Source organism: Glandiceps talaboti, chromosome 1 (genome assembly GCF_964340395.1).
Source record: "Glandiceps talaboti chromosome 1, keGlaTala1.1, whole genome shotgun sequence".
Classification (NCBI taxonomy): Eukaryota; Metazoa; Hemichordata; class Enteropneusta; family Spengelidae; genus Glandiceps; species Glandiceps talaboti.
Window position 1 is genome coordinate 28,239,621 of NC_135549.1, and position 72,089 is coordinate 28,311,709.

A 72,089-nucleotide genomic window follows, 5' to 3' on the forward strand; every position below is an offset into this window, starting at 1 on the left:
GTTTTGAGAATACTCGGCTATACTATTATATTATACTGTGGCCAAAGTACCAAATACCACAGGCTACCCTTTGTATATACTATGCAGATAAAGTACTGTAAACAATGCTATCACAATAAAAGTCACACTAATTGAGTCTGCTATCCTTTCATATTAAATGAAACATGGTAAACACAGAAAAAGTTTGTTCTAAATATTTGTAAGAGAGATAAGTTAACTAGTAACAGTTAACTGACACACACAATGTTAGAATTTCTTATAAATAAATATAATCTGCTTTGGTAGATACTCTCGTTAAATTATCACTATGGCGACAATGTCTGATATCATATTCCCAGTGATGAGCATGCGTACAATTGTTGTCAGAATATTCAAATTTTGATAAATCGCTCACATATATACAGGTGTTTGTTTGACTGTATATCTCAACTGTTACTCTTAGCAACCTCTTTTTGTCTACACATATTCAGGCCAACTTCAATTGACATCACAATTTTGAAGTTTAAGTTCAAGTTAAGGGAGCATGTCTATCTGCTGACTCATCAGTGAACGGAGGTTGTGAAGCCTCGCATTTGGTATTGGACTGATGCCGGGAACGAATGGGAAACCGACTGTCTATATCATACACCGTCCGATATAACTGACCGTGTTTGATCCATCGTGTGAACAACAACACACTGTGTATTGTTGCAAGCCCCCAATATCAGTTTACTAGAACGAGTATAAAACGCTATTACATTGGTAATGCAAACGTTAATATATTAAAGCTAACGAATTTGCGAATAGAAAATTGCGAGATAGCAGCGTTGTCTGGATGACGGAGTTACCCTAGTATTCATTCGTAATACACGCCATACACAGTAGCTACAACGAACATGTTTTTGTTTTGAAAACTAACAGACGCAAAATTGTCTGTATCGGTGTTCCAAATACACCGACTAACAGTTCTGACATCCTGGTTATTATGAGAGCCCACAAGTACCTGTGCTATGATTTTGTATCGCTCGTAGCCAAGATCTTTGATCTTTTCTTTAATTTTGGTCGTGAGCTCTTCGGTCATCTGTGATGCCGTTGACGAGTCGTAACGTTTGCCTTCGAGTTCTGTTTCCAAAACATTGTTGACAATTTCTGTTACTTGTCCGGGATTAAATTTTCGAGTGTCTTCTGGTCTTAGTTTATGTATGTCTTTCTTTTTAGTGGTGTGGGATTTACCTGTTGTAATGGCAGCCCGAACAGTTGCTTTCCTCCAAAGCGCCGAAATAGGAGTTCTCTTGCAATTGAGCGACCTGTTGGCGTTGCGTTTAGAAGTTGACTTTTGTAAGTCGTCGATACTCCTCGGGGACTTTGTTCCGAGACTGTGACCTCCAGCTGAAGATGCCGAATCTGAAGCACGACAAGACTCCATGATATCAAATTCTACTCTATCATTTGCTTGTAAATGCAAAGCTTGATGTCCATCAAACTCCTCGTCAAGTTGAAATCGTCTTGACACGAGCGGCCTCTCCCCGCCATTTTGTAAATTTCGTAACTTGGCATTCGTCTCGCTCGCAGTAGAACAGTTTGGAGAATTCTTCCCGCCCCCTTTCTCCGGAATGAATATCTTTGGAACGGTAGGTCCATTCATACTCCTACCAGACTTGAGGGTGACAATGTTTGCCAGCGACATATATATTTTTTCTCCAAAAGCAACAGTCCGTGAAGTATCCAGTGACCACCGAGTGTCAGTCGTCAGGTGTGATATACAGCGTACTGAAGGACTATTGAAGATACGGCGGAGTCTATGATTAGGTGTGTTTAGCAACGCCCTGCAGCTGCGTACTTTGCTATGTGGCTCACCTGCAGTGCAAACAATCTATCTATACACAACGCGGGAAACAAACGTTACTGTTACGCTGGTGCTGGCCACATCATGGAAGAAGAAACATACCGAATCACCAGAAGAAATCAATAGGCCGGAAAAAGATACCCCACCTTCGTACAATCATCCTCCTGGTTCCACGCACCAAAAAAAATCGTTTGGTCGATATTTGTGTCTCAGTAAATTAAAGACATTACGTTGTGATTTATGTGTAGTTGTTGAAATGCCAATGTCGCCCACATCAACGATCCCAGTTGCCAGGCAACAAAGTCCCTTGTCCTAATATATATTCTGTTTGATACTTCAAACGTACTGGCATGCTCAATGTACCCAGTCATCTCAAATAAAGTGGACTGAGATTAACCACACGTAATGAGTCTCGCTTTGAGTTCGAATACTAGTGTTATCGGCTGCGTGTGGGATCAACCATCTCACATGGATCGCCACCCTTTTCACATGGGTTCCCTCCCACGCATCGCATTAAAACTAAACTAATGGCCTTGTTATTCTAGATTCCGCAGCGATTATAAAATCTCAACATTTTCAAAAATGTTTAAATGAAATTATTGCAGTAACACTCACCCATTCATCCATCCATTAATTCATCAATCTCTCCGTGCTTACATACATACATACATACATACATACATACATACATACATACATGCATACATGCATACATGCATACATACATGCATACATACATACATACATACATACATACATACATACATACATACATACATACATACATACATACACTTTACAACATTACCACATTAATTCAATTGAAAAGAATCAAACGTACCCGTACCCTAATATGCATGGTATACTTTTCGATTACTTCTGAGTTTGTAAGTCAAATATTTTTTTAAGTGACTCGCAGATCTAGACTGACAGGGATGTAGTTTAAGTAATGTTGCCACAAAGTGATGTAGTCTAATATTAGAAACACGTGTCTCTCGTGACAGTTAATGAGATATTGATGAATGTCAATAAAGACTGTAATTAAGTACTTATATAGTTTCCTATCATCTAAGTATACAATAGACACCAGTGGAAAGATAAACAACAAGGCGGAGCCGCGTTGTTTATCTTTCCACCGGTGTCTATTGTACTTATGCCCGACAAGTTCACAGGATAGCAGGATTAGTCCATCTCACCCTTGCTAGACTAGATTAAGATAAAGTACACACTGTCTCACCCCTTGCCAGGCTAGGTGATGATAATACTGAGATAAAAGTGTACACATTCGGATGGGGACACACACAGCATGCAGTGTTCACGGCGAAACAAATAAGCCATGCAACATTCACAAGCCCTGATAGGGCTGAACAACGAGACGTGTCCTATGTTATAGTGTAGCTCATATGAAGATTTACCTTTCTTTTGAATGGTAACAGTTGTGCCCTTCATCCTTAACCCTTACTGTGCAGTCACTAAGCTTACTCCATTCATGCATGGTACAGTAGTATGACTTATTTTTAATACTACTCGCCACAACTATTTTTCTCCGTAATTAAGTTCTCCTCGTAATTTTGGCAAACTATTTTGGTCCTCTTGCATTTCATTCCTGAGACCATGGAGGCTTCCCCTATACTTCCATGTGCAGGCATATGGTTTCTGACTTTGCTGGACTGGTTTTACTTGAACTACAAAGGTCAACCCAATTCACACCTTCTAAATCCCCTTTGTCTTACACTATCCAATACTGATAAGACTTCAGCAGCAACTCAAGACAAGGAGTGGTTATAACCCGCTACACAAACTTTAATATTAGCTCCGGTAGAGGACTGCTAATCCCGAACATGTCAAACAATGTGTCAACATTATGACAGATAAAGGGCATAAGCTTGCTATTACATTACGTCATCAATCCATTGTAGTTGACAAGACAAACAGATATGTGACTTATTGCAATGAAATCAAATAAATAACCGATACAGTGTATAATAATATGTTATCTATTGAAATCTGTCCTTTTCCGACTCCCGGAATCAAACGATACAGATTCTAAACCCCCTGAAATAAAAGTGGTATATTGAATACGCGATGTAGTAATATGAAGAAGAGACTGATCGTTACTGGTTTGTATACATGTATATACCGGATGTTATTTTTAGCATCCAGGATTGTGAATATAATCAACTCTGGATTTTAAAACGTGAATAGTATTGTTAACGATAGGTTTACTATTCTAATATAAAACACGTGCACTATGTACGAGTGTGCATATTCGACATAAACTTTTTAAAAACAATCAAATTATTGTATTACTGTTTTTTTCACATCACAATGTACAACAAATATATATCAAATGTCACATGATAGTGATTGTGGAGAACAAACTTGAGCGTACATGCTGTTGGCAATATTAACATTATATAATTCAAGCACTATTTCCCTTGAACGATTCACAGAACCACTTTATAAATAACCAATTGAAAGGGATGGCGATTCAAACTTTCTGTCTATCTCAAGCCTTACAGTGACGGATTGGTAACTAGTACTAGTACATTGAAATGTATGTTCTCCTGATAATTCATCAACCATTAATATTCTTGTGTAATCATTGACTGATTATAAAAATTATGTTGAATTTAAAGTGTACATAGCCTAATTACTAAAAATAAATTATGCAAATGAATATTTTTTCTTGCATTACGGGATTTTCCTGTTAACCAAGCATGTTGGGTTTCTTATCTTTCTTATCACTAGGTAGTGTATGTTGCCAATATATATTTATAAATGTGATAATGCACTCTTACATAACACCAAGTCAATAGTTGTAAATGTTTCGCTTGCTCACTGGTACTACTTTTGGGCAATTCAACACTGAAACAAATTCCCGAAAGTTTGAGTTAATTTTCAAAATCCCGCCATCTTTATTTTAACAAAGAACAAGTGACGTATTTTATTGTGCAACTACTTCTCTCTCTCTCTCTCTCTCTCTCTCTCTCTCTCTCTCTCTCTCTCTCTCTCTCTCTCTCTCTCTCTCTCTCTCTCTCTCTCTCTCTCTCTCTCTCTCTCTCTCTCTCTCTCACTCTCTCTCTCTCCCTCCCTCCTCCCTCCCTCCCTCTCTCTCTCTCTCTCTCTCTCTCTCTCTCTCTCTCTCTCTCTCTCTCTCTCTCTCTCTCTCTCTCTCTCTCTCTCTCTCTCTCTCTCTCTCTCTCTCTCTCTCTCTCTTCATGATCACTGTAATTCAAAAGTGTAGTTCACAGTGTAAGATTTTTTCAAGGAGTAAGTCATATCAGGCAAAGCTAAGCTCAATGTTATATCAGTTGTTTTCAGTTTTATTGAACCTATTAATATTATTAGTGACATTGCAAACAGCATTAGAAATGCAAACAATGTTTATTATTGCCGACTTGCTGGTTCACCATTTCGGGTTTGTAGCGCTTGAACGGCTAGTTGGGGTAAACCGTCATGAGATGTTTACCGAAATCTAACTGTTCTTGTGATTACCATTATAAAATATGTGTAGCATGTTTCATTAGAATGGATGCAGTAGATTTTGAGATACCATGTCCATAGATAGACAAATACACACACACACACACACGGACAGACAGACAGACACACACACATACATACATACATACATACATACATACATACATACATACATACATACATACATACATACATACATACATACATACATACACACACACACACACACACACACACGGACAGACAGACAGACAGACAGACAGACAGACAGACAGACACACACACATACACATACACACGGACACGGACACACAGACGGTCAGACAAAAGCATAACATATAATCTCCCCTTACGGGAGGTAAAAATAGCGCCAATGACATTGAAGTACAACTGTATTTGGTTGTTGCAATGGGCGTGGTCTTGTTGGTAGGCATATTTGCTTACATTTTTTGATCGTTGACTTGCACCATCAATATACCATCAATTGACTATTGCTATGGGCATGGTCTTGTTCCTAGGCATATTTGCATACATTTTTGGAATATTTATTCACTTACCTACCCTTCCCAGTTTTCATTCTTGCAATATAAACCACTATTTGGCTGTTGCTATGGTCATGGTCTTGTTGCTAGCTATATTTACATACATTTTAAAAAAATCGTTGTCCTCTTATCTGGCGTCGACGTCGTTACTTCGGTTGATTCCATTTTAGATATATAACACAAGGTGTTTATTAGCATTTTAGTAAACGTACAGTAAATTACGTAATCGCATATGCCATGCAGTCAAGATAGCAGGTTTGACGTCTGTAAGTGATGCTTCAAATGATACTTTTCCCCAAAACCAAACCAAACAAAGGCAAACCAAACCAAACAAAACAAAACAAAACAAAATATTCAAGTAAAACAAAACAAAAACCACAGAAAACTTACAGACAAACAAAGGAACACAATGTGAGTGGCTTGTGCTCTCAGAAGAAAACATAAATTCGCATCGTTATTAATATTCTAACAAAAAGTAACAACACGAAACACGCGTTAAAGAAAAAGTGCAATTTCAGCTTATATCACTTTACTTGTTACTATAGAAACACACTTTCCTATAGTAATGCGAATTCATAAAGTAATAACGTCAAGGTACTAAACGAAGTGATATTTCTCTGTATGGCAACATACTCTGTAGTAAATTATATGTTTCTGTAGCTATGATTGTTTCTAAACCTACATACACTACACGTTGCTATGGATACATATTGAACTTTTGTTTCTGGATTTGTAGATCTAATGATTTGCGTCATGAAATAATATGTTAAAATTACAAGCGTATTATCAGCATTCTAATTTTGGGATGAGAAAATGAGATTACATGGTATATACACGTCAAAATAATAAATCCGGGATTACACACTCTCGTTCTATTTCTGATCATGACATCCATCCATTACCATGGCAATACGTAGTGATATTCTGAATATTCTTTTTTAAATTACAAAATATGTATGGCGATTGCACATCCATTTATTAATCTGTCGATGCCAAATAACTGATCTTACATTTTTTAAGTTCACTATCCGTTTTAGTTTTTCATTTCATGACAAATATTTTATTTATTCAGGTCACGTGCACGTGATATGGACGGGTAGCTAATGATGGATGATTGGCAGGGAACATTATTGTTTATTGCTATAGGAAATGAACATGACGATGTAGGACGGGCATTTATATGTTACACAGCAGGTCTAATTTCTTCCTAATGCCAATTTATTGCATCCGCCGAATGACATTTATAACATTTCATTCTGTCTATCGAAGTGACAATGAAGACTTTTTATAGCTTTTTGTCTCTACTAATTTTATTTTGATCCCGTCATAACGCCCTACTTGTTTAGTTCATGTTTCATATAAACTAATTCAGAGTCTGCAACTTAGGCTATATCTCAAGAAACTTTGAACACAATATATGCTGTTACAGGAACACAAATACACACCGTGTAATTGTAAGTTAGTTACTTTCCCTTTGGATTGAAATGTCCTTTTGAGTCATTGTTTACCTTCCGAAGACGGATCGCGAGCTAATGGAATACTGGGCGTCTGTCTGACAGTGTCTGTCTGTCCGTTCGACTATATCATCTATATCAGCTCAGGATCACCTATGCACTCGGTCAAAAAACTTACATATGCCTCATACTTCCGTCATCATTGGCTTGTGATTTCTTTCTATATGAGTGGTAAAAATTGTACACTACTACAGTAGTTGTTGTTCATTATGAAATAATTCATTTTTTTCACAACCAATCCAATGTCGCTGACAGCTGAGCTAAAAACACCACTGGTTAATTTGAAAAGCAATGTTATGTTAGGTATTCTATGAAACAACGTGGAGATCATATTAGATTTTTAAACATCATTACATTCGCCGTGCCTATTAACGAAAGTTGTTACTTTCTATGTAAGGCTTGTACATGTTTCCATCAAATGAAAGATTTGGAAGATGTATACTACACGGGTAAAACAATCGGAGACAAATTCTTTCTGTGATTCAGAATCTATTTGCATATATACATACATGTACACATATACACGTACATACACATAAACATACATTCATACATACATACATACATACATACAGACAGACAGACAGACAGACAGACAGACAGACAGATATACATACATACATACATACATACATACATACATACATACATACATACATACAGACAGACAGATATACATACATACATACATACATACATACATACATACATACATACATACATACACACACACACACATACATACATACATACATACATACATACATACATAGATACATACATACATACATACATACATACATACATCAGTGTTCTCCCAAGAGTTGTGGGTACGCATGTCGGCTAATTTGTATGATTAATTTGCATATCATTTGCATATAATTTGATATAATGTTACATACATACATACATACATACATACATACATACATACATACATACATACATACATCCACAAACAAACAAGCACATTGCTAAATTGTCATCATAATAGCTTTTATATCATGAATAATTGTTGCTGTTGTTTATTCTATCTACAAAGCAATCGAATATATTCTTCTTTCACAGTAAATTATTGCCCCATAGTCATTTGAGGGTGTAAATTGTGCAGGACTCGTCCTGGCTGGAGACGCTTGTCGTGTGTTTATACAACATTGTAGTGGTGGTAGGTTGAGGGCGCTATCATGGCAGACAGAGGAGCACGTACTGATCTTCAGTGCTGACTGTAGAAATCTAATATGAATATTTCAGTTATAGTATATATTTTACAATAAAACTTCATCCTGATATCTCGTCATCCTGTCCATGATCCTGTTGTCGACGTACACACAGCCATCCTTTGGTATTCAGGAAACAACCCAATAGATGGAGTAACGCGCAGAATATCAATAAGGCACCAGCAACATGGAAGGAAAGCTCATAACTCCCAGTAAAATCTTTCAGGTAACCTACAGAATAAAAAAACCACATTTATTCTCTACACAAGGTACTACTGTCTATCATCTCTGGACAGGATCAAATATATATATTTGTCGGTACTCTATATGCGTGTCCGTACGTTACAAAACACCGAAAAACTGTTGTTCATTTGCTCAGTTACCAGATGATAGACTGCAATAGGAGATATGAATATTCCACTAAATCTTAACTCGACGGCTGACCATGAATCATTTGGTTTTAGCTAAAACATTCAGCGTTTCAGATAACTTCATTCAGCAGTTAGAATGTCTGAGGATAGACCCTCCACCCGTCAGCTGCCCATAGGACAATTCAAGAACTAATGGAAGTTGTGTTCAAGTGTGATGAGAGCTTTCCTGTGATTTACCTGATATTGGCGGACCAACCAGCTGTCCAAAACTAGCAAACATTAATAACCATCCAAACCCAGTAATGAACATCTCTTCGCCAATGATTTTCCTCGCTGCGACAGATACTTGGGAAGAGAAACTGCTCCTTGCAAAACCGAAGAGAAAGACGAAGATACCAACCGGTATCTCCTTTTGCATCAGGGGCATAAGAGATGCTAGCGTGGCATAAAACAGGAATGCAAATCCAAGATAGTAGTCAATGTTCTCGCGGATCAGCGTACAGTGGCTACATACGGTACCCCATACTAAAGAACCAATTATGTTACCAACACCGTAGAGGGATAGTAAAATAGCTGTTGTGTCTTTAGATATTCCCACATGGATGATTCTAGGGGCCATATGAGCTACTGTGATTTGAAGTCCCAATGACCACAATGTGAATGCAGTCAGAAATATCAAAAAATGACAATTTTGTGTAAACACTCGACAGTCAAAAAAATCGAATAGGAATGAGCAGAAGGGGATTTTTGTTCTTCGAGTTCTTTTAGTAATGTTAGATATATGGGCGTCTTCTACTTCAGGTCGGTCAAACTGTGATAGTGGAATACTTTCCTCGCGCGTAATAACAACGTTTCTGTTATCGTTACTATCACAGTTCAATTTGTCTACAACATCCTTTCTAACCACGTGTCTCTCAGTCCTAGGTCTAAGTAACGAGGCGGCGATCCACAAATGGGCCGATACGGCGGCAAACACGAGTAAAGCACCTTCCCATCCGTACAAATTGATACAATATTGGAACAGCGGAGGAAGTGCCAGCGACCCAACTCCAATACCTGTATATCCGAGTCCATTTGCAAATGAATGCCGTTTCTTGAAATACTTCGCAAGCAGTGATATTGACGGAGAATGTACTAGACCATATCCAACTCCTGTAAGATAAACGAAATAAACGTAAAGTCACTGTGCAAGGAGCATGTTTTTTTGAATACACATATATGCATATAGTCTAACGCAAAGGATTTTACTGTCCAGATAAATATTGTGAAAGAAGTGACGTCATTTCCTCCAAGAATTTCCAGTAAACCTAGTCGCAGGAAATCTCCAAAATGACAGAACACTGGTGCAGTCGAGCTTCAATGCACTGACCGATTTCCAAGTTAAATAAGTTATCAAAGTACTATTTCATCACCCCAAATTATACTAAGGTAATAAATATAACCATATTGTAAGGGCAGAAATAAATCTGACTGGTCGATCCCTATTGATTCCCATACAGTATAGAACGAAGTCCATCTAATAATTAGATGCAAATTATAATTACATTGATGGTGATTGGGTTGACAAGGAAGCAGCAATGAGGTACATCAGTTATGTTATCTCACATACCATTAAGAAAGCCAACGGTGATGGTGAGCTGCCAAACGCTGTTGGCAAATGAACTCAGTGTCAGCGATACAAAACACAGGACGCCACCAACGGCGACTACTTTACGGGTACCATATCGCTTTGAAAAGGCAGCAGCAACGGGAGCTGTATGAAATATCAATTAATTACGCAATTTAAGTTAGATTTGGGATACCACATGCTAGGCAATGATTTTAGCCACTAAAGAATATATAACTTGATGTATGTATGTATGTATGTATGTATGTATGTATGTATGTACGTATGTATGTATGTTTCAATACATTACCTATAAATAAGCTCACTCCTGCTGTAAGTGATGGGATCCACGACGTTTTCCCAGCACCCTCATCAAAGTGTTCCACAAAAGCGACGAAGAAAACACCAAGTGCTACACTTGTTCCTCGCACAAAGAATTGAACTATGAATACTGCAATGACAACAAACCATCCCCAACCACCTTCTTGTGCCTCATCATCGTTATCTGGTAGTCTATCTTTCTTCGCCATCATCAATAGAATAAATCCATACGTGTCATTTACAGCTGAACAATTTCACTTTGTGCAAATATGGTCTAGGAATGAAAAAATTAAACAATTAGACAAACACATATATATTATTGTGACAGGGTTGGTTTTTACACACTTCCATCTTTGCATTGTTTGAATCTAGAGGCAGAATTTATAATTATGCCAACTTTGCATTTTATTTATGTATACGGCTTGGGACAGGCCATGGAGGATAAAGCACTGTCACGAATTTGCAAGTACTGTGTTTGGATTGAGACATGACGTTCTTTACAAATGTCGCCAAACACCTAGTCCAAGATATTAATATTTTGTTATTGCACGATTTCACATATATAGGTGTAAAGACAATAGGTACCATCTCGTATGTCTAGAGATGTTATTCAACTTTAGTGACCCTTGGATCATCTTCCATGATGTTCATAATTATGCATGACTTATTTTTATCTTAGAAACACTCATTTACTATGCGTGACTTTGTGATGACCAAAACGTCGGAGGTTTGTAGACTTGGGTGTTGGCCTCGGAGGAGTAAGGATCTTTCTCTCCTTTTCTCTGGCTTAGAGTGAAGCCGTACCGTGAGGCCGAACATGGGGCTATCACGAAATAAAGTCTATGTTCCAGATTTATTTCTGACATCGTCTCGTCAGTTTAATGTATTTTCTACTATACGTATTTCCTGATCATCAGTTGTGACAAGTAACTGTTATAGTAATTGTTCATAGCGCCCATTATTCCTACAGATTGAATCACCGTCAATGCTAGTGCCTGTAGAGCAAGCAACGATATATCTGGTCGGTTTCGTGCTTGTGTTGGGATGGGAGAAGGGAAGGGGAGGGAAATAGTAGGGTATATCCCTCTTCTTCCGCAGAAGCTCTGAAGTTCTTATGTCAACCCTCAGAGATATATCCATAAGTTTATTTTCTCTATCTAGAATGGTTGTACAAATGGAATAAATACCTAACGAGTGAAAGAGAATAACGTCTGTTCCATTTACCTCTAATTGATAAGATTGTACCTTTTCAATGGTCAATTTCAACGGCTGTTTTGAAAACAGATTTGTTTGTCACACACTCTATGCAGAGAACAGATTAATTTCTTTCCACTCCGCCCCCCCCCTCCCCGAATAATACAGACCACTGCATATCGATCAAATCACTGCTGATCGATGACAACATCGCAGAACAATGCAGTGAATTAACTGTCAGTTGTGATGTGAGGAGAGAAGTGGTGCTCACAGGAGTAAAACCGGAATAGTTGGGTAATGGAGATGTTGATCTTGGTCCCGACTATGTCTGTATGTAGTATGACATATGCCCATCTAGTGTTTGGGAGTTAATGTTCTGGTTTTCAGCACAGCCAATGAGAATTGAGATTCAATGCAGGTAGTGATTAATACAGTTCTTTCAAACAAATTCAATGTGGCGGTAGTGTTTACATAATGTTATGTGCCAACTAAATACCTGATGTATATTAAATGTAGTCTATGCTGTCCTTCCTCGAATCTCGATATCTCTCTTTAGAGATGAGATAATACCACGTTGGCCCCATCCAGACTAACACATGTACATGATACACATCCCCTGAAATATAGTCAAATAGCGGAGGATAAAAGACATGTACATGTATAAACAATATATTCATGTAAATAAACTGACCTATAAAAGTGGTGGATGGCATGTCCAACGGGTTCGATCAATATCGCTCAGATAATGGTTGCCTGCGCTAGCATTTAAAGAGACGACAGTCCGATAGAGGGATTGACAAGAGGTATATGGTTGAGTCATGGAATTCGAAGTACGGCATACTTTTGGTGCTAGAGCTAGAGTTACGATTGTTGTCATGGAGAATTAACCTGACTGCTAGCTTCTCTTCGTTGCACTTCTTCTAGTTCCCAACGTTCTAGATTCTGCTATTCTCCTGTTCGGCAGGAGTACTCAACTCGAGGTCTGACATAAGCCGATGACCTCATGGCAAAATTAGGGGCAGTCCACTTTAACTTTCGGGGTGGAGGATTGTCAAAGGTCATGGAATTTTCCACAAGAAATTAAAGTTTAGGCGAGAGCTCCAAACACTTTCATGTCTTCTGAGGGGGGGGGTATAAAAGAGCTAGCTAATGTTATTTGTATTAAAGATCTTAATATGACACCTTCTTAGACGGAAAAGAAATAACTGCAGTGTGTTTCCGATAACATCGCTTCAAAATATAGGGATTTTGACTATCTTCATTACCAACTTGACTATTTTAATTGTCAATATTGTTATCATAACTTACTGCTGTCTTGAGGTTTTTTTGGAGTTGCATTAGGTCGTTAAAAAAATACAAGGGGGGGGGGGTACTCGTTTCATTCATTACTTTGCAGGGGGTTACGAGAAAATGCAACGCTATGCTGATGAATCCTCCAGATCCTACACAGAAATAATAGGCACTCCCTTTAAGCTATAAATATCGCAGAGAGTGGCATTACGTAACATGATGTAATCCTGTTTGTGAATTTCGCCATTGTTCACATCTGTCTATCCATGGATGTATTAGTCTCACTAATACATCCATGGTCTATCTGAGCTTGGTGTATACTGACATCAGTAAAATTACCCATAGATCTGAGGGATACGTGATATGATAGTTAATTAACGAGGGGGGTTGTTTCACCAACACTATGGTTGAGACCTTGTCCGATAAAACCTCTGGATCGTTCTATACATTATTCACCTCTCTGCAGTCCCCATGATCTGTGTTTCATGCGTATATTATTCAGTGAACTTTGACCTCGGTAATTCTAACTTCACACCCAATTTATATAGTATAGTCATGGAACTATAACCACAGGAAGGACGACTGGCTTAATCCGATTTAAAATCTTTTGTTTTAGACCAAGTGAATCCCTTTGTCTCCATTGTGTTGGGTCCCTTTTGCATAGCCATCGCCTCCGCGGTTCAAGAACGCCATTCTTCTGTGGTGCAGTAGTTAGATAGCGTCACTACGAGCTTGGTCATACCAAACATTTGAAAATCGAGCGACAACTAGGTAAGTTATGAAGATTTTTAACTTCCATTACATTTTTTTGCGAGTTAATTTCACCTCCCGACTGTTTTCTTCGCGACAATCTCTGACAAAAAGTGTCTTAGTACATTTTGAAGCGGCGCTGATTAAAAGCTTTCCGATGACACCAAAATCTCTTAGCTGCAGATTGTTGCCAAGCGTCAAATGTCGCCGATTTTCAAGGTTATTACGCCTAATGTTGTGATCACACCCGATTGTTTATGTTTATTTTGCTATTTGTAATGTCTCTTCTGTACTATGTGGATATTTTCCCTAGCATGTATTCCCATTACTGTTTTACACGTTCAGCTCAGTGCAGTACTGTTTACATTGATCTGGGCCATATCCGCCATGGAACTATAGTTCCATGAATCATTTGATCAGTGTTGGAAATCTAGCGCCATGTGATTTTTGAATTTCATCCATATGTTTACACGTTTATTCAAGCACGGAAGTATATTACTTTCCCCCCACTTCCCTCTGTCACATTCTGTGTGTTGCTCATTTGATGAGTTCACCATAGTTCCATGAGTTCATATACATATACATTTGTACATACAAGTTTATGACATGAACATATAATAAATACACAAGTTTATTACTTTGTATTTTTAAAGTCTGTTTTACTTTTAGTCAGAAATACAACAGATTTTGAAACTACCACCAATTAATTTCAAAATTATGTGCAGTTGATGGTGCTTGATATAAAATGTCTGTCTTGTTTTATTTTATTTCTTGTAGGAAATGGAGTTCCACAAAGAAAATTTAAAAAGATTATGTAGGTTGTGTGGCAGATGTAATGCAGTTATTGTTGGTAGAAGACCACTTTCAAAAGACAACTTTTCCAAAGATATATTGCGGGCTCTATCTGTCAACATTCATGAAGATATTAATGATGTACATCCACCATACATTTGTGAATCATGTAGAGTCACGTTGGGTCGGTGGAAGAAAAAGAAATCCAATGCGAAGCCGTGCAACATTAGTGTGCGCAATTTCACTGACCATTCTTTGTCATGCACAGTCTGTTTTTCACTTCCTGGAGATCAAGCAAAATCCATGCATCCAATACTGTTAGATACAACAGTTGACATTGCTAGGTCGTATGGGTATACTGCTAAGATATCAGAAGGTTCAGTACTATGTGTCCTTATCAACAATAACTATCGCAAAATCACAAAAAGAGTAACAATCAAATCTACTGGTGAGTGGGACGTAGAAGTCCATGGAAAGCATCTGCATAAGTGTGATTATCTTGAAGAAATACCCTACAAAGTAAATAAGACTACCTTCAGGAAACTGTTGGAACTGGTAGCCAGTGGTAACACATGCATAGGGAATCCAGGCTTAGATGATTTGTGTCGGATGCGATCACCAGAACCACCAACTATATTCTATGACAAAACAGGAAGAGTGTCAGCCTACGAAGAAGAGGGGTACTTTGACTACAATACCATTCGTCATGAACAATGTAGTTCACTACTTTCACCAACACAAAACAAGTGTACTGTATGCACCATGTACAGAGTTGATTTGACCAGACACCAAAGACGAAATTGCAACTCAACTTCTGCAACGGTCAGAAATATCAGAAATGATCTAATGTCAACCGAACAGCTACAAGAAAAAGCAAGCCATCTGCAGAAAGAGAACAGGTCTATGAAGAGAAAGTTGTCAAGACTGGAAGAACAGATCAGTCAGTCAATCAGTATGACTGGTGAATTATAGTTATAGTTCCATGGTATAGTCTAGTTCAAATTTCACAAAAAAATATCAGAGGAAAGTGTAGACTCTCTCACAGTCTCGATACTTCGCATAAAATGCTAAAACTTGGATTGATTGTATGTACCGGTATCTACTGCATAATTGTACTCGTCTCCTAGTATCCCAGTATCCCTGTACTGTACGCCCTCATCGGTTACATAGGGCTAACTTTTTGTTGATGTGTTAGGCTCGGGCTTCGCCTAGCACATCGACAAAAGGTTAGCCCTATGCGATCGATGAGGGCGCACAGTACAGGGATACTGGGATAATGAATATACGAGTACAATTCATACAAAACAACCCAAGTTTAAGCTATTTATGCGAAGCGTCGAGGACTGTGAGAGAGTCTAATAAGGAAAAGTGGTGCTGTCGATATTTCGATCAAAAAGCGGAAGATAAATTTTCTATGGTAATTAGAAGTTGATGATGCTGAATCCAAAAAACATGCCTTTGTAACAAAATTTTGAAATGTTACTTCTCTAATTTGCATAATCCGTTATGGTGTTCACTTCTGAAATCAGACCACTACAGATTTTGATATGCATGTGTAATTTCTCACCTTTCGAGTTTTTGGATTAGTCACATACTGAATAAACTCCTTAAAAGTGACGTCATGGCCTTTTCTAAGGGTTTCATAACTGGGATTTTCACGAACTCGAGAAATAATTCTGCGTCCGTATTTATATTAAAAGTCTTTACTTGAAATCCAGTCCATTGTAAACTTGTTAAGATAAGATAAGCAGAAAGTAATCTTTCAAAGGGATTCCGTACAAAAATAAACTTAAGATAACTCTGTAAACGTGCTTCTCTTTCTTCATTGGAATGGTCTCCAAGTGTCCTAAACACCATAATATCGTGAACGTAATTAGTTGATATATCTTCAGCTTTACTGTATGTATGTTTGTGTCGTTCAGAAATGTCAAGACTTTCTTCCAGTTTGAACTGGCTATTTTTGGAATATAACAGTAGATAAATTTATACTTATCATCAACTATAATGAAGCGTAATAACTGTTCATCACTTCGTCTAGTTGTCTTCGTAAGTCTGAGGTATTGCACTCTTGATGAAGTAGAAGTTGTCTTTGTCATTGTTCATCTTCGACAACATACTTCTGTGGAAATCAATGAAGACGTGTAATTGAAGAGATTGATACACCGTTATGAAAGTCATTCAACCATCAGCAGTATAATCGCCGATGTTATCACCCTTTTGGTTGCTCCCATATATAGGTATATGTTCCGCCGAAAGATATACTAGTACATGTATGTGCTACCCAAATGGGCCACTTTCTAAATATGTGTCGACTTGGCATCTGAAAATTACCGAATTGTGCGGTTTATAAAATAGGAAAGATCTTCATACTCTAGAATTACCCTCAGAACATCAGATATGATATGTTATGAACTAGGGCCGCGTGTGATAATTTGGGGAGTACCTCTCCCCCGGGGGGTCTTTCGTCGTCGTCATCATCATCATCACCATCATCATTCTTCAACTGTGTATCGTCTTCTCATTATTGCATAGTTGTCACTCTGAATGTGACTATTTCAAACAATGCTTGATCTAAGGTTTTCATTTACCATACAAAGTACGCTTTATGTTGTAAAAGGGGCTTGTCTGAAACTGAAACCCTTTTCTGTATTAATTGGGCGTACAGTAAAGGATAACTAATCTTTCACTGGTTTACAAAGCGTATTCGTCATGAAACCCAAACAAAGTGATCTTTGACCTTGATTGACAGGGGAAGGTGATGGTTAAAGTTTCATTAAAATTCTCATCTTGTATCATCCATTTGGGTTGGGGATCAAGCACTAGGAATAAATAACGTGTGACCTGGGGGTGAGTGAGTTTTTACATATGATAGACAATGTTTTATACATGCTAAATATTTGTAGTATTATATACGTTACATTACAAATGAAAGATTTACTGACCAATCAAGCTGGTGGATGGTGTAACCAACAAGCTCTGGTTTGTCAGGATTCCTATATTTGAGGCATTAACACCAAATATACACGTGCAGGAAAAAATGTTGCCCTGTCGTGAAGCCGCAATATTACACAGCGACGCTTCCTGAGTCAATGTAATTTGCTTGATCATGTGGATAATGTATAGAAGGTCGGAGAATTCGAACAACAATCAAAATATTTGTATTATATAACAAGTGTACTGTATTGAGTAGGGTTTTATTTTCAATTTGTCGATTTTTTTTCCATTGACTACTTGCACTTTTCGTCCGGCGGTTTTTCCCCAAGATAATTAGTAGCAGTGCAAATCAATGTTAACACACCACACTTCCAAGTATAGCAAGTACATTGCTATCAGCTATCTCAATAGTGTATTATGATAAGTGTATATATATTCTGTGAGTGCATATATATATTTATACACATGCATTTGTAACAAGTGAATTGTAATCAGTTGATTACGTTTTTCATATTATTCATCAAACTTGCACCATTGTATATGTTTGCACAAACTTAATCCATTTCCCGCTACACATCCCATTATAATAGTAACATGAAATAAAATACCAAGCGTTTTTGTGTTTTAAGGCATTTATACACAATGACTCACTTCTACGACCTAATGGATAAAATACACAAACGTGTCAAATACTGAAAACTATAATTTAAAATATTTATCTATCTATCTATCTATCTGTCTCTGTCTGTCTGTCTATCTATCTATCTATATATATATATATATACGAAAAATGACTAGCTAAACTAACGATTGTACAGTTCTGAAGTCAGTCTTACTTCCAATCCCAAAATCGTCAGCGACGTATCGATGTGATCATGACTAGCACACTTTCATCAGGCTGTCATACTGCAAACAAAACAAAAGTAACTACAGCGCATGTCTGAACTTGAAGCGGACAAAAGAAATGACAAAAAGGAGGGAGACAACCAGAATAAACTAGTGAAAACACTAGTTTTGGATTCCTGAGGGTTCATACTCTTTTAGCCAGCTCTGTGTATCCATATACTTTCCAATTGTTTCATTGTTCCAGTGTCTGAGTTAGGTAAATAGGAAATGATTGTGGCTGTCAGAGCATTATCAGATAGAGTGTGTCCTGGCATCCTGAAGTGAGGTACGCCATAAAGAGATCTGTCTATTCTGTTCCTTTTGATATTTGAGCGATGACCATTCCATTCTCTTGTGAAAAGAATGCGTAGTCTGGCGAATGCACTGAATATTAAATGTACGGCAGGTTTGAGCGTATATGACATTACTTGACTCACAATTTAAGTCATTCATGATGTGATACGATTTCCCTGTAACCGTGGATTTGAAAAATTTCGTGTTGTGGATCAAAGAGCAACAAGCGCATCTTGCCGTATTACAAGGCTTGCAACCTCAAGTGATTTTTTCCAACTTGGCTTTCTTTTAATTTATTCTGGTAAAGAATGTTACCTATTGTAGCTGGTTTGCGATACGCAATAATAGGTGGTTCTGGCATCACCTGTCTCATACGAGTTGACGATTGCAGAATTACATGTATTTGGTTTTTGGCACTAACTTTCTGGAGGTGTGGTTGTCGAGGATCATATGTGGTAACCCAGGGTATTCTGTTTGTTGGTGTTTTCTGTTTATATTGTAGTAATTATAACTCAGAACGAGTAGGGATAGAGATGCGGGCAAACTGTACATCAATGGATTTTCCTGAATATGCGCATTTTTTGTGGTAGTAGCCGTGGAATTCTTTAAAGTCTTATATCACCCCATTTTGGTTTACTACTAATGCGACGGATACAGAGTGCACCTGAATAAATGATTGATTTGAAAGTATGGGGTGCAAAGGGTTTACTATATAGATCGGTTTCCAACTTATGCTTAATTAAGTGAATATTTACATCATGAAAAGCAACAGAAGTTGAGCTCATTTCTGCTGTAAATTTGATTTTCGGGTGAGGATTGTTATGTTGGTCTATGAAAATATGTAGGTCTTTCTCAGTAGATGTAGACAGGGCAGCGAGATCATCAATAAAACGATCTGTGACTTGTGGACAGTTTGGTATGGTGAAGTAATATTTTCTCATCCACCAACTCATGTAAATATTAGCATACAATACCACATATGAGGTGCCCATAGCTGTACCAGAGACTTGTCTGTAGTGTTTATTATTAAATAGGAAGAAATTGTTCACTAAAACGAAACGAGCCAGCGATGTAATGCTTATGCCTTCTTGATTCGTATTAGAACAGGTACGTAATAAGACATCTTCCATAGCAGTGATGCCTTCCGAGCTTAGTAGGGTAGAGTGACACAATATCTGGAGCTAATATATGGGTGGAAAGGAAGTGATGCCTTAGTGTTAAGTTGTTCTACATGTTGCAAGAAACTGACTGTGTCCTTTACTAATTCAGTGCAATATATTTTACAAATAGGTGCAAATTTCTGTTTCTTTGTCTGACAAATTAAATGACGAGACTAGGTCTCTAAGTTTGTTGTAAACTTGGGTTGATTGATCATTTGGTATGTGTTCATATATGGTTGTATCCGATAACTGTCTTATACATTCTCTCTCATAATCTGTGGCGATCCGAATCAATGTGGCTCCTCCTTTATCTGCCCAGCCAATCACTATAGAATTGTCGTCTTTCAATGACGTAAGATATATATCCATCCATCCATCCATCCATCCATACAAGTTGATACAACATGAATTATACTACGGCTAGACCGAATTGGCCAATCAGAGGCCTTGATTTCGGTTGGTTATATGGAGCTACAACCCACTCTTTCTTATCTTAGGGGTGTGACCTATATAACGCTCAGCACTCAATTTGCATGCATGCAACCATGCAACGTGTTACCTCCCATCATCACAAGTAACTTTCATAGCTACTGCCCGTTTCATATTAGGTCCACTGCCTCAATTTAACACAAACCAACAAGAAATAAAATGCATATTGTACACTTTGAGAATGAGATTGCAATGTCTTGCTACAGTTTGTCTATAAATAAAATAAACCATCGAATAAGCATTTTTTTAGACAAAATGTTGCAAGAAACTGTTTTCATTCAATTTTGTAGTATGTTCTGTTTTGTACTAGTTTCTGCTACGCTGTATCAAACATATAGTTAGTCATGTATCATTACACGAAACAGGCTGTAGATTACATCCCACTCCAACCTTTGCAGTGAAAAGTCATAAAACGATTAGTACGTGTCATTAACATTAAAAAAGGAATTAGAAATCCAGAACCATTGTTTTGCGACTATTAAAACAACACCCAGTACTAATACAACCTGGGTTATTCAATGTTAACACTACCGCAATCGGCACGTGTCACTGAGCTATTTGGTTTGTCGTCCATTCCAATCTTAAGGTTACAGCCGAAATAATAATCGCGTGCAGTTTCATTGACCAAAGAAAGGTGGCTGCGACAAGTAACATCTATCTAATTCATATAAGTAATAGTACAAACATGAGAGTGAATTTCAAGCAGTTTAATAGGGCCATCATAAATCCTGTGTTTAACCTTATGTTTCATCTGATTGTATCCATGCAATGTGGTTTTTATTACTTACACTAATTGCAAGGAGACAGTTTATTACTTATTTCAGTTTGTTGTTGATGTCACTTGGTTTAAAGTGAGACTCATAGCAAACACGGATAATTGATCACCAATTATAATATCAGCTGTGTGGTATCAGTGCTAGATTGGGTGTAGACTCTCTCACAGCCTTCGGAGCTTCGCATTACTGTAAAATTAAAGCTAAACGAATTTTTTGTATGCAGCAATACCATCTACATAACGTACTCCATGACCGTACTCGAATATCCTTGTACAGAGCCCGAGAAACATGGAGCGTCGCAGTCACACGTCATCAACGAATGGTTACCTCTATCATGGTCGATGAGGGCGCACAGTACAAGGATATTCGAGTACGGTTATATAGCTGGTATCGGTACATACAAAATAATTCGTTTAGCTTTAATTTTAGTAAAGTGAAGCTCCGAGGACTGTGAGATCTAGAGAGTCTAGGTTGGGTGGAACCAGAAGAGACAGACAGGAGTAGATCGGTCACTATCGGTATGATTGTAGAAATCTGATATCGGATTTCTACAATCATATCGATAGTGACCGATCTACTCCTGTCTGTCTCTCCTGGTTTCACCCAACCTAGACTCTCTCACAGTCCTCGGAGCTTCGCTTTACTAAAAGCAAAGCTAACTTTAGTTACACAGTACGCTTAAATGTCACGCGGTTATCTCTTCTCCCTGTATGTGATCCTGTTGTCGACGTACACACAGCCATCCTTTGGTATTCAGGAAACATCCCAATAGATGGAGTAATGAACTGAATATCAATAAGGCACCAGCAACATGGAAAGAAAGCTCATAATTCCCTGTGAAGTCTTTCAGGTAACCTACAGAATAGAAATACAGTCTAAGTAAAAAAGAATCTCCCCGTCTATAAGACTATGTAAAGATTCATGTACCTCCTGAAATTAGTGAGACTATGTAAAGATTTCCTCAAATACTTTGTGTTAACATAAGATGAAATTGATTTCTTTTGTTAAATTTGACTGAAAGTGTAAAGCCCAGGGCCAAATATAAAGATACCAACAAATTCACACTCGTCTTGTGAATGAGACACGGCTGAATGATACAGCCTAACAATCCAGTCTACATAACATTCGCCCTGGATTTCGGTCGGTCACATCGAATAATCTCCCTGTCTCCAGTGGGATTTGAAACCCTGACCACCCACAGGTAATCCTGAGCCTTCTATAAGCGTGTGGTTTCCTGTTATCATTCGAACAGTTGATTCTACAGTAGGGTTAATTTCCTCATCGTTTTAAAACATGGAATGAATAAATTACGTCATCTGATCGTTTTTAATTAGTTATGTTTCAATACATGTACTTTGTTTGAGTTCAGTCAAGTGATGGTTAAGTATGTCAGTAAGGAGAATACTGCATGCGAGTAGCTTTTAAATATGGAATGCGGACTTTGATTTACCTGATAGTGGTGGTCCAATCAACATTCCGGCACCAGAAAATAGCAAACTCCATCCATACCCTGTTACAAACTTATCATCTCCTACAATCTTTCTCGTTGCGACAGATATTTGGGCAGCGAAACTGCTTCTTCCAAATCCAAAGAGAAAAACGAAGATACCAATCGATGTCTTGGTTTTCACAAGGGGCATGAGTGATGCTAATATGGCGTAAACCAGGTATGCAAATCCAAGGTAGTAGTCAATGTTCCTGCGGATCAGCTTACTGTGGCTACATAGGAACCCACATACGGAAGAACCAATGATGTTACCAACACCGTACAATGATAGTAAAATAGCTGTTGTGTCTTTAGATATACCGACATGGATGATTCGAGGAGCTAGATGAACTACTGTAACTTGAAATCCAACCGAAAACAATGTGAATGCAGTAAGGTATATCAAATAATAACAATTTTGTGTGAACAATCGACAATCAAAAAAGTCGTAGAGGAATGACAAGACAAATACAGTTCTTGACGACTTTCTAGGAATACTGGTTATGTGGGAGTCTTCTACTTCAGGTCGGTCCGTGTCAGATAGTGGAATACTTTCCTCACGAGTAATAACGTTTCTGTTGTCGTGACTGTCACAGTTTTCTACTACATCCTTTCTAACCACCTGTCTCTCAGTCCTAGGTCTAAGTAACGAGGCAGCGATCCACAAATGGGCCGATATGGCTGCAAACACGAGTAAAGCTCCTTCCCATCCATACAAATTGATACAATATTGGAACAGCGGAGGAAGAGCTAGTGAACCAACTCCAATACCTGTATATCCCAACCCTGCCGCAAGTGAATGTCGTTTCTTGAAATACTTCGCAAGTAGTGCTGTGGATGGAGAATGCACTAGACCATAGCCAACACCTGTAAGTAATAACATTTTGATGGTAAATGGACCTATACACAACTTGTAGTATGTATCTATGACAATGTATGGGGGGGGGGTGGGGGTGGCTTCATTCTGCGTTCAACATTTTTCAACACATCAATTTGAAACTGTCATTACGACAAAATTGCAGCAAACTGTCTTGTATTAACTCAAGTAACTGAATACTTTCATACAACGGTTGTCTGCGTGGTGGTCAATGTAGGAGGTCTTTTTAGCATAACTGAACTGAAGATTTATATATAGATGTGCGTTTTGGGTCAAAAAATGTGATTTTTGGTCAAAAGACTTAAACTCCGAAACAACTGGGCAGATTGGTCTGAAATTTGGTGGGAAAATTCTTCAAGGGATTTAAGTAAGATGTGTTCATGCCATGATAATACCATAAGAAATATGCAAATTAGGGCTAAAAATGTGGGTTTTTTAGTCAAAAGTCTATAATTCCAAAAGTACTTTGTTGATTTGGCTGAAATTTCACATGGGTTTTTCTGGCGATGCACGGATCAAGGGATATTAATTACATGATGACCCCTTCAGCAATATGCAAAACATCCCTGTAATTTGTGGTGTGAAACATGACTTTGACTCGGCCCACAAATGAAAGGTTCTTCAACTTCTTGTGTATTGAAACTATTTAATCTTTTATGGGCTACTTTACGTCAATGCTATTGGCATGAAGATTACCCTCTATATGAGGTTGCCTGGAAACACTGCTTTTACTATTAGCACTGCTTAATTAAATTAGAGAGAGTGTCTATGATTAAAACATAAAGTTCATTCATATGCTACAAAGAGTCTTTTTGGGGGTCAAATCAAAATGATCTTACCACTAGTTTGTGATTTGGGTCAAAAAAATGTGATTTTTGGTCAAAAAACTTAAAACTCAAAAACTACTGTGCAGATTGGGCTGAAATGTAGGTGAAACATTCTTCATGGTGTTTTTACTAAGAATTGTTCATGATATGATGGTCCCATCAGTGATATGGAAATTGGGGCTAAAAATGTATGTTTTTGGTCAAAAATCTATAATACCAAAAACCACTGAGCAGATTGGGCTGAAATTTAATGGGAATGCATCTAGGGATGTATGGAAAAAGAAATATTAAGCATACAATGATTCCATAAGTGATATGCAAATTAGGCGTAAAAATGTTCATTTTTGGTAAAAAAAATTATATCTCAAAAAGTACATGGTCAGTGACTCTGAAACTTAGTGAGATGTTTCTGAAAGTGCTATCCTGCAGATTTTCTTCAAAACTTGTTGACAAAATTGGCCCCAGCAACCACGCCCTTAGCAACAACCAAATGGTAGTATATTTTGGTTAGATAACAACATCTTCTAGTAGGCAAGTAAGTAAACATTTAAACAATGTATGCAAATATCCCTAGCAACCATGACCACGCCCATAGTAACAGCAAGACAGTCGTGTATTTCACAAAGATAACAGGGATTAATAGACAATTGAATAAACATTCAAAAAATGTATGTAAATTTGCCTAGCAACAAAACCACACCCATAGCAACAGCCAAATGATCACGTATATTGCAAAGTTAACAACAGGAATTGAAAGACAAATGAATAAACACTCTAAAAATGTATGCACATGTGCCTAGCAACATGACCACGCCCATAACAACAGCCAAATGATCACATATATTGCGAAGATAACAATGGTGACTAATAGACAATTGAATAAACATTCAAAAAATGTATGTAAATTTGCCTAGCAACATGACCACGCCTATAGCAACAACCAAATAATCATGTATATCACAAAGATAACAAACAGGAATTGGAAGCTAAATGAATAAACATTCAAAAATGTAAGCAAATGTGCCTAGCAACAAGACCACGCCCATAGCAACAGCCAAATGATCACATATATTGTGAAGATAACAACGGGGATAATAGACAATTGAATAAATATTCAAAAAACAATTGTATATCGCAAAAATAGCAACTGGATTCATCAAATGAACACCTATTGTTAGCATGGACTAGCATATGGATAAACAGTTTTAAAAACTGTACAGTTGTGCTACAACGCCATTGGTGGTATTTTTTATATTCATCCTCAAATGTTAGGTTTTAAGAATGATGTATTTCAATTAATTAATTAATTAATTAATTAGCATACATCGTCTCAAACATTACACGAAATTGATGGACCACTTTATATCCACTAACAGATTGATCCCAAACCAACTAGGACAAATTAAGAATACACAATCATGTTATTTGCTTGGTCTAATCAGTATTATTACAACAATGAAATAACGACAGGGTTTTAGTTATGTCATCTTACATACCATTCAGAAAGCCAACGGTGATGGCGAGCTGCCAAACGGTGTTGGCAAAAGAGCTCAGTGTCAGCGATACAAAACACAGGACGCCCCCAACAGCGACTACTTTACGGTTACCATATCGCTTGGAAAAGGCAGCTGCTACAGGACCTGTAATCAGAATAAATCAATTAGTCGACATTCAAAGTATACCCTTTCCGAATATTTTGTTTCAAAAATGGGGAAAACATTGTATATGTACGTATGTGTATATCTATCTGTCTGTCTGTCTGTCTGTCTGTCTGTCTGTCTGTCTGTCTGACTGTCTGTCTGTCTGTCTGTCTGTCTGTCTGTCTGTCTGAATGTCTATGTATCTAAGTATCTGAATACATTACCTGTACATAAGGACACCCCAGCTGTAAGTGACGGAATCCACGACGTTTTTCCAGCACCCTCATCAAAGTGTTCCACAAAGGCGACGAAGAAAACACCGAGTGCTACACTCGTTCCTCTCACAAAGAATAGAACTATGAATACTGCAATTACAACAAACCATCCCCAACCTCCTTCTTGTTCCTCGTCACCATTATCTCTTAGTTGGTCTTTCTTCTCCACCATGACGGGAAAAAATTTCACTGTAAATAGTAACCGTTGTGATTTCACCTCCAAATGTTACCTAGAAATATATAGACAAGTCTTTGTAGGAGATACATTCCGTCCGTCGTGGTATTTTGTCAAAATCTAGCACCATATATTCTATTCATGTATCTCTAGTATATATGTCCCCATAGTATGTTCTATTAGGCCTAATTAAAACAAATTGTGTGGTTCCGGTTTTCTGTGTTAGTGCCTAATTCAGGTTTTCCATTGTTTTCCAAATGGTATCTGTGTTCTTGATTTCTTCCTATCAAATGTACAACCATTAAAGATGGCGTGGAAGAATAATTTTAGAGTGTCTTTTTACTTGATGGCAGTTTCCGCATCCACTATTTCTCGTGAGACTTCACCAAATTTTGCTAATTTGTTTTTTTTCTCGAATACGTAAAAAAAATGTTTAGGGTCGGCATAGTCTAGCTTGTAGACCTCGGATGTTCTTCTGATACAATACGACACACGACCGAACATCGCTGTCGAGGATGGAACATGATTTCTTTGAGTTTCTATGTACTTAACTTGCTATATTTAGGTAATGTATGTGAACGACATGACAAACAAGCGTAAGGTCATTTTATCAAAACATCAACCTATTTAGAAGGAACAGTCAGACTTTACACCTTGACATGTGTCATGTCATTTGACCGATATCATGGCGACTGAAAACAACTGTCAGATTCAGTATGCATAACATCCAAAGAGGGGCGAATCACAGAAGCTCGTGAAGTTGTTAGATCACAGAGAACTACGAGAATATGGAGTACTACGACTTTGCCGAACGTCGAGCCCGTAAGGGCGTGATTGTTTGACACGGAGCATGCCAGTTGCTAGTAAAACAAGTCACAAAAACGTAACAAAACTAGGATAAATCCAACTACTTGAGACCAAATTCATTAAATACGTACCAAAGTATTTAATATCCAAATTTGTGAATTTTCTTATCATCACAAGAGCCGAGCACAGGTGATGGTTTACTGACAACTGTCGGACTTACAGTTGCTTCACTTTGGCCATTTTGAATCTCACGATTCGGTTAATTTACAGGAGACTGGCGGCAATTCCTGTAGTGGCTGTCATCGCATGATTACTTTTCAGTTTGGCAAGCCGTTTTAAGAATACAGGTTTTACCAGTCCCTGCCTAGCCAAGAATGATGACGTTATGTTATGCCCTTCAATGACGACATTTTCAATAGCCTCCATAGTCGCAACACATGTATACATTAATGAAACATGCGGAAGTCACAGTGAACAATGAACTGTGGATCAAGGATCGTGAGATTCAAAATGGCCTATGTGTAGCAACTGTATGTCTGATAGTTGTCAGTGAATCATCACCTGTGCTAGGCCCTTGTGACGTTGAGAAACCCACTTAATTTGGATATGAAATACTTTGGTACGTATGTGACCGATATGTATATGTATTTGGTCGCGAGTATTCGAATTTATGCTTATTAGATTTATTTTTCTAGCAACTGGCATGCTCCGTGTCAAACCCTTCTCACCCTCACAGTTCGTGCCTTCGGCAATCACAGTTCCTATCATTATGCATTAGTATTCAGTGCTATGGAGCGAGGCGGCGATTTTGATTTAGATGAAACGTAGCGAAAAAAGCACGAACGACTGTCGACAGTCTACGCTACTAGCCATGGCTGTAAATGTCCAACTGTTTACATTGTAAATAATGTCAAGGCCTCGCTGATAACCAAAACTTAGCATCAATAATCGTTTTAATACATATTATTACACCTTTCAGTCTTGATCATAGATGAAAGTATATTTTTGACCTACGAGTGAAATTCAGAAGAGAATTTAATCATCATATCAACAGTACTCCATTATTCATTATGCCCTTTATCTGTCATAATGTTGACACATTGTTTGACATGTACGGGATTAGCAGTCCTCTACCGGAGCTAATATTAAAGTTTGTGTAGCGGGTTATAACCACCTCCTTGTCTGAGTTGCCGCTGAAGTCTTATCAGTATTGGATAGTGTAAGACAAAGGGGGACTTAGAAGGTGTGAATTGGGTTGACCTTTGTAGTTCAAGTAAAACCAGTCCGGCAAAGTCAGAAACCATATGCCTGCACATGGAAGTATAGAAGGGGAGCCTCCATGGTCTCAAGAATGAAATGCAAGAGTACGACCCGGACCAAAATAATTTGCCAAAATTACGAGGAGAACTTAATTACGGAGAAAAATAGTTGTGGCGAGTAGTATTAAAAATAAGTCATACTACTGTACCATGAATGGAGTAGTGACTGCACAGTAAGGGTTTAAGGATGAAGGGCACAACTGTTACCATTCAAAAGAAACGGTAAACATTTAAAAAACGAATTTTACACAGATCTTCAGATGAGCTACACTATAATATTAGACACGTCTCGTTGTTCAGTCATATCAGGGCTTGTGAATGTTGTATGGCTTATTTCTTCGCCGTGAACACTGCATGCTGTGTGTGTCCTCACCCGAATGTGTACACTTTTATTACAGTATTATCATCACCTAGCCTGGCAAGGGGTGAGACAGTGTGTACTTTATCTTAATCTAGTCTAGCAAGGGTGAGATGGACTAATCCTGCCATCCTGTGAACTTGTCGGGCATAAGTACAATAGACACCGGTGGAAAGATAAATAACGCGGCTCCGCCTTGTTGTTTATCTTTCCACCGGTGTCTATTGTATACTTCCCAATAACAGTAAAATCACAATCCCTAACATTAATTTGAACACTTAGGCAACTTACTGCAAGTTCAATACCAATATTTATATTACGCCTACCTCGTTACACACCACAAGCCATTAGTAGATGTGCTGACACATCAAGCATCAATCTTAGGATAACTATCACACTGAAGTTCAAGTCTGGGTCTACGTGCTCGGCGGCGTCAAGTTTACCTTCTGGAAGTTCGGGTAGAATTGGGTCGCATTGAAATTTACGATGTGATACAGCCGTATAAGTTAGCGCCCTCAATCGACACAGGAAAGGTTTGTTAGCGAAGCAAGCCACTCCCTCCTAAAAGCTACACTTCTATTTTTTAACTTTGTATAACAACGTGTGGCCCTGCAACATGAATTGCTCATCAGTCTTGTTACTATTGCTGCTTTATTCAAAACGCTATCCACGCTAAAATCGCACTACTGTTTGCTTTGGCAGCGATTTATATATTTAAATTGTATGAATAGAATGGGAATACATCATCAGAACAGGGTCCAGTGAAGAATATTACATATGGATTATTATAGATAAAAGTTGTTAACATAAACTAATAAACATAAATAAACCATGGATGGATGTTCCAGCAAAAGTGGATATCTATCGGGACTTTTGTCCATATTCATGTTGTAAGCGTGGATAAAAATGTAGTACTTTTCATGGGATCTGAGCCATGCAGACTTACTATCTTTGTTAACGTTTTCTTGCTGTTAAATTTAATATGCCTTAAATATAATGAACTTGAATTAAATCAAATCAAATCAATTAAAATCAATTCAGTTCAACTCAGCTCAACTCAACCCAACCCAAAACAAACCCAACGAACTCAATTCAACTCATCTCAAGTCAACGCAACTAAACTTAGTACAGCTCAGATATATTGTCAAGACTTTTTGTTATCATTTCTGTTGAATATATTTGAAACAGCGTGTTGTCATTGGAGGTACCTCGTCTACATGGTGAAATGTTATATCAGGTGTACCTCAGGGTTCCATCTTGGGTCCGCTCCTTTTTAGTATGTATATTAACGATTTTCCTGATGTTCTTAAGTCGTCTGAGTGTTTGCTGTACGCAGACGACTCCAAGATTTTTAACAATTTTTAACAATTTTTAATGATTTAGACTGTTTTAGACTACACACTGATCTTAATAACGTTTCTGAGTGGTCCAAACTGTGGCACCTCAAACTTAATTTGAAGAAATGCAATGTGATTACTTTCAGTAGGAAGAAGACTGTCATCTCTCATAAATATACCATTAACGGCATCAAAACAAAATCGACCGTGTAAACCAAGTCAAAGACCTTGGCGTTGTCCTTTCAACTAATTTAAGCTAACACATTCAGGAATCGTCAAAAAGGCTTACAGGCTAGTTGGTTTGATAAAGCGTGCCTGCAAGCATTTCCATGACAGTTCTTGTATCATTAATTTATATAAATCGCTTGTACGGAGTCAACTAGAGTATTGTCCACAAGTTTGGTCACCCCATCAGAAGTATTTAATCTCTAAAATTGAAAGGGTCCAGCATAAATTCCTCAACTACCTTTATTTTGGGAAATTGTTCCCTGGTAAAGGAGTAAACCTCGATTACAGTAATCTTTGTCAGTATTTTAATATTCAAAGTCTTCAATCTCGTAGGAAATTGCTGGATGCAGTCTTTTTATATAAATGCTTAAATGGCTCTTTTAACTCAATGTATATTGTTGCCAATGTTCCGTTTCATGTGCCATCCAGGAATCTCCGTTCACACTACACATTTATGGCACGTTTTAATTCTACTCAAAGGAAAAACTCGTTTTTACCTAGGACCTTCAATTTTATCAACACCTTGCAAAACACTGACATATTTTCAAGTCTCAGTACTTTTAGAAAAGATGTCCTAAATGAAATAGTTGATGTGTGAACTTAACGCAATTTCGGTAATATTTATCTTCTTTTAATTTATTTTATTTCTATGTTTACTAGTTTTATAAATATTGTATGTATTTTAGTCTTTCCAATTTCAGAGTGTCTGTAAATGGGGTAATCCTGTAGACATCTCAAACAGATAAATAAAAATAAATAAATAAATAAACGACATAACATGACATGATCCCATGTTTTAATTTAGCGAAATAACGATCTCCCCATTAACACAGCCATATTTCATCATCTGGCACATATTAGTTTGATCACGTGATTTTATTAGACCAATAACTATGCTAACGGCTGTACTGGCAGAGATGAAAGCCCCCCCCCCCCCAACCCACACACACACACACACACACACACATACACACACACGAATTAGAAGTAAATTAATTGATAATTTCCCGCAGTGTTTGCACACATCCAACTTACGTTCAAAGCAAAATATTAATGTTTCCAACAATAACGCATTTTCGCTGTTGTGAAAACAAATAGTAATATTAAATATTCCAGGGCCTGTCTGGGCTTCACATATGTTGTCTGATGGTACATCAATAAGGTAGTTAGGCATGGCAACGATATAGGTATGTGTGTTAGCAAGGTTGACTTTAATTTAGACTGTAAGATACGTCGTGCCGTTCCGCCATCACCAGTGAGGGCGCCCCATCACGGCATACCTTACATACTAGGTTGACATAATATATTGACGTCATTGGCGGGTGTGCTGACAAGATTGATAAATGAATTTGATGGTTACCATGACAAGATGTAAAGATAAACTAACTGGATTGCCAGGTACAAAATTCAAGGTTGACAAGTATGTAGATTAGATATGTGTGTATTTTATGTCCTAATGTGTTTTAGTATTTGTAAGTGGACTTTTGTGTGATTGTTGATTTGAAGTATGAGGGCCTCAATGGAAAGAAGCCGACCCTGCAACGCTTTGCGTTGTTTGTAACGCTTATTGAGTTTTACCCTGAATGAAGATATTTTATAATAATAATAATAATATGTATTTTCAATGATTTCTGAGTAGATTTCTAACAAAGGAAAATCACTAAATGAAGCACTATTTGGCACCGAAACGTTGTATTGTATAATGTCAGAAGTCACTTGGGCATAGACAGTGTAGAGGCTGTGACTTGGGGGAACATGTAGTTTATACGTTATATATAAACAAAAGGCAATATACCCAAGTGAACTCTGGACTATAAATACAAATAATGGACGGGACTGGAATGGTGCATTTGTGTACCTCATTCAAAAGTGGGTCCCAGAGTAAGCTTAGACACTAATTATTAAATACTAACAGTTAATATACATTAACAGATGAAAACATGAAATACATCTATACTAACATGAATTAATGCATGTAACTTGTTTTAATGAATCCTACAATACATACAACACAAGAGACTACCAGTATATAGTTTTATGTATTTTTTCAAAGCTTGGTTACAACCTATTCTAATCCTCTCATTAAAACGTTATAAATGGACAAAAGTGTGACTAAAAATAAAAATAAAATAGAACATTCGGGAACGTAGAATATTTTGTTAATATCATTAGTTAAAATACGCCCTGTGTTAATCATTGCTCATTTTTCAACAAATATGCACGTCGGGTCGTCTGCTTGTAAATCTCCACATCAATTCCAATACTATGATAAGTGTTGATCTCAGTTACAGCCGAAATTATCATCCCGTTCGAATTCATTGATCAGACGTGTATGCGACAAGCTTCACATTAAACAAGCAACTTCAATAAACTCTGACATAAGTAATATCTGTCGAATTAATATACCGCAATGGATTGAATTAGTGTATTCTGGTCACTAATACAAACCATGATGAGTGCTAAATCTGTAAATCAAACAGTTTTTTACACACCGTAAATCCTGTCTTCAACATCGTCGTCACTGGTTTTGATAACTCACACACATCAGAATTTGTGGACGTTAATTGGTTGAATGTGCTTAAAGTTAGAAAATTAATTGTTTGATCATTGAAACTGAATACAATCATGATTTCGGTTGTATATAACAGTGCTAGGTTGGGGAAAACCATGAGATACAGACAGTCATGACTATATTTGTCTTCACTTACTCTACTGAATTATAGAATTCTAATATCATTATTTTAGTTACAGAGCCTACCTAAATCACATGTATTACAACTGGGAAAGTTTTTTGAGAAGGTGGCGTCATTTGAATAGCGCCCTTTATCAGGCAAACTAGAATTTCGTTCCTTTTTCTCTCACTGCATCTGTTGCGTATACTTTGTTAGTACCATAACAAGTTCAGTACTTTGAAATTGCTATTAGAATATGGTTTGCTTTTTAAAGATGTGTGATAATAAGCTGCATATTTTATTATCATTTTTTTGTAATTGTCATCCACTAGCAGTTATCTCTTCTCTCTGTATATGATCCTGTCGTCGACGTATACACAGCCATCCTTTGGTATTCAGGAAACATCATAATAGAAGGAGTAATGCACTGAATATCAGTATGGCACCAGCAACATGGAAGGAAAGCTCATAACTCCCAGTAAAATCTTTCAGGTAACCTACAAAATACATGTAGTACACTAAAGTTAAAGATATATATCTTCAGTGGGGTCGAACCAACACTGGTACGGGTTTGAAATTTTCCCAGATCTGTATGTAAGAACTTAGGTGATGTTCAGTTTGACCCTCACGCAGGTTGTTCCCGAGTACTACAAGTTTCTCTTGCTTTAATACTATGTAGGCATGCGTATTCGAATTTCCGAGTTTAATTTAGGTTCATAAAGTATAGTATTATTGCTACATTAATATCACGTAAATATTCGTGCATGAATACAGAATGTAGGGACACCTATATTAACAGGTTGTTATTTAAATATACGAAGATGAAATCGAAAACAATAATTCAATGCCATTGCCAATTTAGATACAACACAATCTACAACATACACCAGCGGTTTTTAATGCTTAACATTAACAATGAAATGAGTCGCTTTTTTTCGTTTGTTTCTTGAACCAAATTTGCTCGAGGGACTAATTAATTTACTTAACATAAATGGCATGATATTACACATATGACAAATTATAATTTTAGTTCATACATAACGCTTTCTCGTACTCCAATAAACGATCATTAAAAACTCTTCTAATTCCACACTCCCCAGTGATCATAAGCTCCTACAAGTACATACAGAGTGAATCCCGTCATGTGGTAACCTCTATCCTACCAAGTACCCCAACTATACAGCTTGGTTGACGTGCACGTCTAGTCGTGGTTTTCATCTTACCAAAGGACTTTATATGTGTTATTCACAAACAAACGGGAACGAAAGGGCCATAATCAGGACGTTGCAGATTCCTAGCCTTCCACCCTCGCAGTGGACGATGTCATCATCACTCCATAGCAGTGTATGAGAAAAATGCACACAAAGCGGTAGATAGAATCACGGCACTGCTGACACTGTTTGGTACAACGAAGACTTTTGTAAAAACTATATTTGATTGGAGTCTGTATGTCAACCTCATATTATGTGTCTGAGACATCTGCTAAAGTGGTACATGATAAATAACGTTCACTATTCAAATAATGAGAATTTGTAATTGTAATAACCTAACTTTGATTTACCTGATAGTGGTGGTCCAACCAACATTCCAGCACCAGCAAATAGCAGACTCCATCCATACGCTGTTACAAACATATCGTCTCCTACCATCTTCCTCAATACGACAGGCCCTTGGGCAGAGAAACTGCTTCTTCCAAATCCAAAGAGAAAAACAAAGATACCAATCGATGTCTTTGTTTTCACAAGGGGCATGAGGAATGCTAAAATGGCGTACACCAGGTATGCAAATACGAGGTAGTAGTCAATGTTCTTACGGATCGGCTTGCAGTGGCTACATAGGAACCCACAAATGGGAGAACCAATTACGTTACCAACACCATATAGGGAGAGTAAAATGGCAGATGTGTCTTTAGACATTCCGACATGGATGATTCTAGGAGCAAGATGAATCAGTGTAATTTGAAAACCCAATGACCACAATGTGAATGAAGTGAGGTATATCAAATAATAACAATTTTGTGTGAACAATCGACAATCGAAAAAGTCGTAGAGGAATGACAAGACAAATACAGTTCTTGACGACTTTTTAGGAATACTGGTTATATTGGAGTCTTCTACTTCAGGCCGGTCCGAGTCAGATAGTGGAATACATTCCTCAAGAGTAATAACGTTTCTTTTGTCGTGACTGTCACAGTTTTCTACTACATCCTTTCTAACCACGTGTCTCTCAGTCTTAGGTCTAAGTAACGAGGCAGCGATCCACAAATGGGCCGATATGGCTGCAAACACGAGTAAAGCTCCTTCCCAACCGTACAGATTGATACAATATTGGAACAGCGGAGGAAGAGCTAGTGAACCAACTCCAATACCTGTATATCCCAACCCTGCCGCAAGTGAATGTCTTTTCTTGAAATACTTCGCAAGTAGTGATGTGGATGGAGAATGGACTAGACCAAGGCCAACACCTGTAAGTAACATTTTGATTGTAAATGTAGGTCTGACTTATCTATGAATCTCTAATTAATTCTACATTGCAAATTATAGACATTCCATCGTCATTAGCACAAAATTGCTGCCATACTTGTATTCACTGAATTCTTTCATACAACCATTATCGGCGTGAGGGTCAAACGTAGGGTTTGTGTTTTACTTTTATCATTAGAGTTTTGAGAATGATGTTTTTCAAAAGGTTGCCTCGGCATACATTGTCTCAAAGATTACATAAAAGAGATGGTCATTTTATATCCGAGGACGGCTTGATCCCAAACAAATTTACTACTTAAGAAAGCACTACCATGACCTACTGTTCAGAATTCTGTAGAATATTAATCAGTACTAGTACCATTGCAACTTACAGTGAAATAACGACAGGGTTTTAGTTATGTCATCTTACATACCATTCAGAAAGCCAACGGTGATGGCGAGCTGCCAAACGGTGTTGGCAAAAGAGCTTAGTGTCAGCGATACAAAACACAGGACGCCCCCAACAGCGACTACTTTACGGTTACCATATCGCTTGGAAAAAGCAGCTGCAACAGGACCTGTAATCAGAATAAGTAAATTAGTCGACATTCAAAGTATACCTGTGTTGTATGTATGTATGTATGTATGTATGTATGTATGTATGTATGTATGTATGTATGTGTGTATGTACATTTGTATGTATGTATGTATGCATGTATGTATACATGTATGTATGTATGTATGTATGTATGTATGTATGTATGTATGGATGGATGGAGATAGGTAGGTAGGTAGGTAGGTAGGTAGGTAGGTAGATTCAGTAAGTAGGTTGATAGGTACGTAGGTAGGACTGTCTGCCTGATGTATCTTGATGTCTGTATATGTATGTATCTATGTATTTGTATGTTTCAGTACACTACCTGTACATAAGGTCACTCCAGTTGTAAGTGACGGAATCCATGACGTTTTTCCAGCACCCTCATCAAAGTACTCCACAAAAGCGACGAAGAATACACCAAGTGCTACATTAGTTCCTCTCGCAAAGAATTGAACTACGAATACTGCAATCACAACAAACCATCCCCAACCTCCTTCTTGTGCCTCATCACCGTTATATGGTAGTCTATCTGTCTTCGCCATCAGTACAATTTAAAAGATTAACAGTTGCGATTTCACACCCAAGTCACAGTGATATCTAAAATGAAACAAGTCCTTATAGAAGACACATAGCCATTCTTTTTTTATATACCTCCCACTGATACACTTCATGACTTGATTACTGCTCGCCCACATGTCATCCACATGCCCATGTGACTGCCAACTATACCCAACAATAACGGAATCGTTCTCCCATTTCCCCTCTCCCCTGTATTGGTATATGTCCCACTGCCTCCACACCCTATCCTTCAGCTTCGTCTTCTCTCTGAACAATATATCTATATTCATAATTATACTAATTTGAAACAACAGTGAACTCTTGATAGTACAATTGTAATATTCTAAATTAAATAACGCTCATAAAATGCTGTCCATATTACCGATACCTTACCGGATACCCCCCCCCCCCCACCCGCTTCATCCATTACTATTCAGCTAAAACTCAAGTGTTGCCTGCTAATGTCTATATTTCGCAGCCGGCTAAAATACAATAAAAATACGCTAGGCCTCTTACTGACAAATCGTCTAAGAACAGCCTTTTGCACGAATACTTTCGTTGGTGGCTGCACCTGGTAAAATATCTACTTGTGATCATAGATTGATTGATTGATTGATTACTCAGATATCAGATCAGTGGAAAGCTCGTAGGCTGTGTTTACAATCTCATATATGTCTACATACAATTGCTTACAGTGCGCTCAAGTGTGTCGACCTCGACTGACAGTTCTTTGTTGTTTGTTTGTTTGTTATACCCACCCTGTATATAACCAATATATATATATATATATAAGAGTGATGACTTGCTATGAATCGTGAAGACACGCGAAGACTTTATACCATTCTAGATTATTGTGTACATATCAATCAAAGAGTGGATAAGATAACATATCGACTTCGAACACTGTGTCTCTCATTTCACAACTTCAAGAGTATGTTCAAGTGTTCAACAATTGCCAATGTTATTGATCGCTACTGTACTTTGACCACAGTCGCTGCTGGCTGTACGAATGAACTATGTTATAGCCCCGCATATAACAAAAAGGTAATCGATTAATTACATTCATACAATGTGAACCCTGTTATAGTCTTGTTGTATGTAGGTTAAAGTATATGTAACGTTTTGACCCACAGGTACCATTTAGTAGAGAATGCAGTCACATAAATTATAAACTCCATTATTTATGCTAAATAATACTAAAATTGCAACCAACGAATCGACTCAAGATTTGGCAATTTACGATAAGATCAATTTGTGAGCATTGAATACTAGTACAGTACCTCGTTAAACTCCACACACCATTGGTGACACAATAAGCTATGTCAAACTAAGGGTGCCAATCACAGTGAACCACAAGCCGCAAGTTTATATGCAAGTCGTCTTCAAGATTGTCTCGTGGAACTTCGGTCAGAATTGAGTCACAGTGATATTTCAAATGATCACAAGTTAACGCCCACAATCAACGCCTAAATGTTTGATAAGGTTTGATAGCGAAGCAAACCACTCGTACAAGCTACACGTCTATTATTTATATTTGAATAACAATTTGTCCTGCAACATGAACTTTACGTCAATCATGACACATTTTAGTCCCCATACCGAGACTTTTTATTTGCTATAGCACAATTTGATTTGAAGGAACAAGGACACGGCAAAAAAACCACCCTTAGTTAACTGAAGACATGAATTTCATACAAGGCAAAAACAGCAGCTGAGTTATTCGAAAATCTCTCAGAACAGAGGGAGGGGGGGCGACAATAATTTTAAGAAGTAGTTTGATGTTGGATAATCCCTCTGACTTGTTTGGTAAATTTATAATTTGAATTTTATGAATGGGGATACGTCATCAGAACACGCATCAGTGAAGAATTGGTGTAACTTACATTAAATATGGATTATGAAAGATAAAAGTTGTTAACATAAACCCATGAACATTAATAAACCATGGATGGATATTTCAAAAACTCCTATTGGGACTTTTGTGTGCAGTCCTGTTACAAGCTTGGGTAGACATTTAGTACTTTGCCTAATTTGTAGTTTTCTGCCTGTCGGAAAGATATTTTTTAATATGAAATTGAACTAAAATAATTTAATTCAATTCAGTTCAATTCAATTCACTCTCTACTTTGAACGTTTATGATTCAATCCAATTCAGTTCAACCCAACCCAGCCCTACATCAAACCCAACCCTATCCCAAACCCAACCCTACCACAAACCCAACCCTACCCCAAACCCAACCCTATCCAAACCTAACCCTACCCCCAAACCCAACCCTACCCCAACCCATATGGTTTTTAATTAGCTATTGTGAAAACTTTTGGGTTTCCTTTCTGATAAATACATTTGAAACAATAACCATAAATACTTATTAACCTGGCGAGATACAGTCTACCTATTAAGATCTATTAACACTGCTACATTTCATCGTCTGTGACACCAGGTGGTTTTATTATACCAATCACCATGGTAATGGCTGCACTAACAATGAAAAATCTCTTCCAATGAAATGGGAAAAAAGATAATTTCCAGTATGCAACCTAAATTACAGCAATAATTTCCAGTATGCAACCTCAATTACAGCAAATAAAAAAGACGTATGTGATGTTTAAAGTTTTCGACACTAGCAAATTTTCAGAGTTGTAAAAATTGTCGTTTTCAGGGCATCTCTTAGTTGTCTCGGAACATCAAGTCCCAATGATATACGGTACACCAAGAAGGTGTATTAACAGGTCTGATGTATATTGACGTTATTTACAGGTGTGTTGACAAGATTGACAGACAAAATTAACGGCTACCATGACAAGATGTAAAGATAATTTGACTGGATTGACAGGTGTACAAAATTCAATTTCAGATTTTTGTCTACATCATGACACTTCAGCACAAAGGTTTAAAGAAGTTCACTCAAAGAACGAGTTGATCTGGAATTATGGTTGATAACATGTTTGACTACTGATCTATATCACTTGTTGAATTTAGGCGACTTAATTATCATCTATATAACATTTAACTAAATGCTAACATCCGCTTTTTTCAAGTTTATGCATATCGGTATATTGCCCAGTTTGGTCTGCCCTCTCGTAGTCATTGTGAGACTTCGTGATGTCATACCATCCTAAGCACCCATGATTTCGGACGCTGAATACAACAGCATTAATGGAACGCATTCAGTTTGTGCCTTGTAATGGTTATTCTGATATCTGCCCAATGTACAATACGCTAAGATAATGCTCAGAGTACTATTTACCATAGGCATTGGGAAATTACACCAGTCAAAAAATGCAGCAATATTAGTGAGATATATCTGTTGAGATAGATTACAAAAATTAGTACCTGTAGTAAGATTTTGTTTTTTGTATTGGTATATTATATGCTAAAGTTCAATATCAAATTCAGTAAGCTGTGCAGTCTTAACGACAGTCTTATTAGTATCCACAGTTTGATGAAGGGAATTTGCTTCAGGACCAATGTCGGTAGATCTAGAAATTAACTTAATATTTCCACAAAGCATTCCTGTGCGATTGTCCGATTCTTTAGTTTGATCACGTTGATTTATTATACCAATCACCAGGGTAACGGCTGCACTAGCGAAGAAGAAAGAACCTCCGATGAAATATGAGTAGTGGTAATTTCCAGTTACATCATACATCCAACCTACATTGAAAGGACAACATCAGGAATAGTTATTGTAAGGGGTACATTATTATATTAAATGGACGTTGTCACATCAAATATTGACTTTCATAGCATTGTTTGTTGACAGACAAAATTAATATTATAAAAGGATAAATTGACGTGATTGACAAGTACAAAATTCAAAGTTGACATATTCAACTTGATTTGATGGGTTGTTAATGGTGATTTATTAGATGGAGTGTTACTTTCGCCATTTTCTCAATTACTTATAAAAAGGCATTATTGAATGTTGGATCTGTAGTGGCAGGTATACATCTTCAGCGAGCACTAGTCTCTATACCTATATATGGTAGTGTTCAATAATTTTTCCATATTGACGTATGTGATATACTTTCAGTCATATACTTTCAGTCACAGAGATCGCCATGTATTATTTCATGGTGTCTTTACATTTTGTGTGTAAAGTTTAATTGTTTTGACCAATAAAGGCACTGGTTTTAGGGTCCGCACCTTAATTACAATTTCACTGCGCTTATTCAATGGTTATGTGTTCAGCTACACACTCATTACACCTCACGGTATACATTTAGAAATAAAGTCATTAAATCTGACAAACGATCGAGTTTTAAAAAATGGATCACTTATATAGCTAGTGTAGATCTCAAGTTCTGATCGACATGTTGAAATTTCCTTATATACATGAGATTAGAGCTAGAGTTATGTAAATCTCTGCTCGGATAGAAAAGTTTTGTACCCAAATAAATTCTGATTTTATGACAATAAAAGCATAAACTTATGGTCAGATCATGGTATGATTGTTCTTTGGGTTCTTGGCAAGACGTTGTTTGCAATTTCCATTTCAAAATGCTTAACGATCATCTGTCGTACGTCGCGTCAGCCATCTGTTGTCCGTTCAACTTTTCTATTTACATCTAAGACTTCTTCTCTGAAACCGATGGTCAGATTCCGTTGATTTTTTTGTATATTTGATTTTTGGGGGATGTTTTTGGTCAAAATTGACATTTGTGATTTCTTCTAAACTTGTAGTCGGATTGCTTAATAATTTAAGTGTGAATGTGCCTAGGAAGGAGTCTATTCAGATTTTTCCAAGCAAAGTACAGAACGCGAAGCGAGTAGTTAGTGATGATTTGATTTGATTTGATTTGATTTGATTTGATTATTTTTGCGATTGAATAACAATGGGTGTTCTGTTGTTTTTATTTCTCTGACTATTTTTTTCTTTAAACTAACCCTAACCCTAACAACCACTCCATTTTATCATGACAAAAGATAATAATTAGCTTATTAATTACCTGCTACAGGACCACCAGTCAAGATCCCAACTACCATACTTACAGTTGCAATACCAAATGCACTGATGAATCTGTCTTGGCCTACAGTTTCCCGGAGTACAACGTTCAGTAATGGTAAATAAACACCTTGACAAAATCCAAGAGCGGCACCGTGAACAATAGAGCCAGGGAATGTCGTAAAGAGGGGACTGCAGAGTGAGACTATGCTTGCTAAAAGCAGGGAATATCTATACATCTTAAGCGCTGATACCACATTCTTGTCAATAAGGAATCCATGCATGCGTGACACAATGCCCGCAATTCCAAATGAGGACATGACCACAGCAGCTTGGTTTGCATCCATACCGAGAAACACAGCGCGGGGAGCTAGATGTATAGTCGTACCAAACAGTCCGAATGACATAAGAAATGTAGACAACACTTCCAAACCGAAAACTTTGAAATCTCGAAAAAGTGCAAAATCAAGCGAGGAGATCATATTGTCACAATTTTGACGACAGTTGCTCAGCCATGTACGAGAGTGATGTTGATTTCCATTTCCGTCAGAAATCGAAGATGTTACTGGTGACGCCATATTGGCTTTTGTTACTCGTGGTCTAAATAGGGCACCGCACACACATAAATTGGCATTTAAACCAGCAACAACTATATACGATCCTTTCCAGCCGTATTGAACAATAAGGGCTTGAAAGAGAAGTGGTAAAATAAAACTCCCGATTCCGGTACCCATGAATGCGAGTCCATTAGCTAGTGCATACTTCTTGTCAAAATATTCACCAATCAGGGAAGTCGTCGGTGCAAATATGAGGCCTAAAGGAAAAGCTATAGAGAAAATTAAAAAAAAAACATTTAATAGGAAATCGTTTACACATGATAGCTACAACGTTATCGGCAACGACGATGTTGGCAAGAAATTTAGACAAGTCCTTTTGTGACAGACACATCTCCAAGGTTACTTTGAAAGTCACATATTCATTTCACAGAATCCAGTACAAGAACCTTATACCATACTTTCTTTCATTTACGTAAATCCATAGGTGACATACATGGATCTGCCCCATATTATGGTAATTAGCCTACTTAATATGCACGAAAATCAATAAAAATTAACATATTGTTTGACTAAAACAGAATACATGTAGTGAGCGAGCCTCTCAACAAAAGTCAAGTTGTTAAAAAATGCCAAGCAATATGCTAATTAGATAAATTAGTATGCTCTATCTTCCACTGAAAAATATCTATATATCATGTATGAGCCAAAAAGCACATTTTAAATAGTTTCATGTCAATTTAGTTAATTGTTAAAACTCCAAAAGAAATATTCAAGGAAAGTATAAAAAATAGCAAAATGATGGTAACTAGTTTTAATAGTAAGCATGCATAAATTTCAGTCAACAGTTTCAAATAGTATATGTCTAGAAAAACAGAACTATAATCAATGTTGGCAAAAATGTGCTCACTGCGCTAATAAATATGCACAGTTTATGACTAAATCTAATCTGTAACTGACAGTGACAACTGTGTATACCAAATTCGATAGCCTTCCTTCGCACTGTATATCGTTAAATTGGGGCGTGTCATTCTTTTACTCCCTTATCTGACACCACTTTTTGCAAGAGGGAGACCGCTATATGGTTTAAATGTGCCGGGAACATGATACGTTCAGCGACCTCGCTATATCTGCACCAATCCCGACCGGTGGAAAAGCGTTTGTATGATTTGAATTATTTTCAAGAAATATCAGGAAAGATAAGCAGAAAGGATATGGTGTCCAATCCATGACAAAATTACAACTCCTCATTTTGCTATTCTTATTTCAATTTTACAACTCAAATATCTATTTTTCTGTTCTATATTCCATTTTACAATTCGTCATTCCAATTCTTATTTCAATTTTACAACACAAATATCTATTTTTCTGTTCTATATTCCATTTTACAATTCGTCATTCCAAAACTGAATGCAATTAAACAACTGAACTTTCATTTCTAAATGAAATTTTACAACTCAACTTTCCATTTTTTAATTCTGTATTCTATTTCCCATGTTTAATTCTGTATACTATTGTACAGTTCGACATTCGATTACTCTGCTTCCTGTTTCATTCGACTACTCATTCTTCGAAACCCCATACGGTGTCCAATCCATGACAAAATTACAACTCCTCATTTTGCTTTGGAATGACGAATTGTAAAATGGAATATAGAACAGAAAATAGATATTTGAGTTGTAAAATTGAAATAAGAATTGGAATGACGAATTGTAAAATGGAATATAGAATAGAAAAATAGATATTTGAGTTGTAAAATTGAAATAAGAATATTCAAAATGAGGAGTTGTAATTTTGTCATGGATTGGACACCATAGAAAGGAAATATGTGTACAAACCTGTAAAGACGCTATAGGTGATGTACAAATGGGTTAATTTGGTAACAAAGGCACACGATAAACATCCCAGGGTTGATACTACTCCTGCCACCATAACAACAAGTCTTGTGCCGTATCGACGATTTAAGATATTTGCTACAGGTCCTGTGAGATTGAAATGCTAAATGTTAGTATTTGTCTGCAGTTACAAACTATACATTCAATAGCCGTTGTAATAAGCTGGCCGGGTCGAAACGCTTTTTAACGAGCTAGTGACATTTTGCTTATCAGTGTACATTAACTAATATTAACATATAGAAGTGACATACCAACACTAAATTTGACAGCCCAGGCTAACGACATAATCCATGACACTTCAGCAGATGTTGCTTGAAAATACCTTTGCAGTTCCACAAAGTAAGGTCCTAGAGATAAGTCCGTTCCTAGAACCAACATCAATACAAATAAACTTGATACAACAATTACCCATCCCCAGCCTCCGTCTATATCTTTGTCCATATTTATCTTAGCCATTCTACCTACAGACGATTTAACACCAATAACCCTTACTATTAGCGTAGCTACAAGTGTACAACGTAAGTGCTTCATAAATTATCACGAACGTATATTTTAAGATTAAATACCCGTACACATTGGTGATCTGTGGAAATTTGCTCTAACCCGCACCTTGAACAAATTTGATAAATATATCGTCAGTCACTAGAGGCGTTTCCGGTGTCTGTGATCGATAATTCAACCACAGGAACATACTTGTCAAATAAAGAGTATACACTCCCGGAGACTACGGAGAAATGAAGACATTCATCATGCCCACAATTTAGGTTGTTGATAATACTTTACACTATATTTATTTACAACAAAAGACAAATAGGCTTTTTCAAAATTTGTCATGGTGGCGCTCTACTTTCTGTCTCTCTTTACCTTGAGGGTATACATGGTATAGGTTACTCGGTTAACCATACAAAACTGTTGCTTTCCTCGATGTCTGAACAATACGAAAATAACACCATTGATTTAGACAAAGCGCTTAAGAAATGGTACTATGAGGTGATGATATGAGCGTATCTTTAGATAGGTTGATATGTATTCGATATCCCGTATTCAATTTGTAGTGGTACAGTTGGAGTCCGACGTGAACATCACAACTGTAATACGTTCTTGTTTTACAAATGTAGATAATAATAATACCAATAATAATATTAATATTGGTTTTTATATAGCACTTTCCCACTTTGTGCTTAAAGCGCTTTACAATTATTACCCCTGGCATGGATCTATAGCGGCACAATGATTTACACTTCCTCAACTCCTTGGGGAGCATACAATCCATTGCTGGCTTTATGAGCGCACAGGATTAAAACATTCACATTGCAACCTCTATCCTACCAGGTCCCCAATTATACAACTGGGTTGACTAAGGCACATAAATTAAACGTGGTACAAATCTTGTCCATGGACTTTATAACCACTCAGAAACAAACGGCATCGATGCATGATGGGGCTCGAACCTGCAACCTGCAGATTCAATATTCCAAGCCGGCCACTCTAACCATTCGCCCATCAATGACTCCACGCCCACCAATATGCGAGGTGCATTTCATTGACAAAAATTAACACGTACAACCCCACCCCCGCCTGGTGAGAGGGAGACATTGTAATAGTCAAACTTTCAGACGGATATGCAGCCAAGTTCCAACATCTACCCATTGGAAGCATGCATAATCCAAAAAGGGACCCATTGTTAGGAATTTCCAGTCCGTCATATAATCATTCGACCACTTACCTTTTTCTGATATGGACTGTGAAGGTATCCCTATAGCATTAAAAGGTTTTCTATGTAATCGACCCCATGGTTAGGGAATTTCCAGATGAAAGGTCGATCCATTTTTAGGGATGTTTTCGTGAAAAAAGTGACCCATTTGGGCTGCATATACAGGTACGTTTCTATGGGAGTAAACTCAGCCCCCCTCCCCCAGGGGTACATGCATATTTTACTGGACCATCGTATACTGCGCGGCAGATACATTATTGCGAAATATGTTATCAGAGTTCACATCATACCATACACTTATGACCTGACATGACATGACATGACATGATACTGCTGATGCAATTATGTGTACGTGCAGCTGATCAGACGATCAGACAGCGACGCGGTATAATTACAATCCACTTTGCACATCACGCCATCACATTCCCGTGAAGGACGACGAAGCGAGTGAGCACAGCGATCGAAGCATGCAGTTAACAATATAAACATACCATGAAAATAATCGTTGCTGTTGGAAAGCATTGCCGTTCGTTCGACAACAGATATGTGAAATGGGGAGTTATTAAACGTGAAGGTAGGTCAAAACCTGAAATACATTTTTAGTAGCTTGATAACCGTACGTAAGATACCGACATGTCACGTACCGTACTGGCAGCTACTTGATTTGCATTGATAGTATCATCAATATCGCTAAATACATTGCCCACCTATATAATCAATTGATTTACTAAAAACTCACATTTCGAATTCATAACTGACATGAAGTTTAACTTGGCAATGAAATATCTCATTTCGGGGTGAATTTTTTTCACGTGACAGCCTGCACGCCTGGAAATAAATCGGTGGCGTGATTTTTGCTATCTAGCTATTAATTTTAATCTCCAAGTGTTTCATCGCTCGCGTTTTTAAAGCAATAAATAAAGCTTAGTCATTTTATGTATCAAGTTGAACTTTATCATCTCCAATTTGTCAATGAGAGTTGTGTCGGGAGCGTTTTACCAAACATAATTCAGAAAACCAATAGTTTTGGTGTAGCAATTATTATATGGTGATTAATTCGTGATAAATTCAGCTTGTTTGTTGTCATATTTCACTCAATTTGAACATCCGTGGTTATCACTTTCAATTTGTTAGCAATAGGCATAGAAGATATTATGGGATAGACTGGCTTGTAGTGATAAATCTGGAAATATGGAGACAGACAGTACAGTGGTTATTAATGGATCAGGCCGTGCTAATAGCTATGCATTATTGCATACAATGGTGCTTAATTAGAGTGATAAGTAAGTTTGGACTTTCTACTCCAATTGTTTTAGTCTATTATATAGCTGAAGAACAGAAACCGAAACAATCTGGTCGAGAGATACGATCAGTGAAAAAATGCTGAGCCAGCAAGGTTAGTAAGAAATTACCAGGAACCGATATAGTCATTATCTTCACTAGGCTGCATAGGGAAACTTGACGTATTCTGTCCGAACGGAGAACACACGTACCACTAGTATTCACACGACCCGGTGGGACATTGAAAACATATACATATATACAAAATGTATATACTAGACCAACCTATGCTCATGTAGTAGACGTGCAGATGTACAATGTATATGTAGATCACTGTACTTTACTTTTAAACCATGTATCTAGCAATAATGTGTTTTATACCATTCAGAACACACTTGTCCTGAACAAATATAATGACTTTACGCAATGTACTAATATCATGTCAATTACCATTCTACGGTAAAATATTAGCCTCCGAGCATGTTTTTTTTTCTACTGACGAAATGCGTAATAACGGCGGTGCGTCTCTATGGGGCCATAACATGACCTGTGGTTTTACACGTACGATCATGAATATGCTAATTTTACCATGTAGGAATCAATACGAACTTTGAAGTGAAGGATATTATATGTAAAAGGAATAATCCACTCAAACTAATGTCTGCCTGTAGTACACTCGTATTGGTGGTTACCGCTAACTACTTCCAATATGATTATGAGTGTTAAAATAGCACCTCAGTAATTGACTTACAATTGCAAAATTTACAAAGTACAAAGACTGTCTAGACAATGGAAAGTGTGGTAACATGGGTAAATGTGATGATATCTGAGGATATCCCACAAACAAAAGGTCGAGCAAGTTACTAATCTGAAAGTGTTATTTTACATGTATCACCCAAAGTCATATTTGCTTGATTGCAGTAAACAATAATCAATACACGTGTAGCCCTACTAAAGGCAGAAATAAATTTGACTGGACTTATTCCAATAATTTTTCTTCTTTAACAGACACTGCCGATATCCTGCGAGGCGTCGTGATCCGGGTTCCTGACGAGGAGCGCCCTCTTTGTCGAATATAGGTCACCATGGTGACTTCGGAAACGTACCCTTTCAACGTCCGCAACTCTGAAATTTCACATTTTGGGATGATACGTGCTAAATTATGTTAACGTTACAAGCACAAAGGAAATGACAGCGTCATGAAAATGTAGAAACAATGCAATCATTGGATATTGGCGACTTGCACTGGTGTCGACGTTGTTTCATAGCAATAAATGGCGATAATGAAAATGCAATGTGACGTGGTCTTGTCCGCAATGGGGATTTATCTGAGGTAGGTACACATACTACAAAACAGTAAATCATATTCGCATCATGTCATTTTATATATGTTCTTACGTGAGATGACGCATGTCATTAGGTCTAAAAAAATTGTTTGGTTCCGGTTACACGACGCCTACCTACTTTTTCACTGCCGACCCTAAACTTTTTTAATGTATTCAAGAAAAAAATAATAAAATCACGAAAATGGTAAAGTCTCGCGAGAAATAATGGATGCGGAAACTGACATCAACTTAAATGACAATATACAGCTGTTCTTCCTATTGGTAATGGTTGTACATCTGATGGGAAGAAACCAATGACACAGATCGGAAAATATGGAAAACAACGGAAAACATAACTACCTCATATCGTTGAACTATACACTCACACATGGGAAAAATCTACCTACCCTACCTATTCTACCGTTGAATTGAGCGTAATTAGAACATCATAATTTTTTTGTTTAGATTTGATTTGCAGTGTGACTGGGTTATAAAATGATACCTCGGTAATATACTAAAAAATTGGTATCTTGTAAATAAGCCGTAGCTTACTTCAACTGATAAAATTATGTTCAGCCATGTGGAAGATTTCCTGCAATGGTTTATGGGACAACCTCTGCATGGCATCACACATACCCAGATATCTGTCTTGACAAATATAGAGTCAAGGTAATTATCTTTATGATGAAGAGGTTATATTGTCGACACCATATGTTTTCCCATAAACCTTTGCAGGAAATAACAAATATGTCTGAACACATGTCAAGTGCAGTGGATTTCCAAGTTCAGTAAGTTAGGCCAAGAAAAGAAGAATTGTTTCTGGTCAGCGCGCGAATCACTTAAATACCCACGCGTTTTTTTTTCGTCTTTTGTCCAATCCATGCAGTCTGCAGATCCGGGCAAAACACAAAAATAACCCTCCCTACTTCATCAGCGAAGACAACTGCAGAGCCAATCATGTACAAACAAATGACATACATCTGCCACACATACACACTTGCTCTAACATGTCTAAAATACTAAATAAAAAGACCAGTAACTGTCATAAATGGTATATTTAGTGACAGAATTGTTAAGAGTAAGAACAAATTGAAAAAAAAAATCGCGTCGTCACACCACCTTAGACAAAATATCCTGACAAGAAACAGTTCTCTCTTTTTTTGGCCTTTCTGAGGTGCATTCTATCACGTGATTTGTATGTATGCTGGTAACAGTAATTAATACATTGTCAAGTGTAGTAGATATATAGAGCTTACCTACAGATGCACTGATGTACATTTGAATAAAATTACCATGAATGTTACATACGATAATGTCATAATTGATTTGTATCTTTCAAACTGTCAACCTAGACTTTATTTTTAAAAAACACCAGCTGTGTAGCAACAATCCCATAAAGTAAACACTGGGGGCGCCCTCTTGGACTATTACCGTTATCATGCAGTTGCCACCATGACTTCAATAGCTTCGACGTGTTGAATTGTGACCTTACGCCTTTTACTAGTGGTGCGATTTCATTTTTTATTTTCATAATTCATAAGATAACTAATTAATCACTTACAACTGTTAAACTTGTAAAGTTCAATTCTAATTCTTTTTTATTTCAAGTAAAACATATTTGGTGTGTGTCGCGTGTTATCTATATATACATTGTTATTAAATTTTGGTGTTATCTGAAAGGCCAATCGCAACATTTTCTTCCATAATTTTTCATGAAGAATATGAACGAATTGAATATCATGTTAACGTCCATTGTTAAATGACTCTCAAACATAATTGCAAACCATGATGGCGCCCTTCAAACGCCAGTGTTCCTGCATCACGAGAAAAGCTATATTTGTTTTCAAAAATTGCAATTCTTGAGAGAGAATTGCTTCAAGCGTTGGGTTTGACCGTTTTAGTTACCTTGTTAGATAAGAGTTTGTGTAACGAAGGGAGTTCCTTGATAACGTGTTTGAATATCACACGATATAACTGACACAATGCATTGACCTGAGTCATATCCCAAGGGAAGGAGGTGGGCGGGGGGGGGGCATAGCAGGGGGGACGGGGATACTTTTGGGTTAATGGGTTACTTTGCACATGCAATTAATCCCTATACATGGGTCCATTATTCTCCCTGAAAATTCCCTAAACATAAGTCGTGCCCGTCGATCGAGCTTCTGGCATTGCATTTTAAAAAGTAGATGGTGGTGTAAAACGCCCCAAGTAATGGTTAGATATCAGGATTAGCAATTGGGAGAAGATGAGTACGAACCCCAATTGGAGACAGGGTATTTTTTATTTGAACTCCACTCCTCCAAGGCGAGTGTTCTACAACTCGATTGGTAACAGTGTAGACTGTCTCACTCAGCCGTGTCTCAATCACAAGACGAGTGTGAATTAGAGCGTGCAACAAATAGCCCTGTCACATGGTCACAAACATGAGTGGATTTAAGTAGGAAGTGTCGCGGTGTATACGTACGTATGTAGTCGCTTGGGCCAATTCCCAGTACAAAAACAAACAAAACATGGTTTAAATACTGTCAGACATGATACATGTGATAGAATATATAGAAAGTCAAAGTGAAAGCAAAATATGACCATCCCCTAATTCCAGTGTACAGTGTGCATATGTTATACATAGTCATGGTCCCTTTAATAGACCGACTAAAACATCATTAGAATAATATGTAGATGTTCTAAACCTGGGCGGCACACCCCTGTCTAACATTTGTCAGAGTACCCCGTGGGGGGGGGGCGCAGACAACAGCATGATCCTTGGTCATGTGCACGTGGTTAAGGAATATGCAAAATGTTACACCATCTAGTGTACAAAATTTTTTAATGTAACATTATATCCCGCCTCCCTTTCTTCTTATCTTATCAACTGCGCCATCATTTGGCGATATGTATAACATTTAGTGTACAATTTAGGGTAACGATACTGTCATCAAATCTAGGTGTCTACGACTTTAACTTCGCAAAATGTTTCAAGGTCAACTCTTAAAAAACCGAGCAATGTCAACTTTGCACAATAAACACGCCGATAATTGATAATTAGCATGTACAGTTGTGGTGTAGAGTTTTCTGATCACATTGAAATTGGGTGAGCAATGTTTTTTTTAAAAGTGTGAATTTTGTTTTGCTTGTGAAATAAATCACTGTAACAATACGTCGAATATATGCATGACAAACACGGAGTTGGATGCCGTACTTGGAGTTGGATGTACGGAACTTATATTTGGTTATACTTTGGTTAGATCAGACGTGATGGTGTGGGAGCTGAGATTTCAACAGTTGACGTTTGACTCAGAATAAGTTGGGCAAAGAGTAAATATTCTCGCCGCTGTGGGAATTGTTACCTATATATATATATTTCGCATTGTGTTTATAATAACATTGATGGAGAGGGTTTCAGGGACTATGTAACTTTTATTTTTAACGACGGGAACTTTAAGACGTAGATGATTTTGGGTGGAACGTTATGATATGGATGGGATTAAAATATATTAATTTTTAAGTTAACATTTATTAATCTGTATATACGTTGTAATCTATAGAAGACCAACAGCTATAGGACGATCGAACAATATCACACAAATGTAGTTGGAGGGGGTCTAGCGTCAATGCGATTGCTGAACTTCACTTTTGCACTTTTAACCAAATTTAGAAAACTTTCATGCCTTCATCAACGATAACATGTTCTGTTGATAAATTTATTAAAATTTACTTCTTATGTGAGATACAGTGTTGGGTCTTCGGTTGTACTAATTTGTTTACCATCGTGTTTTTCCATTACAGGGATCAATCGTTGTTACAATTTTATTATATTACATTTGATATATTAACGTGACGATGTCGAACTTGTGAACGTTCGTTTACGTACGGGAGGGAGTGTGAATGAAGTTCGTTTATGCTAGAGCTTGTGTGACATTGTGCGACCGTCCCATAGAAACACGTGCAAGCTTATGTTGATCAGAGTGTTTTTATGTACTCGAATCAAAATAAAGAGCTAGTCAAAACAAAAGAGAAAATCATTGTGCATTCCCTTTTAAGTTATCGCGCGCGCGTGCATACTCTACATAAGGTCAACAGTCGACCCGTAGTCAGGCATGAATGTTTTTATATACTTGATGAACCAAAATAAAGAGCTAGTCAAAACAAAAAATGAAAAAAATAAAGAAAAACATACATTCTTTATTTAATTCATCACGCGTAATTTTTTTTTGTATTCTATAGATAAGGGTAACACAGATACAAATATTTCAACTCTTATCAACATTTCGAGACTGGATGGGTTTCTATTTTTGTCATTCCTTTGTCGGTGTGATTGTAGCTATAAGAAGATTCTCCTTAGTGCCATTAAGTGGCTGGTTCACGTTGCGACTGTCACAACGTTTGGGGGCGTTGCAGTGTGAAAGGGTAATCATACCCTAGCCAAGTAGGAAAGCGAAGTGATGAGTTAGAAGGAGTCATAGATAACGTGGAGCTAATTATTCATCTTTTTATAGAATACAAATTACTTTGATTGGTTTTTGGTGGAGTCGGTCATGACAATTATGGGAATGACAAATTATTGTATTACCATCACGTGAGTGTCACGTTTAATTAAAATTTCCTTATAGGAAAAACCATAACTTTATCGCGTCATATAGTACACATCTGTTGTTGATAGCACTTCGGGAAAATATATCGTCTCGAGCTCTAAAAAAAACATTGTATTTTTTTTCGACCAAGTTTCTTTGACGAGAAGATCGTTGAATTTCGTTATTGAGTAGGTGTGTATCAGCATATACAGCCACTAAAACAGCCTTTGCTTGGCGCCGAAAGTAATACTTGAAGAAAACCACAGTTTTAAAGACTTCGTTTTCACGTATTACTAAGAAACATTTCATAACATAACAGTGAATTGACTGCTAGTGGCTTGCCATTACTAACGAACAAATTCGCAACTTCCCCGAGGTATGGCTGACTATGAAAGACGGTATGACCACATGCAGTATGGGATTCCGCCACATGTGAGAGTGATTGATGAAGCACCAGATGAAGGAGCAAAAGACGACAACGAGTTGGCGGTAACGACCAACCATCTTGACAAACAAGCCGACGAAGAAAGTTTAGCCGACAGCCACGCTGAGAGTGAAATTGAACGTGGTGGGTGGGACTCGAAAGCAGATTTCATCTTAGCTGTCATTGGTTATGCTGTTGGTCTTGGCAACATCTGGAGATTCCCATACCTGTGTTACAAAAATGGCGGAGGTGAGTGATTGTTGTCTTTAAATACGGTGTTTGTAAACATTAGCACGTGTGCGTAGGAATGTTGGAATAACGCCAACAGACAAGAAACACAGTCACGTACGTACGCATGCGTTGATTAGTCAGACGACACTTTCAATTTAACTTTACGTGGTTTACTTTTGTTTTCACATCCTTTGTTTTAAGTTTTATCCTTTTTTCCAAGTGCAGTTGGGTTACTTTGTCGACTTCTGTCATGATTCCTGTATTAAGTCATTTTGAAAGGTCGCCGCTCATAATATAACAAACAAATCATTGTTTATGGTGTATTTGAACATAGACTCTTTCGTGTCGAGTCTATGGTTTGAAATCATACCTATGGAGCTGTTATAAATTATAACAATCTCGGTTAGCGTAGCAGCCATACGCCGTCATCGTGTGACTGTTCTCTTGTATCTTGCGGTTGTATTTGGCATACCAAATCAGCAACATTGCTGTATCGTTTAACCATGACTACTTCGTAATGTTGGAAGTACATGTAATAAGTAACGGGAACGTCACAAATGATGATTCATTACCGTATGATGTATGCGCGCGCGGGTGTGTGTGTGTGTCTGTGTGTGTCTGTGTCTGTGTGTCTGTGTGTTTGTGTACATGCATATATGTTTGATAGCCATATTGTATATATTAGTGCATGGTGTTTATTGAAGGCGCTATCATTCTCTCCTCACAATGCATTTCAAATTCTCGCACATTAAATAAGGAAACAATATATTTAGGCAGTTGGTTTGTTTCATGTACAGTAGACAAAATGTATCAAGAAATTGCGATCCTGTTATCTTAAAGTGTAGGATAGGCAGTTTTGTTATCAGTTTCTGGGTGGTCGTATCGAAACAGCCAGTGAACACTAACATAAAATGGGCTGTAAATGTACTCTGTGTCCTGACTTGAATTTACATTTTAAAAGGCAAAGACTCAAATACAGGTAAAGGTCGCTACCAAAACTAGGTTGCAAAATACTTGATACTGTTTAATCTCTATTTTGGGATGATATTTGATTAATCTTTTATCAAGCATAGCAGAGTTGAGTGGTGACGCATTACATTTTGGCGGGAAAGGCTACACCTATATGTAAAAGGTTAGCGCGTTAAACCAAAACAAATACACTTCTAAGCTTTCATTTAGACACACCCTAACTTGGCAGTGTGCCAATGAAACGGAAACAAGATAGTCGAGTCTAGTCAGAGATGATAATGTGAAGATGATTTTAAAAATTATGCGTATGATCTAGAGTCAGAGAAAAAGTTATACTGTCAGCTACTTAGGACCTTCAATGATAAAATCTGTCTTGGTGTTCATAGATCCATCAATATTGAACTTGCTCAAAGTCAACAACTTTTGAAAAAAAAATTGTGTCAAAACTAATACATTATATATTCTGGGTTCTCAGATATAATTTATAATCAAAGACACTTGGCTGTCTTCCATGTTGTATTTAGAATGTATCGACCGTGATCTGACTTCATCTGTACATTCCTCAAGTTAATCTACGCATGACTGTAGAGATAAACCACTAATCGTTACAGTATTTCCCACTTCTAGTTGCCATGGCAAATCATTTTTGCCATAACTTAAAGCTTTTCAGTTGTAGCGATGATTGTATTTATGAAGTTGCGGTTACTGTTTGGTCATAAGCTGTGTTTAGATGGTTTCTTGCGAGACTTCACAATTTTCGCGATTTTATTGTTTTCTCTCTAATACGTAAGAAAGTGTAGGGTCAGCAGTGAAAAAGTAGGTGGGGGTCGGGTAACCGGAACCAAACACTTTTTTAGGCCTTAGTATTCCGATGATCATGAACGTCCTCTAGGGAAACATAAACATTCTCGGTCCGGTGATGACTTTTCAGTCAAGCTTAAGTAATGCATTGTACAACAAGATCGAATGATCAAATCTTGAAACAGTGACAACAGCATCTGTTCACAGTCAAATGCGCCTGCGCACAAACTTACTTCCGATTTCACAAAGTCTATCAACAATAGCATTATGGACAGTCATGACAAACTTAGAAAAGTTACAAAACTGCTACCATGGCAATATTGATCGTACAACAGTCAACTGCAAGATGACACTTAGAACGAACCCCCTAGCTTACCCAAAGAGTGCAAACTTTCTGAATCATAACGTAAATCCAAAACCGAAATACAAACTCTTTGAATTTTTTTTTTCGCAAATATCTTTTTATTGACATTTAAGAAACATTTATCATATTCAAAAGCTTTACCGAAAATCGCTGAATCATATTCTACATACCTTAAAATCTTCAATTCTGGAATGTTTGGTTTTCACTGAGACATGTATTCTCATTTATCAGTGACTCGATACAAAAGTCCCTCATCTTTGTTACATCTAATACTTTGATGCCTCTATCAACATTAAATGTTGTCTTATCACAGACAGTCGGACTCTGTACAAAAATGCTTCGGATATCTTTTTTTTGCAGTTATTGATTATTGAATATAGGTTATCATATCCTTCCGTTTCAGTCTGTGTATCTGATAAGATTCACATTTTCATTCATACCTGATTAGGCAAGTATTGAGATAATTTGCATACTCGACTAAAGCCGTGTTTGATAACATCACGTGAACAAACGTGGTATGTGACATCACACTTGTTTTAGAATATCATGTGTTAAACGATTTTTGTTGTTGTTTATCTGGAGCTGTTTGTTTGTTTGTGTATGTGTTTGATTGTTTGTTTGTTTGTTAAAGCAGTGAGTTTATCAGCCTAAGACTGAAACGTTTCATGGTCATTTAAATTCGATTTCTCTATAAATCCACACATAATACATGTAAATCGATCGGTGCCCTTTTTTCGTATCACCCCATTATCAAAATATCATTTCATTCTGCTGTGTCATTCAAATGGCGCCTATTTGACATTTAGTTTTCAAAAAAGATAAGATAGCGCAACAAATGTGTGTCATCCCGTTGCCCTGGAGTAACCCATCGGATCTTGAGGGTTAAGGTGACCTTTCTTTTCGCTGAAGACAATTGATGATGATGATGATGATGATGATGATGATGATGATGATGATGATGATGAACTCACAATCACACCCATACATACTTCATTGCAAAGACTCGATATGAAACTCATCAAAACTGAATGAAAATTCTGAATACAACCAAATGACATTCGTCAACTAAAAAGAAGCACTGCCTTGGTCTAATATTCAGAAGAGTAATAATAGTCTCCTCAAATTTTGCGATGTCATGATGGCGATACCTCTTATTGATACCATGACGTGTGTGTGTATTCTTAACCTTGAACATTTACAGTCTAAGACTAACTGCATAGGCAAAATGAGCTACAAATAGCATGTGAACTACTTGGCTTCTTCTCCACGGAGGGAGGGAAGTGGAGGGGGCTCAAAATGGTTTGCTGGGGTCGTGTCTTTATAATGTTTGAAGTTGAGGGGGGAGGGTCATCTTCTTTTGAAAGTCTTCAATCTTGTAAGAGGGTAAGTTTGTCTTAGATTGTAACGTAAGTACAATTTAATATATAGCATAACCATCTGTATAAACTGTGGACCGTGTTTCTTAGGTTTCATTTGTATGTCACGTGATATTAAGATGTTTTCTTGACGCTTAATAAACTCTCGCACGTACTGTCACTGTTTATACCGTACATGGCATACGTATGTATTCACACTCTTTGAATTTAGATAACATTTTACTGTAGGAAAAATTTCAATGACTAGCTTACACATTGCTTTTAATGACCCCTTGCAACCTCTAGATGAAACCCCATAGAACATCTCTGCCTGAAGAGCACCCCTGTCGAACCACTGCCCCTCCCCCTAGCTCCCGTCCCATCTGTATTCAGGTTCCACTTCATATGTATAGTTTTAGTGTGTTTATTTATTTATTTATGCATCTATTTTATGGGTCATCATTAAAGATAGGGGATAGGGGTTAACATGTTTGCCTTTGGGAGAAGTAAAGATTCGGACTCGGAAGTATGTTGTTGAAGTCGAAGACACTAGTAAAACAAACTGTCCAAATCGATAGTATAAATGTTTTTGACATAACATTGCTATTGATCAGTGATTTATCCACAATGTGTGTCGTTCGTCAAATAAGAAAATTCTAAACCAAGTTATCGATTTTGTTAGATGATAACATATGTATGGAATATATAGTGACAGCGTCGTACATTGTGTGATGTAGATTTAACTTGGTGATCACGGGAGGAGGCAATGATATACGTGAAGTGCAATAAGTCTGAAAGATTTATACGAATATGAGCCTAATTATATGTTACCAAGTATGTATCAACTATATGATAATTATTCATAGCTGTTATCGGTTGTTGAGTTTGATCATGAGATGTCGCCGTTCAACTCGCACGTGACAAAGTAATTTTAGGGCTTGAAGCGGGGACTGTCGGCGTTCTACCATTACCGTAAAGAGGTGTAACAGTTGCTGTGTTACGACGATGTCGGAGTGGTGATAGTGACTTTATCGTGGTGTGCATAATTTGATCACCAATAAAAGAATATAGTTGCATCGTCAAAGAATTCACGATTTTATGTTCAAAGCTTATACAAGAGATAACAAAGAGAGTTGATGTACTATCTAACGGTAATGACAGTTACATACAGTTAGCATTTGATATAAAGTTTGAAAACAACTTACAGATCTAGACCGTTGACAAAAAATATACTCATTCCGATAGTTTACGTTTAACTAATCGCTTCCAGTGAAAATGGAAGCATTTTAGGTGAAAGTCTAGAATATCTGACAACACACTTCCTGTAATCTGGTTGTTCACTGATACATACAGGAAAATTCACGTGTTTATAAGTATACATAACATTCATCGTCAAATCCGATATACTAGTAATATTTTTGGCGCTTCTTTGAAGTTCTTTGCAGTATTCTTGTTCGACGAGATTGCTGTTATGTTAGTTACACGGTCCATGCAAATCACGAGATTGCCACGTTTCATCACTGTACGCATAAACCACGCAAAGTTACTTATAAATACTGTACGAACTACGGATTTTCTGGCATTCTTACATCGCCAAGTGATGTGGTTAATTAATGTCTTGCTGTCAGGTAAAACAGCACTTTATGAACACCGAACTGCAGTGGTGATGTAGAACTTTGGCCGGACCACAATGAAGGACTGTGGTTGAATCCCGGGGTTTGAGCATTCACTAGCGAGTACTCTTTGGTGTCACGTCCTTGGGAGTCGATCGTTGCCAAAACAAATTTACCTAAATATCTACATGATGTCAAGTTGAAGAAAACGTTCTCTAAATATTTCTTTGTGGTGCTCGTGTTTGTTGTTTCTCGTGGGTTTTCTATGTCTCCGGATGAAAATTGAAATCGCCTCGAATATCGCCATCCAAAGCTTGAATTCGGTACATGCATTAGATGCCAGCATTTCAGGTTGAAACATGGGTAGGGGTCAAAATGTAAACACCACACCCCCCTCATTAAAATGACACATTAAGACGTCTAAGCTAATGGTATAAGTCCATGCATTCATCATCACTATCGGCTCTTGACAATTGGGGCTCTTATCAATCAGTTCAACATATACACTGTACTTTAACTAGGACATAACTTACATTGGAAAATTGCCATTTCCTTGGCAACGTCGGTACGGTCTCCTTATACAATATTTTCGCATATCCACTCATCATGGAAGTATAACCGATATGATACTTTCATGCTCCCCATCAAGATCATTTCTGTTTTTGTTATTGTCTTCTTCAATGGTTATTTTTCTGTAGGATTCCGATTCTATGAATGTATGTAGAGTGTACAAGGAGCTAAATATAATGTATTGGCACGATTTCAATCATTGTGCATGTAGGTACTTTGTACAGTGTCCGGAGACAAAGTGCAGCAACAGTCAATGTCCAATGTCTACATCTATACATGCTCTATATGTAGTCTACTATGTTAATCATTTATCGTTAATTGGAATATTCGAGAACACATGTAGTCGTCAATCCACCAACTAACAAATCCAGCTTTACAGGCAGGCAGACAGACAGACAGACAGACAGACAGACAGACAGACAGACATGCATACAGACAGACAGACAGACACAGACACACATGCATACATACATACATACATACATACATACATACATACATACATACATACACACACACACACATACATACATACATACATACATACATACATACATACATACATACATACATACATACTTACTTACAGACATACATACATACATACATACATACATACATACATACACATACATACATACATACATACATACATACATACATACATACATACATACACATATACATACATACACACATACATACTTACAGACAGACAGACAGACAGACAGACAGACAGACAGACAGGCATATGATAGCATCGTATCCATTCAACTATATTAATGTTATCTGTAAATTATTTTTAAAACAACGCAAACATATCAAATGATACAACTGAGCAGTAGCTAGTCCTGCTGGCAAAAGAATAAAAGAAAGGACTCGATTTTGACTGATATCCCGTCATTCACAAACATGCATGTTCTACACTGACTTACTTACCTGCTTGCCTGCGAGCAGAACTAACGCTGAAATATTTCTAACAAAGTTGTTGCCAGAGATGCTAAATTGCAAGAACTCAAATCATAGTATAATTATAGATATCACCTACGAATCACTATTGGCAGTGATTACTCCAATCGGATATAGTCCACGACAACCCTTTAATTATCTGATGTCTAGAGTGACACGTCACAACGTGATGATATTCAACGGTTAATGTGTGACTCTAGTGACTGTCCTTTGTATACATCACGTTTGTCAACACAACGTCGCATGGTATGACACCGGGACGTGTATAATTTGTCAACACAATGCCATGTGGGGATCGATGAGGAACAATTGGCCCCGACTATTATCATAGTCACATGTGTGACTACAAAAAATAAAATCAATATGATAAAATCGCAAATGGGAAGGTTTTAATCAGAATTAAGATATTTATAAAATATAATTCAAATTGATTCATAAATATAATATATTCACGATAATTAACATTCACAAAGTTTTAATGGAAACACACTCTTAAATGATGTGTATTTATATTCATTTGTGTTATCATCCATGCATATATTCGTATGTCATCTATTAATTTAAAACTAAAAAATAAATTACTGTTTTCAAATTGTTAAGTCGAAGATTCTTTACTGTTGGTTCATCACACACTTGAGAACTCACTTTGACTGAAAGATGTTTTCTTTTTCGGCGGAATTTGAAATCCGCCTCTAAAAATTATTCAGACCGACCGTGTGTCGAAGCCAGTTTGAAATCATGTAGAGAAACGACAGGAGAGTATATCATTCCTTTTACTTTTTTATAATTTTTTTTAAAAGACGAAGGTGTCATGTCAGCCTCACTTCGTGTAATCTTATTAATTAATGATTAACAACATATCTAGTTATTGTTTGATCGGTACTACATTGAACTTTTGGATTTGTCGACAATCTCTTTGGAAATCACCGACCATGTCGCAACAGCTGTCCGACGGAGCTCCCCTTGGTGCAGGGGCACCTTCTGATATTAAACTAGGTGTGTTAGGGCAGAATAATAACGACAATGAAGGTACGCCCGAGAAAAGTCGTGACCAGAGCAAGAAAGATGAATATGGAGAACACGAGAAAGAAGTTAAAGGGACAGATAATGAAATAATTGAGGCTATTGACGATGATGTAGAGTCTAATAGCACTGACAGTGACGATGGAGAACGAGGTGGTTGGGACGGCAAAGCAGACTTTATATTAGCAGTTATTGGTTATGCCGTTGGACTTGGCAATATATGGAGGTTTCCCTATCTTTGTTATAAAAATGGAGGCGGTAGGTATGATGCAAATATTGCGTTAAATTTAGGTCGATTTTGAGATTGCAGTAACTTGTAAATAATTTATGTTGATCGTACTACATACTATGCAGTGTATGTCGCACATACGATCAGATCATTTCTGTAACAATAGCAAATTAGGTACGTATCATCGGAATACGTGATGGCTAGAACTACTTACTTGCAAAATGTACTTATTTTGCAATTAACATAACTACACTTACGATAAAGATAATGAGCCTTCTATAGGTTTCCCTCGATGGTCCAAAAATCGTAATAGTCAACTTGAATGCATGTGACAAGTTATATGAAGTAATAAAAGACATTTACGTGTTTTGATTTCAAACAATAGAAATAGTATGACTACTGGCGATATGATGGGGAAATGATCAGAATTGTCGTCTTTGAATCTGAAAATTACCGGTTCGAGCCTTCACTCTGTCGTTTGTTCTAAAAGTCCATTGGCAAGATTTGAACCACAATTGTGACCTTATAATTGGGACCTGGTAGGATAGAGGTTGCAATGTGAATGCTTTACTCCTGCAGAGGCACGTATAGAAGATGCAATGAATTTTATGCTCGTCATGAAGTTGCGGGGGGGGGGGGGGTATAAAAACTTGTGCTATTATAGGTCCGTGCCAGGACAAATAATTGTAATACATATTTCTTGTTACAAGACCTTGCATTGGTCATGTAAAAAGATCACTATTTATTACTATATTGTAATATGCTGAACGCAGTTAATAATTATGAGTGGTTTGAGCACAGTGTCGAAAAGCGCTGTATAAAAACCTCTCAACAGCATTATAAATAGCAACATATTGCACATTTTGACAACTTACAGGACATACGAATTGTTGTAAACCAGCCCAACCAGGGCAAGTGTTGTCATTCCAGCACAATATTATAACAATGATTGTTAGATGTGTCCCAATATAATCAACTTAAATTCTTTTATACGTTATCTGCTTAATCATTATGTATTTCAAGATGTAAAATACAAAATGTATGAGAACAGTCATAAACATTGTACTGGACTCGTCAAGGACAGGATGACAATGACCTTTACCGGGTTATCTTTCCAACTAATAGCAATACCCTCGGACACAATCACGTATTCATAAATACCATGATCTGATCTTTTAGTCTTGCTCATGAGCTGAGCTGCTAAGGTTTTTTATTTTAAGATAATTAAGTTTAAATTAATTTTTATCTGTTTACAGTCCCAGAGAACTAACTTTTGACCTAACAGCAGAGGAGTTGGAATGTTCTTGAACTCATAATCAAATGAAGTTTTGAGAACTTGATTTCGGAATATAAATACATATCTAGATTTTAGCTGTTCTATATATGGTAGGACTCACAAATGATTTTATAATAACGGGCAATACGTGGAACAGAAGTGATCAATAATTTATTTGTGTAGTCGATTGGACTGGGGGTTTGAGACCAGGTGCATCGAGACATGGTATCATCATGTCAAGGTCGTTGGATAAGCTTGTACTTTGTTCATCTCATAAGATAGTCTTTTGTGAATCACAGCCACGATATTACCATTGAATACCTCGTCAATTTCACCCTTTACCTAGCTTTAATTAATTATACGTAACCTGTGTTAATAAAACTAGTCACAGAATTTGACAATTTACTTCGACTCCTCACCGTTATCGCTAAACGAGACTGCTTGTACTTATGGACCATTTGAACTTTCCACCGTAGTATCATCTATTTGAAACATAGATAATCGACCATTCGCGTTTTATGAATTTATCAACTCACCCCTGGGCAGACCTTGTTTGTGCCTGTACTTCGGACAGCATGATTCAGCAATTTGTCATTGTATATATAACATGGCTGCTGACAATGACTGTTTTAAAATATGGACTAAAATGTGATAGTTATTACATTATTTTAAATATCAACCACTTCTTTTTCTGCATGAAATGCAAATATTTTTAAAAAAATATTCGAGTGGGACATTGTCCATCATCTTATCGCCATCCGAAAAGTTTAATGTCAACATATTGTCGGATAGTTGGAGATTATCAGATGAACAACATACTACGCCAAGAACAAAATGATGTTGTTGTTTAATGCATATAACAAAATATAATGATAATGAACTTATTTAGATGTTTTAATAACTTTAAAGTCCGCTAGATCTATGAAGGATTAAAACCCCATAATTCAATCCCAGGTTCTCACATTAAAGCTATCTTATCATAGGTTGAAAGGCCAATAATTCAATCCCAGGTTCTGACATTAGAGTTATCTTATCATTGGTTTAAAGGCACATAATTCAATCCCAGGTTCTGACATTAACGTTATCTTGTCAAAGGTTTAAAGGCCAATAATTCAATCCCAGGTTCTGACATTGAAGTTATCTTATCATAGGTTTAAAGGCCCATAATTCAATCCCAGGTTCTGATATTAAAGTTATCTTATCATCGGTTTAAAGGCCCATAATTCGAAACCAGGTTCTCAAATTAAAACTATCTTATCAATGAAATGAAGTGAAAGATTAAGTAAGGTCATTCTTTTGTTCAGGAAACATTCCTTCAACAGTTCTGACAGACAACTCAGTGTGTGCACGCCGAAGCGTTGGTCCAAATTATGCAACCTCGATATCGACCTTTTGTTATCGCTCATTGATACCTGAATACTGCATCTTGAGAACTGTCTTGCTATTTTTTAAGTAAATGCAGTTTTTTTGTTCTATATGACAGACTGTTACATTTGTTGTATTATCTCTATCATCTATAGAACTTAGTAGTAGTCATTTTTGGCGCGAAGAAGTGTGGGTTTCAAATTTCGGTTATAAGTTGCCATCTTGAAGAAGGGAACTAGGTGAATGGATTATAAAATTGACAAAGTAGTTGCTAGGCAACAATGATGGTAGTACATGACCTCGTGAGTAACCTCATTACTGTTGTTGAACTTTGATATCGACTTGGAACAATGACTTTAACGTTTTTAGTTATGTTATCGCTAGACACACCAACACAAAGGCCAAAGATTATATGTCTGGAGTTCAAGGTTTCTTGGTATGACCAAAGCCTCCTAAGTATAGAGACAGATACATAAATATATTTTATATCAAAGTTGAATACAGATAACGAAGAAATACTCAATGTCACTTTTGGATAAATGAGTCAACTACAGAACTCATTTACTAAAAAAACCGCTCGTCACACACATACTCTCGAATGACTTTTATAATTTTATTAACTGGTTGATTGATGTTAAACTAAAGATAGTAAGCTGTAAGTAAACTTAACAATCATACAATGATTCTGCACGAAAATATAGCTAACTCTCGATAAGGGTGATGTAACTTAATTGTAATATAATGAGGAGTTGCCATTGTAATACGACAAATTCTTACATTTGACCAATGAGTTTGATCTTTGAACCAGTTATCGATTTGTAATGGTCACGTGACTAGAACGATTGTGTTTTTAGTAATAGTGAATTCAGAAAATAATTTCATGCAAATTCAGCCAGCCTCTTTTTGACCAGAGAAACGTGAGATTGTTATTGTTTTGGTTACGTAATGATAATTTACAATATCTGAATATTTAAATATATCATAATAATAAAGATGATACAAGACAATATAAGGAATAGTTTATAATGTGTCTCAGGGCGCCTTGTATTTATGCGGTTAATGTCAAAGTCCTCAAATAGACAAACCGCAAAGTCATGCAGACACGTCGTTCGTCTAGTTGGTATGATATTTGTAAAGTAGATAGACCTTGAAATTGACTGATCTCTGGTCAATATTTGAATAAAGAGGTAGCAGGGTAGTGGATATATTTTCAATACCCAGTAGTATATGTACTTAAACGTTCAATGTACATGTTCACTGCAGTGTATTTAAATATCTGTAGCATACAATATTGTAGATAATATACAAGACGAATATGACATCAATCCTTAAGAAGACCTTTACTTCGAAGCTTAAATTTGTACAAGTTGAGACATCAAGCCAACGCGTTAAGATTCAAGTTGAAAATCACGTCAGGTTTGCTCAAAGTTTCTGAATTCACTTTCCATTGACCTCCAACATACTTATTAAATATACCAGAAGTTATGAAACATATTAATTCTATTAGGCTATCAAAAATATTCTTTAACCACAGACTTCCGTATTAGTGGTCGACCATAACACCATTTATCGTCATAGTAACGACTTTGGCGTGCGCGGGCTGATTCAAACATTTTGAGTGTGAGAATCATCACAAAGGGGAAAATAATGACATGAAAGTAAACATTTTCAGCAACTTGCACATGGATACAGACTTTATAATAGACAGTGATTTTATGATACAGTAAAAAAATTGTTTCATCGTAGATCAACGGTCTCTGAATACAAAAAATCGGAAAAATATAAATGTAGTTGATTGCCGTCTTCAAGTAGTCAACATGGCGACTTTCCTTTTCCTGAAAAAAAAAGAAAAAAAAGAAAAGCCTATAATCGGCCAATTGTCGCCTGGAATCCTAACTTTCTGTGCCAATAAACAAATGTAGGATGTAATTTTTTTAACTTTACAGCAAAAATGATAAGAGGCCAGTTTTGACAAGTAACTTTTTGTCAGTTTGCGAAGAGAAGTATGCCACCCCCCCCCCCCATTTATGAAAAATTATCGAACAAATTTTTTTTATTTTGATATGCACATGCAAGGTTATTACTTCTTATAATTTATAACGCCAACAAAATTGTGATTCAAAGTAAACTAGGAATTATTGAAAATGACAAAATGTTTAATGATGTATTTATGATTTATTTCGTGATAATATCGACCCCGTGTCACAAAAATATCAGGTCACGCGTGATCTCTATGTGACATTTTGTCAACAGTTTGATATCTCTAGAGGTGGTTCTTATAATTTACTTATACTGTCCCTGACCACCGCATGTCAACGTTAGTCATATTCTGGCTACCCGTCTTTCTTATTCATCAGAAGTGGTCATTTAACCATTAACCGCATTCAACGATGAATATCACATGTGTCTGATGTCTAAATATTTTGGTCATGTGACAAAAATGGCAATGCCACGCATCCTGAGCCAGAAAACTAGATTAACCTGTTGTCATTGATGTCACGACGGTTAGAGTACATACAATCTACAATGTACAGGTGTCATCGTGTGTCAAGCCGCTTCTAGAGATATCAAACTTTTGACAAAATGTCACACACAGATCACGCGTGACCTGAATTTTTGTGACACAGGGTCGATATTATCACGAAATAAATCATACGTCATTAAACATCTTGTCATTTTTCAATAATCCCGAGTTTACTTTGAATCATAATATTGTTAACGTTGCTAGTGACTGTTGTGGTAGCCCACACAGATAGAGACAAAGCGCAGATCAAAACAACATCAATTCCCCTATAACGTTTAGTGCGTACAATTATTCGCTGGATGGCCAATTCTTCTTTTAGCTGGTAAAGCAAACATTTTGGCGAATAAACAGAGGAAATATACCCACTATATACCCACTACAGCCTCTGCGAAGATTAGCCTCCGAGAGCATTATCATAAAATTTCATCACAGTACACTATTTATATGGCAAGAGTTTAAATTGCCATCTTCAGGGGTGTCACTCGATAATCAACTTGTTCATTTTTCATTGACCGAAAAATTTGTCTCTTGGCTCATACCTTTTTCCTTGACTTTTCTCGACTGAAGAGGGCTAACAAGTTATCTGGGTGTGTCACCAAACTGTCATTGAGGTGTTTAACTCGAGTAGAGACAGATGAATCTTTCCCTATCACGTGACAACGGTCCGTCGCGTTAAAATGTCAACTATTAACTGTTTACATTGGACAGCGCGTGGGGCTGTATGTTCATCACAACCACAACCACAGCGAGATAACAGTAACGTTTTCAAATTTCTAGCCACGTGGTTAGTTGACATATTTTGGAAACAGGTGTTATATCATCACGAAGTTTCGTTCGTCCGAACATTTGAGATCATTGTTACTGGAACTGGAGACGATTGGGTGTTATTACTACTACCTGGATATCCTACAACTTGAATATACGTTATTGTCAAAGACTGATTAGGTCATGTCTAAGGAAAAATCTAAAAATGGAGACATCGACGCCGCTAGTACTCCAAACGTTGTGGAAATGAACGATACTAGATCTAGAGACACTGGTAAAGACCACAAGCAGAACGAAGCCATAACTGTTGATAAAGATCGACGTACCAATGATGACAGTGATGCTGAAGATGACGTTGAAAAGGGGGATGATGAGAAAAGTGGTGAGGAGGAGGATAGAGGAGGTTGGGACAGTAAGGCCGATTTCATCTTAGCTGTTATTGGCTATGCCGTTGGTCTTGGTAATATATGGAGATTCCCATATTTATGTTACAAAAACGGAGGAGGTAGGTTGTTTCTTGTCTAGATCTTGCCAGATTCTTGGGAGACGGTTTCATCAGTATATGGTACCATCAAACATAGTCGTCGATGACGTGTTAATTGTGTGTGTGTGTGTGTGTGCGTGCGTGCGTGCGTGCGTGCGTGCGTACGTACGTACGTATGTATGTATGTAAAGACACATGCGTAACGTTTGCCATAACATTAGCGCCACTTCCTTATTTTCGAAAATTCATGTCACATTGTGCTCACTTCAGGTTCCGTTTTGAGTAAATTATGTGACTAGTAATTATGTACCATAATACTTACTGAAATCGCGCTTTATTTGTTTCAACTACTTTTCGATACCAACCTAGACAAAACATAAGCGAGCCATTTGCAGACGTGATACAGATGATTGATATCAAACCTGATACATTTGTATTAAGATATAACTTATCAACGATTTGATTGTTTCAACGCAAATTAACAACTCAAATATTGTGACGTCTATGGTCTATCTATTGAATCCCAGGTTAGAAGTGTAAATGACAAGGGGTAAATGTGAAAATGTTGATCAATATGTGACCATCCTACCGTGTCTGTATACTCTATCGATTGTAGGTCAGTGTCACCTAAATGTGTCCTCAGATGACCCTTGGTGCACTACAAGTTGACAGCAACTAATATCTAAGCTGTGTCTTAAGACATGTACATAGATGTTGTCATCAACTGGCTTGTTTTAATATCAATAGCTTGCGGTTACATGGATGTTCGATATTTGCGTTCCAGCAGAGGGTCGGCTTCTCGTGTGATGAATTTTATATTATAATTCCTTTATGTGCTTATATAGTAAATGTATTTTGAGGTGTTTTTTTTTCATCAAAATGGTGCTTGTAACCACAATGAACTCTACACGTGTTCAATCCAAAACATCAAAACATGTATCGATAACTAAGGTCGACCATGGGTCCGGGGGGGGGGGGGGGGTTAGAAGGAATGTGATGCTACCTCCACCCTATCTAGCGTCTTAGGCGTGGTTATATCTCTGTCATAGATTTATTAGTGTTTCGTTGACTCATGCAGTAGTAAAACGCATCCACCCATCATTTATACAATCGCTGACAATCATCAGTACTATTTTGATATGTTTATGGTGATACATGTATAGAAATGAGCTGGAATGAGCATACACGGTATCCCAGCAATTGATATTACTTAAAGTATAGTATGAACATTTACACACCTGTATGCATGTATGTGTACACTTTATTTCATGTTATGCTATCATAAAAATACGCCTTTTTGTCAGAAGAGCTAAACAACTCGTTCGGTGATAACTCACTTTTCTTATGTGTTTTTTTTATTTATGACGTAGAACGTTCACGCGTGCATACAGTATAATGTCGATAGTAGCACTTTAAATTGTGTTGAAGAACAAGGCATGGACTTCATCACTAGCAGTAGGCCAATCGGTAGTTGGTTATCGTTTATCTGTGTTGTTGGATAGCATTGAATCCCCTCTACGGTGCTAACCAGCCCCCCCTTCTCCCCTCATCATTTCTGTCGTCCTCACGATCACAGTGGCCCCAATCTAATATCAGACCACTATAGGTCCAAGTGACAAGGACTACCGCGGTTGTGCAGGTGTAATTTTTTGTACATGGACTGTATTTTTCTGTTTAACTGCTAAGGCCTATACATATGATTGGTTCCGGTTACTCGACCCTAAACTTTTTTTTTAAATATTCTAATATAATTGCGAAAGTTGTAAATAGTGGATGTGGTAACTGACATCAACTTCAAAAGACAATCTGTAATGGCTGTATATCTGATGATAAGAAACCAATAACACAGAGACCATATGGAAAACAACGGAAAACATAACTAACTGAACTAGACACACTCACATATGATGACACACACACACACACACACACACACACACACACACAAACAAACAAACAAACAAACACAAAATGAATATACAAAATAAAAACTCTACCTACCCCACCTACTCTAAAATTGAGCGTAATCGGAACCACACAATATTTTTGTTAGGCATAAGGCCAAGATTTCCTACGTCACTGTACGTACATTGTTTTGGTTATGCTTTCTCAGTTTTACAACGATATCGTCGATGTCTCTCATATGAACGTTACCAACCAAGGATTAGGGTTAGGGTTACCGTAGTTTAATTGTATTGCTTACTTTAAATTTGCCGTTTTTTGTACGTTGGTAGTTTCCTAAATAACATTCCTCGTGCGGAGGTCGTTGCTAGATAGTTTTTCCTTGTAGTAAGACGGATGTTAAATATTTCATGTTGGAGCTAAGCCAGTTCTGTTCTACAGAATATGGATGTGAAAATCCTGCTATGTTTACAACAGTGGCCAACTTATTAGCAATGTTATTGTATATCCAAAATCAACACAACAACATTGCAGAGTTCGTCATGACTGGCAACAAACGAGAAGTGTGTGCGCAAGGCTTTGTGACTAGCTAGAGATTTTGGCGCTTGATCAACTATTCTCAAATGCCCCTCCATTTATTATTATATATTACGATTTATTTGGTGGACAGTTTGTAAATATAGCGATGCTGACAACCACTTGGTATGCAACATGCAATGTATGGCGTATTTACTGTATCGACTAATGAGTAATGTTCGTCTGTACTATTTATGCATGCTGTAAAGCGAGCCATCACAAACGCACCAAGCAAAGTTTCACCTGTCTACATATAGTTGCCAGACAACCCAATGCAGAATATAAAAAAAAATTGAGGTCTAGGTTCAGACGTTTTTGAATAAATTGAATACTCGTCATGTTTAGACCCACGTCTATCATGCTCTCCGATTTCAAATCTGGGATCAAGGAAGATAAAAAGCTTTGTACTAAAAACACGATTCCAGTCTAGTACGTATACGATATTGACGGAAGTTAAAAACCAGTACATAAACACACGTACCGTAAACAGTATAGATAAAACACTGTTTACGTTCAAATTCTATGTCAGTTGATAGATGTTATATATTGACTTCTCTGTCGTAAGCTTCCTGATGCTTTAGAAATTGTTGATGAAGAAATATTCTGTCGTTCATGCGCAAAACAGTCTGTTGTTGACACCTTTATGTAACAGTATAGGGATGCAGATTTGTTTTCGCATCGCTTCAAGGATGACCCACGGTAATTTAGACACTGTAAACATATGACCTTCACAGAAAACTCCACCTAAGTGACGGTGACAAATACACCGTGCATCACCCATTCAACTCTAGATTACGAACTTTAAGCTGAGGTAAATTTCTAATCTGGCCAGTAATTTAATTTTGTATTTATTAAACGTAACTTCAAAAGTGACCACAGATGACAAAGCCCATAGGCAATACTGTTATTTATATCCTTGGCAACGTGGCATGTTTTTTTTAGTACATTTCTGTGAATCTCAGCATGTCAACATTGATACAATTTAGGATTTTTTCTCCATAAAAAGTTGTCTGTGGACATCATCACATGTGGATGTTGCATACTGGTGTGTGGCAATAGAGTCAACGGGGAGAAGGCAATTTACACAATGTAATATATGACTCGTATTCCGAAGTAGTTTAGAGAAATGTTGTTTTTAAAAAAAAAGAAAAGAAGAAGGGAAGGGAAGATCATTCGAATATACAAACACGCTATCACTGTTTTCTGTATCAAGAACAAAACTAGTCTTCGAGTCATAGGGGGAATTTGCATAGTAATGAATTCATAGGGATGTTTTATGTGAAACAGATTGAAATTTCGTG

General features: G+C 37.2%; 5 protein-coding genes across 5 annotated transcripts in view; 1 reads left to right on the forward strand and 4 right to left on the reverse strand.

Moving 5' to 3' along the window:
- Positions 1-8,645: 8,645 nt before the first annotated feature.
- Positions 8,646-11,091, reverse strand: LOC144435323 (monocarboxylate transporter 13-like). Its single transcript, XM_078123922.1, has 4 exons — positions 10,872-11,091; positions 10,565-10,708; positions 9,193-10,107; positions 8,646-8,815 (listed from the first exon to the last, which is right to left on the reverse strand). Exons 1-4 carry the CDS (start codon positions 11,089-11,091, stop codon positions 8,646-8,648), a joined length of 1,449 nt encoding a protein of 482 aa, XP_077980048.1.
- Positions 11,092-22,131: 11,040 nt separating this feature from the next.
- Positions 22,132-26,723, reverse strand: LOC144435333 (monocarboxylate transporter 13-like). The gene is made up of 4 exons (XM_078123932.1): positions 26,501-26,723; positions 26,133-26,276; positions 22,897-23,799; positions 22,132-22,301 (listed from the first exon to the last, which is right to left on the reverse strand). Exons 1-4 carry the CDS (start codon positions 26,721-26,723, stop codon positions 22,132-22,134), a joined length of 1,440 nt encoding a protein of 479 aa, XP_077980058.1.
- Positions 26,724-33,852: 7,129 nt separating this feature from the next.
- LOC144435352 (monocarboxylate transporter 13-like) lies at positions 33,853-37,049 on the reverse strand. The gene is made up of 4 exons (XM_078123951.1): positions 36,830-37,049; positions 36,344-36,487; positions 35,009-35,911; positions 33,853-33,944 (listed from the first exon to the last, which is right to left on the reverse strand). Exons 1-4 carry the CDS (start codon positions 37,047-37,049, stop codon positions 33,853-33,855), a joined length of 1,359 nt encoding a protein of 452 aa, XP_077980077.1.
- Positions 37,050-40,439: 3,390 nt separating this feature from the next.
- LOC144435363 (monocarboxylate transporter 13-like) lies at positions 40,440-44,916 on the reverse strand. Its single transcript, XM_078123961.1, has 4 exons — positions 44,712-44,916; positions 44,404-44,547; positions 42,016-42,837; positions 40,440-40,720 (listed from the first exon to the last, which is right to left on the reverse strand). The coding sequence occupies exons 1-4, from the start codon at positions 44,914-44,916 to the stop codon at positions 40,440-40,442; spliced, it is 1,452 nt and encodes a 483-aa protein (XP_077980087.1).
- A 23,093-nt stretch (positions 44,917-68,009) lies between these two features.
- LOC144435373 (sodium- and chloride-dependent GABA transporter 1-like) overlaps positions 68,010-72,089 on the forward strand; it is a 21,420-nt gene continuing 17,340 nt past the window's right edge. Inside the window, exon 1 of the mRNA XM_078123971.1 lies at positions 68,010-68,331. Within this exon, the coding sequence (XP_077980097.1) occupies positions 68,010-68,331 (322 nt within the window). The remainder of the gene's footprint in view (positions 68,332-72,089) is intronic.

Bases quoted from the DNA above. Each gene is read 5' to 3' on its own strand.
- LOC144435352 (XM_078123951.1), bottom strand. From the start codon at position 37,049: ATGGCGAAGACAGATAGACTACCATATAACGGTGATGAGGCACAAGAA. The intron at 36,488-36,829 runs GTAGTGTACTGA...TTCTGATTACAG, and splicing joins TGGAGTGACCTTATGTACAG to GTCCTGTTGCAGCTGCTTTT. The intron at 35,912-36,343 runs GTATGTAAGATG...TGTTACTTACAG, and splicing joins CACCGTTGGCTTTCTGAATG to GTGTTGGCCTTGGTCTAGTC.
- LOC144435333 (XM_078123932.1), bottom strand. From the start codon at position 26,723: ATGGTGGAGAAGAAAGACCAACTAAGAGATAATGGTGACGAGGAACAA. The intron at 23,800-26,132 runs GTATGTAAGATG...TATTACTTACAG, and splicing joins CACCGTTGGCTTTCTGAATG to GTGTTGGCTATGGTCTAGTG. The intron at 22,302-22,896 runs GTAAATCAAAGT...TCTATTCTGTAG, and splicing joins GATTGGACCACCACTATCAG to GTTACCTGAAAGACTTCACA.
- LOC144435363 (XM_078123961.1), bottom strand. From the start codon at position 44,916: ATGGCTAAGATAAATATGGACAAAGATATAGACGGAGGCTGGGGATGG. The intron at 42,838-44,403 runs GTTTGTACACAT...TTTTCTCTATAG, and splicing joins CACCTATAGCGTCTTTACAG to CTTTTCCTTTAGGCCTCATA. The intron at 40,721-42,015 runs GTAATTAATAAG...CTTTCAATGTAG, and splicing joins GACTGGTGGTCCTGTAGCAG to GTTGGATGTATGATGTAACT.
- LOC144435323 (XM_078123922.1), bottom strand. From the start codon at position 11,091: ATGGCGAAGAAAGATAGACTACCAGATAACGATGATGAGGCACAAGAA. The intron at 10,108-10,564 runs GTATGTGAGATA...TTTATCTTACAG, and splicing joins CACCGTTGGCTTTCTTAATG to GAGTTGGATATGGTCTAGTA. The intron at 8,816-9,192 runs GTAAATCACAGG...TTTATTCTGTAG, and splicing joins GGTTGGTCCGCCAATATCAG to GTTACCTGAAAGATTTTACT.